This window comes from Equus przewalskii, chromosome 21, assembly GCF_037783145.1.
Source record: "Equus przewalskii isolate Varuska chromosome 21, EquPr2, whole genome shotgun sequence".
Classification (NCBI taxonomy): Eukaryota; Metazoa; Chordata; class Mammalia; order Perissodactyla; family Equidae; genus Equus; species Equus przewalskii.
Genome location: NC_091851.1, coordinates 6,019,693 through 6,080,640, shown reverse-complemented (window position 1 = coordinate 6,080,640; position 60,948 = coordinate 6,019,693). Strand labels below are relative to the sequence as shown.

The 60,948-nt window shown below is 47.6% G+C and overlaps 1 protein-coding gene and 2 long non-coding RNA genes across 3 annotated transcripts; all 3 read left to right on the top strand.

The window, feature by feature from the left end:
* Positions 1 to 14,279: 14,279 nt before the first annotated feature.
* SCP2D1 (SCP2 sterol binding domain containing 1) lies at positions 14,280 to 15,039 on the top strand. The gene has a single exon (XM_008517776.2). The coding sequence runs from the start codon at positions 14,384 to 14,386 to the stop codon at positions 14,837 to 14,839; it is 456 nt and encodes a 151-aa protein (XP_008515998.1). The 5' UTR covers positions 14,280 to 14,383; the 3' UTR covers positions 14,840 to 15,039.
* A 9,509-nt stretch (positions 15,040 to 24,548) lies between these two features.
* Positions 24,549 to 28,610, top strand: LOC103549444 (uncharacterized). Its single transcript, XR_544540.2, has 3 exons — positions 24,549 to 24,694; positions 26,250 to 26,466; positions 26,962 to 28,610. It is a non-coding gene; the product is annotated as an uncharacterized lncRNA (long non-coding RNA).
* A 1,385-nt stretch (positions 28,611 to 29,995) lies between these two features.
* LOC139078032 (uncharacterized) lies at positions 29,996 to 34,434 on the top strand. The gene is made up of 2 exons (XR_011530739.1): positions 29,996 to 31,822; positions 33,712 to 34,434. It is a non-coding gene; the product is annotated as an uncharacterized lncRNA (long non-coding RNA).
* Positions 34,435 to 60,948: the final 26,514 nt, after the last annotated feature.

Below are 60,948 nucleotides of genomic sequence, written 5' to 3'. Positions count from 1 at the left end.
TAGATTGTCATATACTTGGAATCATACAGTATGTAGCCTTTTCAGATTGGCTTCTTTCACTTAATAAGGTGCATTTAGGGTTCCTCCATGTCTTTTCATGGCCTATAGCTCATTTCTTTTTAGTGCTGAATAATTCCATTATTTAGACATACCACAGTTTATTTATCCATTCACCTACTAAAGGACATTTTGGTTGCTTCCAATTTGTGGCAATTATGAATAAAGTTGCTATAAACATTTGTGTTCAGGTTTTGTGTGGACCTTAAGTTTCCAACTCATTTGGGTAAATATCAACGAGTGCAATTGCTGGATTGTATGATAGGAGTATGTTTAATTTTGTCAAGAAACTGTCAAACTGTCTTCCAAACTGGCTGTACCATTTTGCATTTCCATCAGCAGTGAATGAGAGTTCCTGTTGCTCCACTTCCTTGCCAACATTTGGTGCTGTCAGTGCTTTGGATTTTGGCCATTCTGACATGTATGCAGTGGTAACATATTTTTTGTTTCTCAAGACTCTATGGATTGTCCAAATGGCTCTTCTCACATGGGCTGCTCAGCTGGGGCTGGGAGGTCTAGGATGATCTCACTTCTATTTCTGGGGCCTTGGCTAGCATAGCTGGGGCCTCACTCCCTGTGGTCTCTCATCCTCCAGCAGGCTAGCCCAGGCTTCTTCACATGGTGATGAGAGCATTCCCAGTAGCAAGAGAGGGCATGTACAATGGTGCAGCACTTTTCAAACCTCTGCTTATCTCATGTTTGGTACACCTCATTGTCTAAAGCAAGTCACATGGCCAGGCCCAGATTGAATGGATAGAGAAATGGACTCCATTCTTGATGGGAGGAGATGCAAAATATTGTGACTATATTTTCCCTATCTATAGCAACTGGTGACTGTGATGTCTAACTCAGCAAAGGAATAATCTCTGACATTACATTAAACTGCTCTAGATCCCCACCCAGGGGGCACCCAGGAAAGTGGTTTCTTCAGTGGTGCAGGGAAATATTATAGGAAGGAGACTAGATAATCTCATTCTTCTTTTCTAATTACCCACTTGGTCTTGCTCCAAAGGGACAGTCATCATCTTCTCAGACCCCATAAGGAACTCACAGTCTCTGGTCTTAATGCTCCGTAAAAGAAAAGCAGTACATTTATTCTTGTCCTCATTTCTTAACTGCTGAGAAAGACATTGTCGAGGTTTAAGGGGTGATAATTAATCATGCCTCTTCCGTCTTTGGAATCACTTGAGAAATAGATGCAAGCAATGGAAATTCGAGATCAAAATAGCACCTCCATTGCTGGCAGGACTGGACAAGAGAATATGCCTTGGGCTACACCTAGACAGGGCTTCCTGCTTCTTCCACTAAGGACAGATTTGGGATGCCCATGGAGGGGAGCCTGGGTCTGCAGGGTAGGTCCACTGGCCTGACCAGACAAAGGGGGAATCGTTGCCTCTCACTTTTAGGTCATGGCCGTCAAGACAGAGGGATCAGGGCAGCACTTGAGAACAGGGAGAAAAGGGGCCACCCAGGCTATGTGTGGCTGCGTCTCCTTCTCTCTCCTCACTGCCAGGGAGAGGAGCGGGGGGCGGGGGGGAGGTTGGAAGGGTAGGTGGTAGCTTTCCCCTAACTATTTCTAGTCTGACTTTTTTGAAATTTTTCTGTATGCGTATATTTTCTTAGCTTCTTGTTGAAGCACAATATACTGATAGAGAAGAGCACACATCATGAGTATATGGCTCGATACTTTTTCGCAAATTAAAAACACTCATGTAACCAGCACCTGGGTCAAGAATCAGAAAATTACCAGCTCCCCAGAAGCTATATGGACTCTTTTTTTTTGTCTGGCTTCTTTTGCTCAAAATTATGAGGTTCACTACGTTGTGTATAGATGTAGATTCTCATTCTTGTAGAGTATCCTACTCTGTGAATACCCTGTAATTTATTTATCCATTCTACTGTCGATGGGCTTATGTGCAGTTGCCAGATTTGGCTGACTAAAAACATTCTAATCTGTGCCTTTTGTGAAAATTTCTGGTTAATACGTCTCTAGAAATATCCCCTGGGGCCCAGTGATTCCACTTCTAGAGATAGATCCAACAAAAATGTCTAGCGATTTTAGGTACTCAAAATTGTTGTCCAAAGTGGAACCATTTGACATTCCTGCTGGCAGCATTATGAGAGCTCCAGCTGCCCACTTCCTTGCCTCCTAATACTTTAGAAAAGACAGAAGTTCCTCTTCTATAGATGAGGGTGAAATACCAGAAGACGGAGAAAACGAGACCCTATAATTGAAAAGGGAAGAATTTTTAAAAGAATTAAAAAATGTTTCTTAAATGCATTAATCCATCTTATTTTTTGACGCATTTCAAACTAAGTTGCAGACAATTGACAGATGGGGTCTTTTTAGGTGCAACACTACCCCACATGCAGTGATTTATGATTTAACTTTAGAAACTTGAGACGCTCTCAAAGTCTCACCCAGCCTGGGGGAGGAAGGGTTGGGGGACAAAACGTTCCCTCCCCAGAATTTGTGATAAAGACCCAATTAGTGACTGCAGTGATGAAGCGGGAAGGTTTAACCTTTCAGGCATACCAACAATGTACTCCTTAATTTGAAAATAGGGTACAAAGTGTTAGCAAGCGAAGAATAGTAATCGTTCGTCACTCAACTTGACATATCTCTTTTGGAGCAGAGGCAAGAGAAGGGATCCTCTGTGCTCCATTTATTCTGGCTTTCATCTAACTTCTCTGAGAAAGGACCAGATGCTCTAATGAGGGGTACCAGACACAGAAAATATCTGGAGATCAGAAGAAAAGATGCTGACAGCTTTCCCCTCAAGAAGCCTCCTTCCCTCCAGCTCCTCAGAGCACTTGATATGCCACCCCCGGCAGCAGGTCTTATCATGCCTTTTTGCAAAGGTAGAAAAGTGGTGCAGGGAGGCTAAAAGGGCTCACTCAAGGCTACAAGGGAAGCTGAATGTTCAGCTCAAAATAGAAACCGGGAGCTCTGGGAAAGCAGACAGCCTGAGAGGGTCCTTTAATCTCTGGACCCTTCTGTGTCTTTTTAAACAATGTCTTTCCTTGAAAGAGCTTTTCTCCCCCTAACGACAGGGCTGCCAACTCTCCCTCCAGGATGTTGTAAAAAGGTGACATTTAACAGTGGAAATTGAAACTCTAATTGACTTCTCCTAAAGCAGAAAAACAAGTGCCCTGTATTCCTTCTCGTGGCCAGATGTTTGTAATTGTCCCCTCGGGATTCCACCTTGAGGGAAGAGGTAAAATAGAACAGTTTACTTGAACTGGTGTAGTTACACACTCAAGATTTGTTTTTTCTGTGTGGTGGAAGACATGGAGGGCCCATCCAAGCAGACAGGTCTCAGGAAGAGGCTTCTAGTTCACGTCACTAGACCCTGGACCAAAGCAGCCCCAGAATCTCTTGCAGTGATAATAAAGAGCTGGAGGTGAACACTCCGTTTCCAGCTCTGGTGGTGTGGGGGGCCTGTGATTGTTCAGATCAACTGTGTGACTTGCTTTGGCTAATGGAATTTTAGCCACGATGTGAGCAAAGTCTTGAAATGTTCTTGTGCCGGCGGGCTTGCCTTCTTGAGTTGCAGTCATCACGAGAAGAATATGCCCCAGGGAGCCTGCTGGTCCAGGAGGATGAAAGACACAGGGGACCTGGAGCCCAGCCCAAATGAACCCAGCCCAGATCAGCCAATCGCTGCCTCCCCACAAACATATTTCTCTGCGAGAAATGATTGCTCATTGTCGTGAGCTGCCGTTTTGTGGTGGGTTGTAATGCGGCACATCAGGACATAGCTGACTGGTACAGGACCCCGAAAGGACAAGAGGGAGAGACAGATTCTGAGTGTTCTATGGACCAAATTTGCAAAATGCTCAGCTTGGGGGAGTCATATAGGAAGCACTGAGTAACTGTGAGAGGAACTGAATTCAACGGGGTGACTGTATTTCATACATTTAAAAAGAACAGAGTGAACCACACTACGTATCCTGAATGTCTGGCCTCCCTGTGAATATCTTTTTCCTAATTAACTGTAACTTTTATGAAGCCCTTTCTAATGGTTTCCTTCTCATCTCTTCCCCAGTCAGTATGTTGACATCTATCCATAACTCAGTCATAGGCTGAACCATCAACACCTATATACCTACCACCTAGATTCTACTATTTACATTTTGCTATATTTATTTTGTTACATGTCTATCTATCAATCCTCCTATCCATCCATCAATCTATCTTATATTTTTTATGTATAAATTTTCAAAAATTCTTTTAAAAAATTTTATTTAGGTCAAATTGGCTTTTAATATTGTGTAATTTAAGGTATATATTACTATATGTCACTTTCTGTATGGACTGCATCGTGCTCACCACCAATAGTCTAGTTTTTATCTATCACCATACTTGTGTCCCTCTACCCCAGTCACCCTCCCCTCACCCCTTTTTCCTCTGGTAACCATTAATCTCTTCTCCTTATCTATGTGCTTGTTTATCTTCCACATATGAGGGAAATCATATGGTATTTGTCTTTCTCTGTGTGACTTATTTCACTTAGCATAATACCCTCAAGGTACACCCATGTTGTCGAAAATGGCACAATTCTGTCTTTTTCATGGCTGAGTAGTATTCCATTGTAGAAAATACCACATCTTCTCTATCCATTCATCCGTTGATGGGCATTTGGGTTGCTTCCACATCTTGGCTATTGTTTGTTTGTTTTTTAAAGATTGACCCTGAGCTAACATCTGTTGCCAATCTTTTCTTTTTTTCTTCTTCTCCCCAAAGTCCCCCAGTCCATAGTTGTACATTCTAGTTGTAGGTCCTTCTTGTTTTGCTATGTGGGATGCCACCTCAGCATGGCCTGATGAGCAGTGCCATGTCCACAACCAGGATCCGAACCAGCAAAACCCTGAGCTGCCAAAGTGGAGTGCACGAACTTAATGACTCGGCCATGGGCCGGCCCCTTGGCTATTATGAATAATGCTGCAATGAATATAGGGGTGCATAGACTATCTTAATTTTTGATGCATTTCAACACAAACTGCAGATGTCAGTATACTTCACCCCTATGATGAATTCTGACAAACGCATATATCCATCACCCCTGGAAGTTTCCTCATGCCCCTTTCCAGTTAATCCCACCCCCACACCCCAGGGTAAAGACTATTTTGATTTGTTTTCCATTACAGATTAGTTTTGCCAGTTTTAGAACTTTGTATAAATGGAATTATACACTATGTAGTCTTTTCTCTCCAGCTTCTTCTATTTGGCATATTTTTTTATATTCACCCATGTTGCTATGTCTATCAGTAAGGGCTTTCATTTTTAAATAAATAGGCAAGATCTTTGCTGACTCTCTTTACCTTAAAAGTTTGGGCTTCTATCATGTGTATTCAGTTACAGTGTTAAATAACACACTTGAGCCAAACATCCTTCCGAAACAGGCATCTCTCCTGCTGGTCTGTCAGAAATCTTGTCCTCTGGTTTTTACCCCACCCCCTACCCCTTTTTGGGGTTGATAAATCTTTCAGAACTGCTGAGGGAATTTATCGAGATTTGTCTCATGGGCACAGTGCTTTTGATTTACTGAGTTTAGTAAAATGTAGGGGCTGACCAAGCTCTTAGGATTAATCGCATCTGACTTTTCCCCAAGGGGTCGTCAGCAGTTAATTCTTCACAGGCCTCACAACAGTGTGTCCAAACTGTGGGTTAGTGGGAAGGATGCAAAGACTTGGCAAGCTGTCCTCTTACTTTTCTCTGGCTGGGCGACAAGAGTCCATAGCAGTGAGTGGAAAAAAATAAGAAAATAAGAATGAAGTAACATTTTCCTCCACAATATGCAGGTGCTCAGCCTATCTGGCCACTTTATCCCTTAGACTTAGCTTGAGGTTTTAACTAGGTGGTTTCTAAAAATCAACGCCACAGTCAGCCCGGCTCCTGGCTTTGATCCGTGTCAATTTGGCAAAGGTGGACTTTCCGTTTCCCAGAATTCTCTTCCTTTCAGACCTCCGGGATTACCTGGAGCACTGAACTCGCGCGAGCCTGGGAAGGCGGAAGTGACGCCATACTGTGGCCTTTCTACCCCTGGAAGGTGAGCGCGGGCGCTGGGTGGGAGGCGGCGCCTGGGGTCGTCCCGGCACGCTCGCCCTCGCCTTTGGGCCTGCAGCGGCTCTGCGGCCGCGCCTCCTCCAGCCCTGCTGACTCCTGGGCTGCTGGCGGCCAGCAGCACCGTCACCGCCTCCTCCGCTTCCGCAGGCCCAGCACCAGACACAGAAGCACCGGCCATACACAGGCCGTGTACCCAGCGCCCTCCCTCAGATGTCGAGTCGCATCCCCGTAACAGATCCCACTGCTGTGTCACTGTTGATGCTTCTGTCTCTCTGACTAAATCCTGAGTGGATACACTCAGCGATGAACGTTTCCCGCCACGCAAGATGTGCCCCACGCACTGCGTTTTCCTCCCCAGTACCCGACCTGGTACCGAGATCCACACTCCTCCACTCAGCCGGGAGCCAGGGAAGGCGGCTGAGCCCAGCCTCAAAGGTGACTTGAAGAACCTAAGCCAGTCCCGGTAAGGGTACTGGATCCAGTCCTGGTCACTGAAGGACTTCTGGAGGATAGGCCGTTCAGATAAAGAGAGGCGTGGGAGGAAAGGCTCCTTGTTATTGTTCTACTGAATGTTGCCCCAAACTGCTGCCGCCAGAAGGGGTGCTGGCCTTTGAAGAACATGCGCCGGAAGATGCGGGAAGGAGGACCTAGGGTCCTTGAAGACTCTTTGAGCTGCTCAAGGCGCCAACCTTGGGGTAGCCATCTCGTCCCTGTTTGCCTGGGACTTTCCTGGTTTTAGCACTGAAGGTCCAGTGTCCTGGGCAGCCCCTCAGCCCTGAGCATGCCGGATGGTCCATCACTCTAGCCCTGCCTTAATGGGAGATAATTCCCTTTACTGTTAAGCCGTTTGAGTTGTGGCTCTTTTTGGTGCTGGTAGCTGAGCGCATTCTGAATGGTATGGGGCCCTGAAAGAACACAGCTTTTGTTTCTGACAGCAGTTTTAAAAGAGGTATTCTAAAAAATGTTTTGAGTAATGTCAACATCATTGGAAAAGTGCATCACTTATCTTAGAAACTGTGTGTCAATTTTGTTTGTTCAAAATGAGTTTCATTAATTTATGGAAAGCATAACATACATTCTACCTAATTTTTAAAAAGTTACCACTTGGGCATGCGTATGACATATGGAAAGATAACGGTTCTGGTTTAGGTATCTGCATGTCTCTGGGCCTTTCTTTAGCTTGTCTTTAAGTAGGAGCACCCTGCTGTGGGCCACTGATGGCCTTTGGGAGGGGAGGGAAGGGGTGATCTCTGTTCTATATGTTTAAAAGTCTCACTTAAGTTACTGGGACTTTTAGAATATATTGTACATGAGTTTGGTGTAGTTCAGTGATTTTTCCAGAAAGAAAGGCTTCCAGGGCTTGACACTGTCTCTCTGTGGGTATAGTAGATTAATTACATTATTGACCTTTGCCCTTTCCTGGATCTACACCTGGCTTAGCCTGGGCTGCTATAACGAAAATACCATGGATTCTGTGGCTTATAAACAATAAAAATTTATTTCTCACAGTTCTGGAGGCTGGATGTCTGAGACCAGGGTGCCAGGAGTGTTGGTTTCTGGTGAGAGCCCTATTCCCAGCTGCAGGCCATCAGCTTCTCATTGTATCCTCACGTGGTAGAGAGTAGAGAGGGGAAGTAAGGTCTCTCATGACCCTTACAAGGGCATTCATGGGGGCTCCACCCTCATGACCTCATCTAATGCTAATTACCTCCCAAAGGCCCCACTCCCTAATATCATCTGTGGGGAGGCAGGCAGGGTTTCAACATATGAATGGGGTTATACGTTCAATCCATAACATTCTGCTTCTGGCTTCCCAAAATTCATGTCCTTCTCACATGCAAAATACATTCATCCCATCCCCCAAACCCCTAAAATCTTGATTTATTCCAGCATCAACTCTAACATCTAAAGTCCGAAGTCTCGTCTAAATATCATCTAAATCAGCTATGGGTGAGACTCAAGGTATGATTCATCCTGAGTCACAATTCCTCACCAGCTGTGAACCTGTGAAACCAAACAAGTTATACACTTCCAAAATACAATGGTGGGACAGGCATAGGATAGACACTTTCGTTGCAAAAGGGAGAAATAGGGAAGAAGGAAAGGGAGATGGGTCCTAAGGAATTCCAAAACCTAGCAAGGCAAACTCCGAGATCTTAAGGCTTGAGCATAATGCTCTTTGGTTCTGTGCTCTGCCCTTCAGGCCCACTGGGGTGGCAGTCCTGCCTTCTGGACCTTCTGGGGCGGAGGTACTGCCCCCAATAGCTGTAACTGGCAGGGGTGTCATCCCCAGGGCTCTGCTGGGCGGCCCCAGCCCCAAGGCTTTGGGCAGATGCCATCTGACTTGTTGAAAGCAATGCAGTCATCCCACTTTTGAAACCAAGGAGGCAGCCCTGATCTCTGAACTGCCTGTGGGATCATTCTTCCCTTGTCTTTAAGAATGGGACGTGTTCTCAGCCAAATAGTTCTATAGTTCCATCCTACAAAATCCAAGAAATCTGAGGGCCTTCCTGCATTCCTTCCCATCTCATTTTCTTTCAGTTCCCACTGGTGGTTTTCCTTCTGGGGTGGCTGATTAAGTCCGTCGTTCACACTCATACAAATTTCCCTATCAAACAGTCATTGGCCACACCCTTAGTGTTCTCATATTTTGCAATATGGATAGGCTGAGAATTTTCCAAATCTTTAAGTTGTGCTTCCTTTTTGCTTAACAATTCTGTCTTTAAGTCATTTCTGTCTTATATTTTACTCTGACCAGTCAAGAGGGGCCAAGTTACACCTCTGACACTTTGCTTAGAGATCATTCAGCTAAATATCCAATTTCATCTCTTGCAAGTTCTACCTTCTCCAAAACACTAGAACATGAACATGATTCAGCCAAGTTTTTTGCTGCTTTATAACAAGGATTTTCCTTCCTCCGGTTTCCAATAGCATGTTCCTAAATTCTGTCTGAGACCTCATAGGAATGGCCTTTACTGTCCACATTTCTACTAACATCCTGTTCATGATTACTTAGGTATTCTCTGAGAAGGCTGAGCCTTTCTCTACAGCTCTCTTCTTTTCTTTGCATGTCACCTTTAAAGGTCTGGTCACAGCAATGTGGACTTTTTTAGTGTACACCTAAACTCTTGCAGCCTCTACCTATTACTCAGTTCCAAAGCTGCTTCCTCATTTTTAGTATTTATATAGCAGCACCCCCACATCTCAGCACCAATTTTCTCTCTTAGCTTGGGCTACTGTAACAAAAATGCCATAGACTGAGTGGCTTATAAACAACAGAAATCACTTTTCTCAATTCTGGAGACTGGAAATCCCAGATCAGGGTACCAACCTGCTTGGGTTCTGGCAAGGGCCCTCTTCTGGGTTACAGGGTGCCACCTGCTCATTGCATCTCATGTGGTCGAGAGCAGAGAGAGGAAACAAGCTCTCTCGTTACTCTTATAAGAACACTAATCCCATCATGGGGGCCCCACCCTCATGACCTCATCTGATCCTAATCACCTCCCAAAGGCCCCACTTCCTGATACCATCACATTGTGTGTGTGTGTGGAGGGGGTGCAGGGCAGGGGTAGAGGTTCATGAGATGAGTTTTGGGGGGACACAAACATTCAGTCAATAATAACACCTTTTGCATGTAGCCTGGTAGTGCCCTCCCACCACGACCCTGGGATTGCCCATGTGATATTCCCTGGCCAGCAGAGGCAAGCAGAGGCTGCAACAGCGCTCACGTGGTTGGGAGTGTTTGCTCATGCTCTGCCCCCACCGTGACAATGTGCCTAGGTTCGCCTGTGGGAGGATGTGTCACATGGCCCCCCCTCGCCAGCCGATAATCAGACAACTGCCAGACATGTGAGTGAGCCCAGAGGAGGCCAGAAGAATCCCCCAGCTGAGCCCAGCCTAAAATACCAGTCCATTAACTCAGGAGCTAAAGAACTGCCTATTGTTTGAAGCCAGTGAATTTGGTGGTGGTTTGTTAGGCAGCAGTATTGCAGCGATTGATGACTAAGGCGACTTTTACCCATCAGGGACAATCTGGATGGGCTGTAAGAAGGAGTTAAATGTGTTCACTTTACAGGCAGTCACACTTTACACAATTGAGCTCAGAAGTTATCCAATAATCACCCACTTGGGCATGCTTATGTCCTATTTAAAGATAAATGTAACAGTACGTATAAACATTGTACGTATAAATGTGTATCTTTAGGCCTTTAGCTTTGTCCAAAAATGGAGTGCCCTCACATGGCCCAGATACCACCAATGGGAGCTGGTCTCTGTTCCACATGTGTAATAGTCTCAGGTGAGTTTTGGGGGGTTTTAGGAATGGATTTTTGTATGTTTGGTGTAATTCAGTGATTACAGACAGGGGCAGCATCCATTAGATGCCCAAGTAACTTCCTTGTGGCGATTAGGACGATGTTGGGGTTGTTTCCCCGGATGCTGATGGGAAATCTCGTGTGACTATTTAAATTTAAATTAGTTGTAACTAAATGAAATTAACTCAGCTCCTCAGTCGTACCAGCCATATGTCAAGTGCTCGACAGCCACGGATGGCTAGTGGCTCCCGCTTTGGACAGTGCAGATACAGAACGTTTTCATTATCTCAGAAAACTCTATTGGGCACTGCTGGGCTCCATGTTCGTGTTCAAATTTCTTATTTATAGAATGTTTTCTGGGTAAACTTCTAGTTTCTGCTGACCATTTCATTCTGACAGCCCTTCACTCTGCTCCCTATGGGAAAAATGAGTTACTGTAATCTAGATTATTTTATAAAACTCAAACTAGCGTGTTTTGACACCTACAATGTTAAATATTCTCTTTGTTTACAGGTCACAAAGCTGACCATTAAAGTGGACTCTTTATTTATTTCCAGGTACCGACAGAGGGAGTATCCACTCTGTCAGGGCGGATGAGGCTTGGGAGGGAGTGAGGGCAGCTGAGAGAACCCTCAGTTTGAGTTGTGAAAACCCAACAAAACCTCAGGGGCAGGGGAGCCGGGGAGCAGAAAACGAAGCACAAAAAGAGAATATTGGGCGAAATCATGCTTTAAGGCCAGGTTCCCCTGAACTTGCCCTCCTGCCCCCACCCCAGCTTGAGCTGGCATTGACTGGAGCACAGGGCCCACCTCCACAATCTGGTTTTTTCAAGGAGGGACTGTCCCCAAAGTAATTTCTCCCAAAGCCACTCCTCGCCTCTCTTCATCCCTTTACTCACTTGGATGAGGCGACTTTTTTGAGTGGTGAATCTGGGAAGTATGAACCGAGCTCCTCCATGTCCAGAACTTGCCCTGGGTGTGCCCCTCACTACCAGCCTCACATGCAGAGGCCTCCATGGAGGGTGGCCGATAGGTAGGTGGGTAACTCTGGCCTTGCATTGTAGGGTTTAGAGGGCAGGCCCACTGGGGCCTCACACTAACTCCTTTCCCTCAATTTTGCTTCTATCAGTGAGAAAGGCAAAATTTTGCTTGCTACCTGCCTTTCCTTGTCTTATTTCTCAATTTCTTTAGAATTCCGGTAGGGAAGAAAAATGCTGTTTATTGAATGTTCCCACAGACCCCATAGTCTTGGTAAATTGTTTTCTGAGGCTGCCCCGTGCTTGATTCAGGGTGCATTTATGCACCTGTCCCAGCTTAGCTTGTGGCTGACCCTCAAAGTCAGAAGCGCATCCGGCTAGATGTTGCGTGGATCCTACTGCATGGCGGTGGTGGGCTTGATAGAGGCTGACGCAGTTTAAACTGACGTTTGAAGGCAGGGCAGAGTTTGAATAGAAATAGAGGATGGGATGCAAAAACCTAGGTGGGAAACTCAAGGAACGTTCAGGAAAGGAGTGTAAGACCCGCTGGTCTGCAGGGCTCCTGCAGGGACAGGAGAGAAAAGTCTGGAGAGGTGGGGATCACCAGCTGGTGATATTTCTCCTCACCTCAATCATTCAGCACCTTTGCTTATCTTTTTTTTTTATTGAGCTACAATCGACGTATAACATTATATTAGTTTCAGGTGTACAACATAATGATTTGATATTTGTATATATTGTGAAACGAGCCTCACAATAAGTCTAGATAACATCAGTCACCATACATGGTTACAATTTTTTTGTGTGTGTGATGAGCCATTGTAGTTTTCATTTGCCTGTCCCCAGTGACTAATGATGTTGAGCACCTTTCCCTGTGCATACTGGCCATTCATACTGGGATTCCTCAATGGTAGAAATACCCATAAAAGATGAAACTCATGAAGGGGACATGTATGGGCTGTGGAACTGCATTCTCCTCTGAACACTAAGGCAGGAACAACAGCCCAGCTGGGGACCCATCTGAAGAATTCAGAGGGGACACCCCCACCCTTGAGGAAGAGCAGATACTGGTGGCGATGGGGCTCAGTTCTCTGCTGGTGGCTCCCAGCGAGCTTACTGGAGAATTGCCTGCCTCGTCATTTTACATTCTCCAAGCTGACTTGTTCACATCGGGCGCCTCAGAATAAAGACTTGGTTTTGATGGTTGTTGGGTTTTGTTTAACTGCTGCATGTTGATAATACCAGTGCATTCATCGTGTACCAAAGAAAGTGTATTGAAGCCTTTTTTTACTTTCTGCATTCCTACCACAGAGAACAAAGCTACCAGCAACTCCGTTTAATGTAGCTTCACTTACACATAAGAGCAGTGGGGTCAGGAATGGACACAGGCACCAACTAGACGGAGCAAACAATGGCCCAATCTGGGTCAGTTTGAGAAAATAGATAATGATAATAATAGATTATGACCCATAGGATGAAATAAATATCCACAAGTCCATACTGAGATAAATAAATAATTGAACAAATAAAGAAATGAGGGAGAAGGGACAGGCTCTTCCTTACAGCAGAATTCCAATTGTTCAATCTAAAGGGAGCGATGTGAGTAGAAAATGACCACTTAGCACACATCACTCGGATGGACCACGGATGGATGCAAAAAGGAGTGGGCTGAAGTATGATCTGAAACGGGATATTTGCAGTCTCAAAGTCCCCGCAAGATACTTATTCACCACAAAGGGAAAAACAGTATCTCTGCAGTGGAGAAACCTGGTGATACCACCTCATCAGGCGATCAAGGTCAACTACCCAGTAATGGGACATATTGACACTGCATACCCCAATACAATGCTCAGAGAAGGGCACCAGAGTGCTTCTGTGGTGTCCTGCCAAAAAACCTCAACCTAATCATGAGGAAACATCAGACAGACTAAAAGTGGGTTCTGGGGTCATTTTTACCTCTGTTCAAACCTGGCTACCCTACTTTCTGTCTCTGTGACTTTGTGTAAGTCACTTCATTTCTCCTTGCCACAGTTTCCTAATCTGTAAAATGGGGATAAAAATAGTACTTACCGGGGCTGGCCTGGTGGGGTAGTGGTTAAGTTTGAACACCCTGCTTTGGTGGTTCACAGGTTTGGATCCTGGGTGCAGACCTACGCATGGCTCATCAAGCCATGCGGTGGTGGTATTCCACAAACAAAATAGGGGAAGATTGGCACAGATGTTAGCTCAGGGACAACCTTCCTTAGCAAAAAAAAAAAAAAAAAAAAAAAGTACCTATCTCAGAGCATTGTAGTGAGGATTGAATGTGTAAATACATGTACAGGGCCCAGAACAGTGTCTTGGTTCAAGTAAGGGCTATACAATTACATGAAATTATCATCTGAGACCGGCAGCATCTTCTGTTGATCTTAGAGATATTTATTTACTTATTTTTTCCCATTCACTGTACTTCTAGAAGCTTTCTGATGCAGGCCCTTGTGCCGATTTCTTCTCCAACCAGCTATTTTGCTCTAAAAGCATTTCGCCCTCCACGAGCAGCCAGGTAAAGCCAAATTCAGCACCAGGATCTATGCCTTGATGATTATCTGCTTGTAAAGGGATCAGAATAACTGCTACTGAGAGATGCCTGCATTGGAAAGACAGAGGTCATGTCACCAAAGAACCTTCTGGGGCCAGTTTCCCTTATTCCCACATGGGGTCCAGACCTTTCTGGCCTTGCGAGACCAATAGCCCTGATTGGTTTAGGGGTTGGTGGTGTGGGTCTGCCTCACAATTACCTGTCTGAGTCTCACCCCATGTCACATTTTAGCCTCTATCTGGCCAATAAGACTGCAGCACACACACCGGCTTCACTCCCCACACACACTTGGGCCTTACCTCTGATGTCACAATCTGACCTGCGGATATTAATCTGACCACAGCGGCTCACAAACCAGACAGCAAAGTCAGGAGGACCAGTACAGTAAGATGTGGAAGAGGACTGACCATCAGCCCAAGATCAAAGCGGGGGATGGGCCTGAGGATCTGGGGTCAGCTCAGGAACACGCTACGCCGCACCCTCTGGAGCTGTCAGAGTCCCAGAGCTTCCTCGTGTTCGAGGACATTAGCCATCACATCAAAGAAATGGGGGCCCAACTGGTAAAGAAAGTCAATGCCATCTTTCAGCTGGACATCACCAAAGATGGGAAGACCATTCTGCAGTGGACCATTGACCTGAAGAATGGCGCTGGGGACATGTATCCAGGATCCGCCAGGCTCCCAGCAGACACTGTCTTCACAATCCCAGAGCCTGTCTTTATGGAGCTGGTTTTGGGCAAAATGAATCCTCAGAAGGCTTTCCTTGCTGGCAAGTTCAAAGTGAGTGGCAAAGTTCTGCTTGGCCAGAAGCTGGAGAGGGTCTTCAAAGACTGGGCTAAATTTTAAGCATGCAAAAATACCAAGGAAATGATCAGCACTTCTCCCTGATTATAAGATTGAGCAGAAATCATGCTTAAACCGAAGATTAAAACAAAAAGTATCCAATATTTTTACTCAAATTCTTCCTATTCAAGTTTGATTAATTTTCCTGCTGATTTGTAAATTTGCAGTGAGGGTTCTAGAGCAGTAAAGAGTGTTGGAGTATATCACCTAAAATCTTTGTCTTTTTCTTTTCTTAGATTCATTTTTGCTGTAATATGCTAGCATGAAGCCTCATGTAGAGAAATGGTTTTGACAGTTGGATTGAAATGCTCCAATGATTGAGTTCCTGAGAAGTTTTTTTTTCTTTTAGTTTGGTGCTTTGGGGAAAGAACAACCATAATTGTGCAGATCTGCATTCCAGAACTTGGTTCTTTGAGAAGACTTTAACACAGGGGTGCAGGGTTCTAAGAGGGTGGGTCCACAGCTGTGTGGATGGAACAAGGGGAAGAGCTCTTGGTGTATCATGACTTCTGATGGAATTAACTCCAGGAGAGTTGAAGGGCTTGAAAGATGTTCTAGGCTGCTGGCTCTTAAACGGGAGCATGCATCAGATCCCCTGGAAGGCTGGTGAAAGCCCCAATTGCTGAGCCCCCTCAGCCTTTCCACTCTGTAGGTCTGGGCTGGGAAGAATGTGCGCTTCTAACAAGTTCCTAGGTGATGCTGATGGGGCCACCCTTGGAGAAGCCCTGCTCTGGTTCATGCCCCGGCTTTCAGTATTGATCATAACTGTTCTAGTCTAGACCAACAAGGTATTGCCATTATTTAAAGGAGCTCCTGGAGACAAGTTACATAGCCCTCTTGTGGGCCATCTCTGAAGTGTCAGAAGTTTGTGCACTGAACGTTTTCCCAAATCTAAGGTCATCCTGGGAGATTTTCCCTCCTGGGAGCCCTCTCCACTCATTGGGAGGACTGGAATGAAGCCAGCTGCAACCTGATGTGACCTTTTGAGTGAGTGTATGGGTCATTTGTTCCACCGTGATCTGTGTGCACTTTTTTTTTCCTGAGGAAGATTAGCCCTGAGCTAACATCTGTTGCCAATCTTCCCCTTTCTTTTTGTTTCTTTTGAGGAAGGTTAGCCCTAAGCCACCATCTGTACTAATCTTCCTCCACTTTATATGTGGGTTGCCATCACAGCATGTCTGATGAGTAGTGTAGGTCTGTGCCTGGGCTCTGAACCCATGAACACAGGCCGCCAAAGTAGAGCACGTGAACTTAACCACTACGTCACAGGGCTGGCCCCTGTGTGTACCTTTATCTTGTATGTTAAATATACATAGTGTGGACACTCTGCAACCCACATGGAAGTTTCATTAAAACGGGCATGATCAAACATGTGCCTACCAAATGATCCAGCCATTCCATTCCTAGGTATTTTCCCAACAGGAAAGAAAGCATACGTACAAGTACAGAAATTTGTATGTGAATGTTCATGGAGCTGTATTTATGATGGTCCCAAACTGTAAATAAGCCAAATATCCATCCATAAGTGAATGGATGAACAAATTGTTGTATGTCATTCCCTGGAATATTACTCAGCAATAAAAAAGAATGAGTTATTGATGTACATACAACAACATGGATGAATGTCAGAATAATTACACTGAATGAAAGAAGCCAGAGAAAACCAAGTGCATTCTATATGGTTCTATTTGTTAACATACTAGGAAATGCAAACAGTAGTGACAGAAAAAATATCAGTGGTTGCCAAGAGACAGGCTTGGGGAGTGGGGAGGGATGGGGCCATTACAAATGGCCACGAGGAAATGGGGCTGATGGATAGATTCATCACCTTGACGGTAGTGATGGCTTCACAGGTGTATCTGTAGGTCAGACATTCAAGTGCACACTTAAACATGCAGTTTATATGTGTCAGTATAAGCTCAGGAATGCTTTGAGAACCTGCCACCCTCCGTTCAAAACCAAGCCTTTATAAGGGGAATTTAAAACTCGACCCTGCCTTGGCACAACGCATCCTCTGACCTCACAGTGTGTCCACTTTTCCAACCCCTTACTGATTTAGATGGCTCTGCAGAGCCCTTTCTGACCTCTCCATGTCAGAAGAAGGCAGAGGGAGGGCTTGTTGCTGACAAAATCTCATTCTCTTGGTGGGAAACGAAGAGACGTTTTTTGGGTTGACGCTCAACTCTGCGGTATGGAATTGCTAAGGGGGTGTGAGTGGGATGTGGAGCACCTCCTGGTTCTTTGCTCGCCTGGGTCATTCGGTGGGTGACCGTGTGGTGCTCCTGCCGATGCCCCCGCCTGGGGCAGCGGTGGGTGTCTGAGAGGCTGGAGACTGACTGTGAGCATTGTCGTGAGCACTCACCTAGCCCGCTCCAGGTCCCTCCGTTCAAGCCGTGTTTATGAGCGTATTTATGAGCGTCAGGCTGCCAGGCAGGGTTTGGGATGTTGTTTTCAGGGAGATGCCTTGCCCAAGTCCGTTCCCTGAGTGGTCCTGCTCACACCCTGAGTTGGTCATAGCCTCAGGGAATGGCCCTGAGATGTGGTTGCTTAGAGATCAGGCGTGGGGTGCAGAGGGGTGGGAGGGAGGGGGTGTTACAGAGGGTCACACCTGGGCTGGCATCTGACCAAAGGGAGGCCTACCCCATAGGCTGGACAGCGACCTATAGCCTATTACGAATTGGAACAAAATCTTGACCTGAAGTAATTAGATTCCTTTCTCAGGAATGTGGAACCGGGAAGCCGGGAGGCTGAGCTACAGGTGAGCAGTGGGGATGGAATATGAGAGGCTGGGATGCAGAAGAGGCAAGGGAGGCACTGTGGCAGTCTGGCAGCTGCCATGGAAGGAGCTGGAGAGTGGGAAGAGCAGAAGCCTTGAATAAGGAGAGAGAGCTGGTTGACAACTGAAGAGAGAAGTTCGGGCTTTGGGAAACGCGAGAGCAAACCCCTTTTCAGACAAAAGAAACAAAATTGCTCGACACTGGGATGCCAGGTGGAGCAGCTGGAAGGACTTGGATTACGGAATCAGAAAGGTAGTTCCGAGCCCAGGTGACCACTTCATGTCCTTGTAATCAAGGTAATTATTGGACCACTCTGTGCCTCAGCTGCCTCGTCCAGAAATGGGGCCAGCAGCCTTACGACATCAGGTTGTTGGGGAGCCCTGAGTAGGTCATGCCCAGCATAGTCACCGGTCCAGCTGGGTTTTCCATGCTGGTGAGTTCCCTTCTGGATGAGAGGAAAGGGGGCACTTTCACTGGCTCCCTATTGCCTCCTGAAAAAGTCCACACTCCAGCTTTCACACTTGGTTCCAGGGACCTCTGCTTCGTCTCACACTCAGTTGGTGTCCTACAAGTTCACATCTGGCTCAAAACACACATCTGTATGTTTCTCGGTCTGCACAGGGTTGGCCAGCACAGTGTTTTTGAAGTTTGAATGAGGACATTTTGTATAAGAATAGGATTTCTGAATTCTGAAAAATTGGATTATTTTTCACAGTGAGCCCATATTCCTGCATGGAAATGCTCGGGGGACGGGGAGTGGGGTGGCTCTCCAGACAGGCCTGAGCCCCAGCCTCCAGGCTGGGTTTTGGCGGCCCTCTGTCACTGAGCTTACACGGCTGTTTCCTCCAGCGGGGCCTGTTTTGCCGGCCCCCACAGGTGCTTGCATCCATGCCCGCAGCTCCCCACCACACGTGCTCTTACTCTCCCCCTAACTGAAATGCCCGGGGTTAGTTTTCTGTTGCTGTGTAACGAATTACCACAAACTTAGCAGCTTAAAACGGCACCTGTTTATCGTCTCCCCATTTCTGCAGGTCAGGAGTCCTGGTGGGCTCAGCTGGGTTCTTGGTTTCAACCTCATCTCAGGCTGAAGTCAAGGTGTGGGCCTGGCTGGGCTCTCATCTGGGGAGCTGGGGGAAGAATCTGCTCCAAGCTCACGCGGGTTGTGGCCTATTTCAGTTCCCTGTGGTTGTGGGACTGAGGTCTCTATGTTCTCAATGGTTGTCAGCCAAGGATGCTCTCTCAGCTCCTGAAGGCTGTCCACATTCCTAGTCACATGGCTCCTCTGTCTGCAAAGGCAGCAATGGCACATCGGATCCCTCTTGGGCTTCAAATCTTTCTGAACTCTTCTGCCTTCATCTTCTGCCTCTACTTTAAAGGACTTGAGTGATGACATTGGGCTTACCCAGATAATCCAAGATAATCTCCCTATTTTAACATCAATTGATTAGTAATCTTAATTATACCTGCAAAGTCCCTTTTGCCATGTAAGGTAATGCTATGGACTGAATGATTATGCCTAACTCCTACCCAAACTCTTAGGAGCTCTCTCTTTCTCCACCATGTGAGGATACAGCAAGAAGGCACCATCTCCAGCCTGGAGGAGAGCTCTCACCACAACCTGACCATGCTGGCACCCTGATCTCAGACTTCCACCTTCCAGAACTGGAGAAATAAATGCCTGTTGTTTAAGGCACCCAGTCTAGGCATTTTGTTACAGCAGCTGGAGCTGACTGAGACAGGCCGTGTATTCAGGGGTGTGATATATCATCATATGCACAGTCCTGGGGACTGGTGTGTAGAATCTTCTTGGGGGCCATATTCTGCCTACCTTCCCCCTGAATCTCCCAACTAAATCCCACCCACCCTACAAGATCCTCCTCCATGAAGCCACCCAGATCCGGTTGTCATCTTCCTCTCCCCCAGTGCTCGTGCCCCCCTTTTTCCAGCTTTGTGTTCTGACAATGGGCATGTGCCATCCTCTCTGGGCCAACCTAACATCTTAGTTTGCCCAGGACTGTCTCATTTTACACTGCTGTCTGGATGTTCAGTCAGGGGGGCCTCCTGCCTTCCTCAGAAGGGTCTCAGTTTGGTGACAGGCCCCATGGCCAACCTGTGCGCCTCCCAGAGCTGAGACGCTCCTGAGAGCAGGCGTCAGTCAGGGCTTTATTCTCTCAACGCCTAACACCCACAGTACACTTTATAAAGTTTTGTTGAATGAATAAACAGACTCCTAAAGGTTTTTTGAAAACATGCACATGGAAAAAAAATCCAAATAGTACAAAAGGGTGTAAAGAAAAAATTCAGTTCTTCATTCTTCTCCTGACCCCCTTCTATTTTTATATCAAAAAGCACCCACAGTTACCAGCTTCTTGTGTGTCCTTCCAGATATGGACACACAAGCCCCATGTACATTTCCACATCTCGCTTTTTGCTTTTACAGGAATGGAGCTGACCACAGATGCTATTCTCCGCCTTGCATTTTAGCTTATTCCAAAAGTTTATACAGTCTTCTTCTTCAAAGAACACCCTGCTGAAGGGTCAAAGGTCAGACTTACCCAACTGAAATTTTTCTCACATTTGCCTGTGTCCTTTGGGGAGACTCTCACAATGGGCTGCTTTACAAGTGAAGGGTGCAAAGTGAACCCCCTTCCTTGGAGGTGGGAGTTGTTTCCCCTCACTATGAGAGTGGTCCTGCCAATCCTCAGTGTCCCAGAACCGTGGGTGGAGCTGGGGGGTGTCTGTGCCCATGGCTTCTCCTCCTTCTGGGCTCCCCTCTGCCCAAGGCCCAACAGAGAGTGTCTGGCATGATGGGGCCACACAGAGGATGCTGGAAAGACCCGGCCAGGCACTGGGCCCTTTCTCTCTGGGACCCTAAGGACTGTCTGATAACTGAGCGAGAGGCCTAGCTCTAGAGTAGGAATCAACAGATGGCGCTGCAGAATTGGGAACTTCTGCAACAGGTGGACACTGGAGCAGGAGAGAGGGAGGCGCTCAGGTGGGTCCTGGGTCCATTACCAGGAATCCTGAGTTTCCTCGCAGCCAGGAAGATTCCATTCATTTGCCTGCAGTACAAAAGGAGGCAGAAATTATATTCTGATGAAGGATTTTATCACTTTTCTGTTAGAGGCACAGGAAACTCTCTCCTGGGAGACTGCCCCCTCGCCAGATTTATGTGGGTGTTAGTGAAACCCACACATGCCAGTTTTTCTGTTTTCTACACCTGGTGCTGAAGTGAGGGTCTCTTTCCAGGGGACAGCTCAGAGGTGTGGGTGCCAGCTCATATGCAGGGCATCCATGGAAAATAGCTCTTCATCCTCTATTCGTAGCCTGCTTTACACCTTTCAAGGGACTTCCATCGTTCTGACTCAGCCGATAGTGCCTGGGAAGTGTTGAGTGCAAGGCCCATGTGCCATAAGAACGTAATACCATCTAGTATTGAAATGTTACCAGTTCATCGACTGAACAGCTCATTCACTTAGCAAATATTTATTGAGCATCTTCTATGAGCAGCCCCTGTGCTAAGTATTGAGATGCAACGGTAAATGAAGCACTTCCTCTGAACCCAAGGAGACGACACCCTGTTGGAAGACAACACTTCCGGCAGGAATCTGGAGCTCGGAGAGGCTAACAGCATGCCTTGGTTAGGAAGAAGTGAGGGCTGGGTGTGGGCTGAAGAGCCCCCCTGGGGCTGCCTCCGCCTTCAGCTTGGAAAAGGCCTGGACGTGCACCAGGCCCGAGCAGGGAGGCAGCAAACGCTCACTGCCTGAGGAGGGTTCTCTGAAGAGCCCATGCCTGGCCAAGACCAGACTGAGGTCCTGGAGCCCAGGGCACTGTCAGGGCCCTCCGGTCACGCAGCTGATTCTCTGGTCCTCACACGGGACAGGGCAGTCTCACCTCCCACAGCAGATTCCTTCATGTGTGTTTAGGCACGAGATCCAGGAGAGCACAGGCTGTGGGGGCAGGGTTTCTATTCTGGAGGGGTTAAGTTAGGGAAGATTTCGGATTTTTAGCAGTGAACTGTCAGATGTCGTTTGTTCATTGACTGACTGATTGGCCCATTCATCTAACAAATATTGAGCCTCTCTCATGTGTGAGGCATGAATGATAGTAAGCTTCCAGGGACCAGTGATTTACAGGCCAGGATTCCTCCCGGTTGGTTGGACCTGCTCTCATGGGCTTCTTATTTTCTGTACTCATTATTAAAGGTTCTGGAAATCACTGCTGGTTCTAGGTGCTGGGGCGACAGTGGCAAGAAGCTCAGGTCCCTCCTCTCCCGGAGCTTTTATTTTCAGAAAGGAGGTGTGTGTGGATGGTGCAGAGACAAACAATAAACAGTAAAGAAATAACCAAACAAGATGATCAGCAAGCGAGTACTGACGGAAGGAAGCACCCGGGGAGTGCGGCCGAGGGGGACTGGGCGCCAGGGGAGGCCTCTCTGAGAAGGGGCCGCCTGAACTTGATGCTGCGGCAGCGGCAGCGGACCCAGACGAAGCCTCCGGTGGCAGCGGTTTACCTGGGAGGCGGTCCCGATCGGTCAGGGAGCGGGGACGTGAGATCCGGCAAGGAAGCCGGGCGATTCAGGGTCAACCACGGAGCGGTCACTGCGGTGGACAGTCGGGGCTCAGCCGGTCCACAGCAGTGCTCGGGACCCGTCCCGGGGCGCGGGAGCTGCGGCGTCTAAACCAGCTGCCGGCGGGCTGGGGGACGGCTGCTCCCGACGGGGCTGCGGCCTCCCAGGCGGAGCGGGCTCCGGGCGCCCGAGGAGGCTCTGGGGCCGGTGTCAGTCAGCTGGGGCTGTGGGTGGCAGCCAGACCCGGCGGACCAGAGCGGGCGCTGAGTCCCGGCCACCCAGCCGGGCTCTGGTTCGAGGGGTCAGAGCTGGGCCTTGGGGACCACGCCGGGGCTGGGCTCGCCGGCCGTTTCCAGCTGTGGGACCTCGGGCACGTTGCTTTTATCTACTTATTTTTCAAATACACGTTTTTAGAGAAAAGTCTAACAAATCCTAAATGTGCAGCTCTACAAAATTCCCCAAACGGAACAAACCCCCGTAGCCAGCACCTGGCTGGAGAAACGCGACAGGATCAGCACCCAGGAGCCCCTCCCAGCCCCTCCCCGGGAGAACGCCCTCTGACTTCGGGCCTCTCGGGTTTGGGGTGTTTCCGTGCTTTCTGTGAACGGCTGCTTCCAGCCCCGCGCGCCGTCGCGTGTCGGTTCCCTGCGTTCGCCCGGCTCCAGCTGGGGCCGTTTCGCGCGGGGCCGCGGAACCTTCCCGCCCGTCTGGGTGATGGGAAGTCCCTTTCTGTCACTCGGCGTTGGTGCGCGTCTCGGCCAGGTTTGCGGTGACAGCCGCGGCCTGGCGGCTCGCACACGGGAGGCGCTTCGTGAACGGTGGTGACACGACCCCGGGGCAGGGCCAGCCTGGGGCCCACCTGCCCGCCCCGCGAGGCCCGCCCGCCGCTGCCCGGGAGCCTGGCTTCTACTTTTCTTTGGGACACAAAACATTCTTCCAGACCTGCGACCTGGCTCATCACAAGACACGTCCGCCACCTCCTAAAAATACCAGCTTTGCACCGTTTTGTGGAGCACGATATCTGTGTCGCCCAGCAGAGCATTAGATGGATGTTTAGTTGGCTCCGAAGACGGCTGCAGCCCCAGGGCCCAGGACGAGGTCCGCGGGCGGCGGCGCGGGCCGGGGGCGCCCGGGGGACGCGGCGGGGACGGAGGCGGGCGGGGCGGCCCCCACGGCCAGCTTCCCTGGAGGACCCGGCGGCGGGCGCCGCGCTCTCCGGGCCCTGCGGCTGTTCTGTGCGCCGAGGGCGGCCCCGTCGGAGGGTCCTGCTTGTCTCGGGAGCCGCACAGACCCACGGGGGGCTGCGCTCCTGTCCCCGCCGGGAAGCGCAGGGCCGCGCCGGTGAGACAGAGGAGTTTCGGCCGAGCGGGCCTCGCCCCCGCGTCCCCGAGGCCCGCGACGCGGGGACGGAGCCCCTTCCGGCCAGGCGGGCCGGGGACGCCGCCGAGGCCTGAGCGCCGCTGCACCGCGGCCGCTTCCAGGATGGCCTCCCAGCCTGCGCCCGTGGGGCCGGACTCCGAGGGCCCAGCCGAGGCCGAGGAGAAATCTGGAGCCTGGAGGACAAGCCGGGGCAGCAGCTCTCCCTCTGACCTCCCCTTCCCTTGGCCTCCAGCTCTTCGCAGGAGGAAGAGGGACCACCCACGGTGTTGCCGGCCCCCAGGCACGCATTCATTCCGCGGTGGTTAGTGAGCACCTGGTGTGTAACGTACCTACTCGGCCCTGTGCCTAGTGGAGAGGATGCAGTGGTGAGCAGAACGACCGCTCCTGTCCTCGGGAACAGCGTGGCACCTGGCTACACACTGTGGTGAGGGATTGGAAGGAGAAGCCCAGGGCGTCCTCTAGACTGGATGGGAGTCAGGGCAGGCGTCCTGAGGGATGAGGTTAGAGGAGTGATTGGGCCGTAACTTGAGATGGGGCAGAGATGAGACCTTTCCAGGCAGAGGGAGTAACATGTGCAAATGCCCAGTGGCTGGCAGAGTAAGATAAGTTCCAGGAATAGAAGACTAGGCCCGTGGGACTGGAGCATGGTGGTCAATGGTGGATAATGGCAGAAGGCTGGAGAGGCACAGGAGCCAGCGAAGGCATGGCCCTCTAGTCTGGGGACAGGACTTTTCTTGTCATCTTCATGTAATCTCAGGCTGGGAAATGCCTGCTAAAATCGGGATGCTATGTTGAGTGGCCCCATCTCATTCTGGAAGAGAAGCTTGGGGTGGGGGATGACACTTCAAGTTGGGTCCAAAGACTTGTAAAACTAGGATTGCCATAGGATTTAGTTTTATCCCACTGTCTTGAGATCTGTGACCCCAGACTCCTCCAAGCTCTGATGGTGACCCTCATGATGGTGGTGGCTCTATGATGTCACTGAGGGGACAGTGACCAAAGGCCTAAACTTAACACTCTGCTCAGGAAACGGAGGGCTTCATTTCGGTGTCTGTCCAGGCCACAGCCTAATGGGTCATTAAATAAACTCGAGAGGAGAAACAGCCACGGGAAGAAGGAAAGCCGCTCCCTGTATGTCCCCGTGGCACTGTCTTTTCTTCCGAGACTAGAGGAATCTCAAAGCCATGAGTATTTGGCAAGGCAGTGGTGTGCAGTGGGCAGACTGGCGAGGTGGGGCAGTGAGAAGCACCTCGGAGGGTCAGAGGAGGCTGGTGGCATCTTGGTTGTACAGCCAACCAGATCTGTGGCACCATCCTTTCCTTTCCAGTGGGCCTCTTTTTTCCTCAACCTTACAACGGAGGGGCGGGGGGAGAACGGGTGTGGCCCCAGCTGATCCCCATTTCCCGTGGATATTTATAATTCTGGAAAAAATGGTTGGTAGCTGGAAATTAACTGGGAAAGGGGAGGTCAGCTCAGTGGTAACAGTGAGAGGTGGCATTCTGGGTACATTTGTCTACGTGCTGGGCACTGCATTACGTGCTTAACACGTTTAACTTATTTCCTGTCACCTCCACTGGGAGAGAACCAGGAATTATTCCCATTGCTACTGGGAGAGTGAAAACCTGCCAAGGTCTAGGCCTCAGAAAGATGATGGTGCTTCCCCCCACTTGCAGCACATGTAATTAAAAATAAAAACTATGGGGCCAGCTGTGTGGCATAGTGGTTAAGTCTGTCACGCTCTGCTTTGGTGGCCTGGGTTCACAGGTTCAAATCCTGGGTGTGGACCTACACCACTCATCAAGCCAGGCTGTGGTGGCAACCCACATGCAAAAATAGAGGAAGACTGGCACAGATGTTAGCTCAGGGCTAATCTTCCTCAAGCAAAATAAAATAAAAAGGAAAATTGGCAACAGATGTTAGCTCAGAGTGAATCTTCCTCACCAAATAAATAAATAAATAAAAGCTATGCTAAACCATAGATTAAGTGCAAGATAGACCAACCAAGTAATGGTTTTTTCTCCATGATGACTAGTTTGATGTCTTTTGAAATATTCTTGTATACAGTTTTGGTTATTTTTTTATGTCAATTTGAAGGAGGTGATTATGAAATAGTTTAATATAAAATAATAACAAAGTCTCACTTTGTTATGTAAAATAGAATGTAAAATGTAAAACAGAATACCAAGAAATTAAAGCTGGTTGGGAATTGCCCGATTTCAAAGCCGTCAGGAATGGTTTGTAAGCTGGGTCTAGGCCACCGCCCGCGGCGGGGGCCCCCTCAGCTGGCGAGAGGGAGACCACCCTCCTGGGTGGATGCTGTGGAAAGTCGGTCTTGACGTCTGTGAGCTGCGGTTGCATGAGGTCTTCAGGAACGCAGCTGTCCAATAAATACAACTGCCAGGTAGCAGATTATTTTGAAAAAGAAAAATCCAGCCGAGTGTCTCGAGTCGCGTGTGGCCATGGCAGAGGCTCCCTCTGCCTCCCTGGTCACCTAGGGGAAGAGGCGCCACCTGAGTCGCACGAGGGCACGAGGGCCGCGTGCAGGTGGCATTGGAAACAGGTCTGTCTGACTCTGAACGTCTCACAGAGAGACGTGGTGTCCCTGACCTCCTCCCGTAAAATAAAAAGGCAAAAATTGAAGAGCTAGGCAGGACTTGGAATTCACTAAGCAGGGTTTGCCTTTTAGAGCTGAATAAACTGAGATCCAGAGAGGAACTGAAGGACTGAGGCCTCGGCTGCTGGGATTCCATGGGCTTCCCCAGTTTTCCAGGGAAACTCACGAAGGTGGACCTGAGATCTATTTCAAGCTGGTTCCCAGCCTCGCTGTGGGACCACCAGGAGCTCACCTGCCCTCTCTGGACTCCAGTCTCACCTCTCTCAGGGAATCAGAGGAGTTGGATTAGGTGAGCTGTCACATTCCTTCACACTTGAAAGTTCTCTTACTCTGATTCCGGCCTCTTCTCCTTGAGCTGCTTCCCATTGTCTCTTGGGGAGGAAACTGGGGTGGCGGAAGGGGCAGGCCCCAGAAGGGATGGGGGGGTGGAAGTGAACTAGAAATGCAGAAGCAGGGGCCGGCCCGGTGGCGCAGCGGTTAAGTGTGCACATTTGATTTTGGTGGCCTGGGGTTTGCTGGTTCGGATCCCAGGTGTGGACATGGCGCCGCTTGGCAAAGCATGCTGTGGTAGGCATCCCATATATAAAGTAGAGGAAGATGGGCATGGATGTTAGCTCAGGGCCAGTCTTCCTCAGCAAAAAGAGGAGGATTGGCAGCAGATGTTAGCTCAGGGCTAATCCTCCTCAAAAAAGAAAAAAAACCAGAAATGCAGAAGCAATCAAAAGGGAAGTTTATTTGATAAAGAGCAATGAAAAATTTCTTTCCTTTCTTTTCTTTTTTGAAGAAATAGCCAGTATCAGAGCTCAAGACAACTGACCAGTGATTGAGGAATTTTAGTTCTCCATTACGAAGACTCAGTGATGCTCTCCCATTCCGTACGTACACAGCCCACAGAACACAACATGCAGTTGCCTGTGCCTACGCATCACACACCCTCTGGGACGCAGGCATGGCAGACACCCGGCATCAATGCGCTGCTTCAGGGCGGTCCGTCCCAGGGGCGGCTTTGATGGGCGTCTCTGGAGAAATCTACTCCGTGGGGTTCGTGGGCTCAAGACCTTGGAAAACTTTCTGAAATGTCGTTGACCAGCTTGGCTGACATATTAATTTGCCTCCTGTTTCCATTTTCTTCATCTTGAGCAGCTCTCTCAGATACGATTAGTCATGAGCCCTTCTCACACCTCTCAGATATTCTTTGTGGAACTGGGTCCAAAGTCTTTTTTGCAGGGCAGCATACCATTTCCTTATAGCCCCCAAAACACTGCGTCACAAGCTATCTCAACACTGGCTTGATGCAAGGCTCAGTTATTCTCTGGATCTGCAGGTTGACAATGGGTCTGCCAAGCTAGGCTGGGCGTTGGGGGGCGACGCGGCTCTGCTCCCTCTGTCTCTCGTCCCCTCTTCCTCCTCTCAGGCCAGCGGGCTGGTCTGGCCCGGGGTGTTTTTCCCACAGTGATGGTGAGGAGAGTGGCCTGAGTGCACACCCTCTTCCAGTCTGGGCTAACATCCTGCTGGCCAGAGGAAGTCGCATGGCAAACCCAGAAGCAGAAGGTAGAGAAGTGTATTCCAGGGTTAGAAGTGAGGGAAGAGAGTGAAATGCTGGAAGAATAATTATTGTCTGTGTCTACTATTATAATTTACAGGGTGTGGTGGTTTAAAAACGTGCCTGCAAGTCTTTTGACACCCCTCTCGTCAAGAGGTGGAATCTAGGTCCCCTCCCTTTGAACCCGAGCGGGTCCTCGTGACTGCCTCGGTGAATGGGATATGGCAGAAGTGACACTGTGTGGCTTCCTAGGCTTCTGCCTGTGTCTCGTAGACACGCTCAGCCCCATGTGAGAAAGCCCTGCCACCCTGAGGTGATGTGGGAGATACCACATGGGGAGACCAGAGTCCCGGTCAGGAGTCCTTGGAGGTGAACGCAGACCCTGCGTCTCTCCGAGCAAGCACCCCCGGCGGGGCCCAGTTAACCCCCAGACTCTGAGCCAAACAAATGGGTGTTCCTGTTTTAAGCCATTGTTTTGGGGCGGCTCCTTACGGGGTATTAGATAACAGGAAAATCAAGGTTACAATTTCTAACAAGGAATGGAACTTGGAGTGAATCACAGCTCCCCGACTTGCCACCCGGTCTGTGACCTTGGACAAGCCTGTGACCCCTCTGCACCTCAGCTTCTCCATCTATAAAATGACCGTGTTCTTGGCCATCCGGCTGCTGTCGAGTTACATCAAACACGGAGTGCAGGCCTGGGTCCTAGCAGGCGCTCAGTCAAGGCTGATCGAATGACTAACCACTTACCGTTACGTTTGGCTCATCAAGTGTGGGAGGAAGCCGGTAAAGACTGGCTGGGGAGAGACTGAGGGTCACAAAATGGGCGAATGGAGGTCCTGAGACTCGGCTGTGGGTTCTCCAAGTCTATAAACTGTGCCTTTCAGAGGTGGTTGACCGCATTGTGTGTGTGCTTCAAATCTTCCTTTAAAAAGGAAGCTGTTAAGAGAGTAGATCTTAAAAATTCTTGGGGCCGGCCCCGTGGCCGAGTGGTTGGGTTTGCACACTCTGCTTCAGTGGCCCAGGGTTTCACTGGTTCGGATCCTGGGCTCGGACATGGCACTGCTTGTCAGGCCATTCTGAGGTGGTATCCTACATAGCACAACCAGAGGCACTCACAACTAGAATATACAGCTATGTACTGGGGGGCTTTGGGGAAAAGAAGAAGAAAAGAAGAAAAAAAGAAGATTGGCAACAGTTGTTAGCTCAGTCTTTAAAAAAAAAAGTCTTTAAAAAAAATGCCAATCTTAAAAAAAAACATTCTCATCACAAGAAAAACATTTTGTAACCATGTGAGATGATGGATGTTAACTAAACTCATGGCAGTAATCATTTCACAATATAGATACATGTCAAATCATTATGTTGCACACTTTAAACTAATACAACGTTCTGTGTCAATTATATCTCGATAAAACTGGGAGAAAAAAGAAAGGAAGCTGACATCTTTTGAAGCCTTGATTGACATGTGTGAAATTTGTTTCCTGGGGCTCACAAGGGAGCTGTTGTTTGCCCAGCTTTGTTTCATTAAGGTGTAGTGACACACAACACATAATTTGTTTGGGGGGATGTTTTAGGTAGGCTGATGAAGGTGGAGGCTAATGAATCAGTGTAGCCAGCCTGTTTGGGCTCCTCTCCAACCTCAGCAACCAAAGGGATCTTCCTTTGTAAACAACTTTTACTGACCAACAGCACACATACAGCAGAAGGTGCGCACATCCTCAGTGTGCGCTCAATGAGTTTCATAAACTGAACACACCCATATAACCAACACGCAGATCACGAAACAGACTATTCCAGCATCCTGGAGGCCCCTCATGCCCCTCTCCTCACCGGGGAAACCACGGTCCCGACTTAAAATAACATTCACTTTCCCCAGTTTTTGCTTTTTATGTAAACAGAGTCCTACACTCTGCACGCTTTTGTGTCTGGAGTCTCTGGCTTAGCATGCTGTCTGTGCAATTCTTGAGTTTCCTGTGCACACACTGGCTCCTTCACCCTCTTTGATGCACCGTATTTCATTTTGTGAATACACTGCCATTTATTTATCCATTCTACTGTTGGGGGTCGTTTCCAGATTTGCTTCCCACCTGCCTATCTCACCAGATTATTTGACATTGTCTGAAACACCTAGAACATGTACTTAGAACCTGAGGGCAAGGAGGAAGTTTCCTTAGTAAATTCAAATCTGTTCCCCTCCCGTTGCCCACACTGCCCTGTTTATCTTTGTTAGCTGTTCCGGCCTCTCACGCACTTGGCGCGATTTCAAGGGTGATGGTGAGAACTCATCCCCTCCGCCCCTCCCCGCCCCGGCCTTCCCTCTGGTGGCCGCTGCCTGAAGCCCACCCTCAGAGGCTCTTTCCTTACCCACTGTTATGATACTGGTGCCCTGGAAGGCATGTTCTCTTGCGCCTCTATGTCATTTGTCCCCCAGGGAGAAGAAAGGAATGACTTTTTCTGGGAATAGATCTGGATCAGGGATCCAGTGGCACTTGACATCTGAGGGAAGAGAGTTTTCACTTAAAAAGAAAGGAAGAGGGAAAGTGCCCACAAGGGAGGATGGGGACTTTGACTACAAACTCAATGTGGCTCAGGTTCTGCCTGTCTCTGGCCCACTTTGGGCCCTGCGACAGGAGCGAGAGATTAGATCTGGGATGCGAAGGCCCAGCGAGGAAGTCCTGGACCCAACCTCATCCTAAGGCGCCCCTTGATAAGACATCTCTCTAAGGAAGGAAACACTGCAGTTAAAACTGTGGCAGGCTGCTTTCTTATCATTTAGAATTTATCTTCAACTTATTGAAAGAGCTCTTTCAGACTTCATTACGTGAAGATTTTATCATATATTCCTCTTGAGTGAACATAAAAAAATACAAGCAAAACAAATTGGTGAACGTATTCTAAATTTCTTAACATTCAGAGTCCGATTTTTCTGACTCACTTTTGACTCCAAGTTGTTGATTCCTGTGGCCTCCCCTCTCCTCTGATGGTATCGTCCTCAGGACCATCAAGAGCCTTGTTGATGGAGCAATTCTTAGGATAATGCACAGAAGAACCAAAGCCTTGGCTCTGGGCTCTTAAGCTGGTTTTGCAGTTACAGAAAGCCGGTCTGCTTCCAGTTCCCGCTCCGGGAGAGCTGCTGAGGGCAGAGTTTACCTTCCCCTCGCCCCACCTCGGGCAGTGAGCGCTCCACTGCAGGCTGCAGCCACTCTGCATGTTTTGATGCTGGTGATTTTAATATCCGAGCGTGTACGGGCCACGGCTACTGTGTGACTGCTTCCCAGAGGAAGCGGTTGTGAGGAACCTTTGATAATAAGATGCACCCCAACTTCAGAGCTGTTAGCATGGGAAAACAACCCTAATTGCTGTCTTAGAATCAATGCAACACCGTGACCCACAGCTACCCACACGTTGGCTCTGCCGTCCTCCTGAACCATGACCTTCCAGAAGTCTGTAGCCTGTGTCTGAACACTTGATTTTTCTTCATCTTTCTGAAAATATTGCATGTAAACTGATTGCGTCCCTCCCCTCTCCACGTCCTTCCAGAGTAGACTCAGTAACACAACTCAATCTTTTTCTGGAGCAAAATGAAAACATGACATCAGCCCTCAGACCCAGGAGAGCTGTGCTCACTGTCATGAAACAATTCAGCATCAAAGCAGCCAGGGAGGCGGGGGGCCTGCCGCCTCCCACCTCCACTCCTGGCCTCCTCGCTCCTACCCTGTCGGGTGAGCCCGGGTTTGGGCTGCGTTTTCTGCTTGACTGTTCCCGTTTCACCCGGGCATGCGCTTCAGCGCTGGCAGACGCGATTTGTTTTTTGCTGCCGCTCCATTAAAGAACCGCCCCTGAGACCCCCATAAAAAAAGTTGGTTTTGTTTGTTTTTTGCAAGAGCTTCCTTCAGAAAAAGGCTCAGGCAATTCCCCCGGGGAACTTTCCTCTTGATTTCTCACGGCTTAGGAGCCTGGAGATCTGATGTTCATCTCCCTGACTTCAGAGCTCGCCTGAGAAGGGTGGAGAGCGGGCCGCTGGTTTTCCTTTTAGAGTTCATTGGCGGACGGCTCAGCAGCCCCCCCACCACAGATGGAGGGCTCTCCTCCTCTGCAGGTAGGTTTGGGACAAATTTAGTTTCTTAGCAAGCTCCCCGGGGCTGTGTGAGAGATATCCCCTTTCATTGAGGAGATGCTCTGAGCTTCAGGAGAAGAAAACAATGCTTCATGTCTGAACGAAAGAGAACGTTCTGCCGAGATGAAGGGAAGGCTTTTCTTGAAGCTCTGGAGATGGGTGAAGCAGAAGAGAGCAAAGGAGAGTGAGGTGGCATGAGGCTGGGGCACGCAGGAGACCCTGCTGGGGGAGTTTGAATAATTGATCTCATTTCTTCCCTCCCTTCTAGTCTTGTGCACCCACAACCTTGCCGTGGCCTCGTGGATGGGGGCTATGTTCACCCCTACCCCTTGAGTTTACGTTTGCCCATTTAACTTGATTTGGACAATGGGATGTTAGCAGATACCACACAGGTAGAGGCTTGAAATGCTCCTGGGCGAGGGTTTTGCTCTGTTGCACTCCTGACTTTCACCATGGTAAAAACGTGCCTTGGGTGTTTGCAGGACCGAGGGCACTGAGGTACACACAGAGCAGACCTGGACCCAACCCACAGCGTATGCCAAGCCACCTAAATCTACTCTAGGTCAGCCAAATCCCAGCCAATCCACTGAAATGTGATCAGGGAATAGATTCTTATTGTTATGTACTACTGTGTTTTGGGATTGTTGTTACACAGCACATTGTGGCAATAGCTGACTAATGCAGAAACTTTTTTTTACCCTCTCAAACCTTTACTAAAGTCAATAAATTCATGAAATGCTTGAGATAAGTGATTTTTTAAAATGGAAACCTGGGAGGGGTTGGGCTTATGACTGAATTACAAAGCAGTATTGAGGGAGAAAGGAGCATTTAGAAGAGAGCTGGTAGGTGAAGAGAGGCCATGAGGAGAGCTTAGGAGCCTCCCAGGGCCATGGTGATGGGGGCTGGGCAGAGTTTTAGCAGCTCCCCGACGGGCACAGAGCACCCAGCTGACACTGGTTTCAATAAGAAAGGACACAAGCCAGACACCAAAAATATGAGTGTATTCGTCAGGGTGCTCCAGAGAAATAAAACCAACAGGATTTGGGCATATATATGCATATATAAAGAGATTTCTTTTAAGGAATTGGCTCACACTGTTACGGAGGCTGGTGAGGCCAAAGTCTGCAGGGTGGGCCGTCAGGCTGGAGACTCGGGGAAAAGCCAATGTTCCCATTCAAATCCAAAAGCGGTCTGCCAGCAAAGGCCCTCTTGCCCAGGGAGTCAGTATTTTGTTTTATTCAGGCCTTCAACTGATTGGATGAGGCCCACCTGCATTATGGAGTACAATCTGCTTTACTTAAAATACACCAATTTAAATGTTAATCTCATTCAAAAACACTCTCACAGAAACATCTGGAATAACATTTGACCACATGTCTGGGCACAGTGGCCCAGGCAAATTGACACAAAAAGTGAACCATCACAATGGGCTTTAATCTTTCTTTGGCCCTGAGAAAAGGTAACCCATTTGCACCATGTTGGTGAGCTGTAAGTTACCAATAAGAGGGCCAGCATCCAACGGGCATACATTGATTCGTCTCTCAGTCATGTCCCAGGGGAAGTGGTGGGGACTACTGTTGAGGACATTTTGGATTGGATCCACTGAATTCACTGTCTTTGGCAAAATATCATTGCTAACATTCTTAAAAAATCTTGTGCTGGATTAGAGTATATGCCCACCAGGTGCATGAATTGGTACAACTTGACGACTTTTCGCAAAGTGACCCATTCTGGATCAAAAATAGGGCCCACAAGCACCCTAGCAACCCTTCTCACATTCCCTTCTAGTCGCTACTCTTTTCCTAAGGGTAACCACTGCCTCCCAATCTAAGACCACAGACGAGTTTTTCCTGTTTTGTACTTCATGGCAGGTGTATTTTCCACGGATGTCTGCACTAATATATCCCATCCTACCTCTTCTGAAAACGTGCTGCTGATATTCTTCCATTGAGAGGTGAGGTCTCTGTTGCCTCCCTGTGAATATGTATGGGCCTGTGACTACGGTGCAAGTGACACCACATGGCTTCTGGGGTTATGTTACTAAAGGCAATCTGACTACTCCTGGATCCTTCTGGGATGCTTACTCTGGGAACCCAGCCACATGCAAGACAGTGTGTATGTGTTCCAACTCAGCCCCCGATGAGGTGCCAGCTGATAGGAGGCATCAGCCACCACACATGTGAGCCAGGACCCTTCAGACGATGCAGCCTCCGGCTTTCCAGTCTTCCCAATTGCCTTGGAGTGGAGCAGAGATGAGCTGTCCGCCACCAAGCTCTGCCCAAATTCAGATTTAGGAGCAAAACAAACAAACACTGTTGTTTAAAGCCACTGACTTTTGGGGTCATTTGTTACACAGCAAGAGATAACTAGAACACAATTTATACAAATGGCATCATTTGGTATGAATTCTTTACTCACATCCAACATAATTCTGTGAGATTCTTCCATGTTGCTGCGTGTGGTTGGAGATAGCTCACTCTTATGCGTTCTAGTATGTGATCATGTGGATGCAATGCATTTTATGTATTCACTGTACTGTTGACAGACCTTAGTTGTTTCTAGTTTTGGGCTATTAATAAAAGCCAAACATTCTAGGACATGTCTTTCAGTAAACATCTATGTATGGATGTATCTCTCTGGGTGTGTACCCAGAGTTGGAACTGCTGTGTCACAGAGTATGTCTGTGCTCTGCTTTAGTAGTTACTGCCAAAAAGTTTGCTAATATTCTTGTTGAACAAAATACTAAAAGCAACTTTGCAGGCTTGTTTATGGACTGTCCTCCTGAAGTTTGACCCAGGGCAGGAGAGAGATCAGATTGGAGACATCCTAGTCATCTCTAGGGAGGGTTCTGGGTCAGGACTGTTTGATTTATCTGCTCTGTAACCCCAGGGCCCAGCAAGCTTGCAAGGAACATAAACTGTGAGAGCATCGATTTGCAGAACGGGAGTCTCGTGGTGCAACGTGATCAAGGAGTGGCCCTTTCTGGTAGTCCTCCTTCTGCGCTCCCTTTAATGGCTTTAGGAGGACACATAAAAGTCCAAATTTGGTCTCATCTTTGGAAACTACGATTGCCAAGGAAGTTTCTTGTAAGTGTTCCATATTAAGAAGATTCCTGGACCACACACTACAGCCTCCACCCTCTAAATCAGATTAGTCCAGAAAGATCCCAATGAAGGTAGGAAAAAGCTAAATTGCTCTTTTATCTACCTCTTGTTGTCAGTGCTGTAGAGTGGATTCCAACTGCTAGTGACCCTGTGGACAGCAGAGTGGAACCCTGCCCTGTGTTTTTGCGCCATCCTCTCACCTTCCCGAGCTCTATCCCACAATGCTCTGCTGCCATTCACAGGGGTTTCATGGCCAAATTTTTGGAAATGTGTGTCCAGGTCCTTCTTCCTAGTCTGTCTTAGTCTGGAAGCTCTGCTGAAACCTGTCCACCAGGGATGACCCTGCTGGTGTTTGAAATCCCGGTGGCGTAGCTTTCAAAATCACAGCAACATGCAGCTGCCACAGTATAACTGATAGGTGGGTGGCATGGTTCCCTGACTGGGAAATGAACCCAGGCCACAGCGGTGAGAGCCCTGAATCTTAACTGCTAGGCCACCAGGGCTGGCACAAAAAAACTGGGCAGGGTTCCACTCTGCTGTATACAGGGTCACTAGGAGTCGAAATTTACTCGACAGCATAATATTATAGGCCTCTTAGTTTACATTTTAAATGAAAATTTAACCCAACAGATGTAGAACTCACAATGCACGATTAAAGTGATCACAATATGAGGAACCTTAACCAAGATCACACAAACCCAGGCACGGGCTTGTCACCATTGCTACCTACCTAGTGGCAATTGTTGAGGATGCCATCGACAATGGCCTTGATTTCATGGGTGATGAAATGTGAAAAATGTGTGTATGTTAGAACTGGTACGACAAAGCCCTTTGACTATCCCTCCCAGTCGCAGCCCCTATCCAGGAGGGTAACTTACCTACTGTCCGTGTCGATCTTTACCTCGATCAGCTTAGATAATTAAGGATTAAGTTAAGTATGATTTCTGATTCTGTTAATAGCTTGGAACAAGTATCAGACCTTCTCAGCGTATCTCTGTCCGAATTTGTCAAATTGTCAGGATGGCCATTTTCCCAAAAGGTGACAAGAAGCAGCATCTCTTGTTCCTTATCACCGCAGGGACTGAGAGCCTTTGGGGTCTCCTAGCAGGGACTGTCCCCTTGGGAACCAGGTCTTCAATATCTGAGCCTGGACACCACCCGGGGAGGCTGCTGAGAGGTCTGCGATGTGGACGAAGGAGAGAGCAGGACCAGGGAGCAAGGGGGAGAGAAAGATGGAGAAGAGAGAACCAACGAGAACCAACAGACCAGGAAGGAAGACAGACGTGAGTGACGAGAGAACGCTACATCTGATAAAGAGGGGCCAAGGTCTCAGTAGGCCTCAGTAGGCCTCAGTGGGCTGCTCCCATGCACTTAGGGTAGATAGCACAAAATCATGACCCTGAAGGGTGCTTGTAAGCCTCAGCTTCCTCATCTATAAAATGGATTACTATTATTATTGTCATCTACCTCCCTGCGTTATCAGAGGATTTGTTGAGATGATAACTATAAGGGCCTCAGCTCAGCACCTGGGGGGCGGTGGTAAATGCTTAATTAATGTAGTGAATGTTACAATTCTTCACAGATAGAGATCTAGATAGTAAATAACAAATCTTCCTCTGAAAAACAAATAAACATTTCCCTTTGGAAAATATTCTGGCTAACATTTTCATACTACCATGTGTAAGTGATCGTCCTTCAAAACAGACTGTGACCAGGTAAATGTCACTGAAGCAGTAGTGTGACATATGGGGCCCTCTACAGTCCTGCAGAGCCCCGGGGCGGTGTTGGGACCGCCATTGGCCGTGGGCGGTAGCACCTATTGGTCAGAAGCTTGTGCTCTGCCTCGGTTGGAATCCTGGCTCTGCCCCTTACCAGCCGTATGACCTTGGGTGAGTTCCGTAACAACTCTGAGCCTCAGTTTCTCGTCTGTAAAAAGGAAATAATAATAGCATCCATTAAACAGAGTTGTTGTAAAACTAAACATGGTTAGGCAGGTAGTAACTTGAACAGGTCTGGGTGCAGAGTCAGCACTCAATACTTAGCAGCTGTTATATTTGCAGTGGAGGGGTAGCTCAGGGTCAGGTTCACAGGGAACTCTGGTTAGGTGAATGCCGGAAAATGTTTATCCCAGGTCAACAAAGCGGACGGAATGCAGACTCGAAATCCTCCCAGATTCAGCCGCGAAGCCAGCCCTCATTGCCGATGCCATGTGTCAGGATGAGACGTGACTCCTTTTGGGGAAGTTGCAACAAGCACTGAACGCAGTTGGCAGGCAGTGGAAGGCAAGTCCCCACACCAGGATTTAGTCGACAGAAGGCAGCAGCTTCCAGAAGATCTGCATCAGGCAAAAGATGAACGTGTTCTGGTTTCCCAGGGGCTGAGTCGCCCTAGCAGAGTGTTGCATAATTACTTTTATTTCCTTAGCTCTCCTATCAAAAGACCATTTACATTCCCTTCGAAGGGTGGCTTCTCCCTCCTGGTGTCCCTACAGCCATTCCCACCAGTGAACCCTGACAAGGGTGATGAGGAAGTAAGAAAGAGACTTCTCCTGCCACAGAAGGACCTGGGCATCTGCAGGTGGGTTGTGTGTGACTCAGGAGCCGCCATCACAGGCTCCACTGCCCACATGAGATCTCAAGGTTGAGGTGGAGGGAGCATGTGAGACTGGCCTGCTGCACACAGCAGACACATGGCTGCCCGAGACACGCGTGTAGAGGTCATTCTCCTTGGTTGTTCGGCATTAGCACCATGTCCTTTCTGGGTTTGAAGGATATTCCACTTTATTTATCTTATTGTGACTAAAAATGCTAGATGTTGGTGTTTCCACTCTCTTTTGCAGCCAGGGTGCAGGTGTGTGCCTTAGACCCTGCCAGCTCAGAGTCACCACCTCCGTTTTCAGACCTTGGCTTGGGAGCTAGTGCTGGAGAGAAGCAGAAGCTGGGCAGAGTTCATCCTGGAAGGGTGGTGGCAGCAGTGATGGGAGCTAGCCCATTCCCTGAGGCCACAGTGATGACGATTGCAACAGCAGTGTTCACCATGGCTGGTGTCACTGTCCAGTGGTGGTCAGCAGCAGTGGCATTGTGTTGTTCACTCCCTGTCACTCTCCAACCCACTCTTCATCCTTCTCTGTACTGACGGGTCTCCTGAGAGGCTGGCCTCTGTGGACCATGTCACTGGACTCGCTTGCCTTCAGGCTTCCAGTTGGATTTGGTCACTGGGTGGCATCAGAAGGAAAGGTGAAGACAGAGGTCAAGGTACTTCTTCCCTCCTTCGTGCCTGCCTGGTGCCAAGTTTCTGGAAGTTGCTGTGTCTTTCCATGGCTATGGTTCCTGTTCAGTGGCTCCTCCTCCAGGGCTCCAGCACTCACTGGGCTCCAGTTCAGACCTGGGGTGGTGAGGACTTCCTGCCTCTGCTAGTCTCTGGGTGCTTCAACAGGCCCTATCTTTACTCCTTTAATCTTTCCCACTTTAATAAACTCCTTTCTTAAACTACTCAAAGTTGGTTTCTGTTCCCTGTTTTTGCTAAACCCTGAGGACACTTCTCTGCCCAGACTTAGGTCTTGCAAAATGGCTGTTTCTGCAGTTGATGGCGCTCAGATTGAAAAGCTGTCCCACGGGTATTAAGATGGAGCAGGGCCTTGAGTTGAAGCCCTTTTGGAGCGGCCAGTCCTGGGGTGTTCTTTGACCAAAACTGCTTTCTCGAAGATATCTTGAGTCCATTTTCACAGCCACTGGACTGTGTGAGGACCAGGAAAAGGACCCCTGTGGTAAGCTGTGGAAGGTAGCCAAGACTGTGGAAAGGGCCACACTTGTTCATTCCTTGCCACATCCATTTCTCTTGCAATGTGACTTCACAGCTCCTCTCATCGACAGGGCAGTCTGTCTCCACACCCCTCGAATCTGTTTGACTGGCTTAACCAGCAGAGGAGAGTGGAGGAGATGGTGGGCCAGCTCTGGGCCTGGGCCTCAAGAGGTCACGCATGCTTCTACTTGCTTCCTCAGACCCCTGCCTCCACCACGTAAGTGAGCCTGGACTAACCTGCTGGGGGGTGATGGACCGAATGCATCCAGGCCAAGTTGTCCCAGGTGAGGCCCATACACGTGAGGGAGCCCAGACAGGATCACAGAGCCACTTTGCAGCTGGCTGCAGACACACGAGAGCACCCAGTTGAGGTCAGAAGCACCACCCAGCTAGGCCCAGCCAACATTTCTGACCCACAGAATTGTGAACTAAACAAGTTGTTATTATTTTAGAGGAATTTGTTACAGAGCTGTAGCTAGCTGTAGCTAACTGACCCTTGGCTGCCCAGCAACGTCTTCCGAGGGCATGGTGGGTGGGTGACCATGTGAGTCACATGAGGCTCTTCACAACCCCCACCACTAACCTCGTTTCTCATTAGGAGGGGACAAGGAAAAACTCGTTTTTTTATTGAGCTTAATAAGGGAAAGAAGAAATAGCAAAGCAGTTACTTCTGCCCTCATGTTGTCTCTGAGCTGAGACCTGAAATTAGTAGTTTATCTGGTACCACTCCTCTCTCAACACTGCTTCTTCTGTCCTGACTCCTCTGTCGCATTTTCTGTGGAAGCAGCTGCTCCCCTCTTCTGGAACGTCTGTGTTTCAAAGCTAACCCTGGTTTCACAAAAGGCAGACTGTTGAAGCAAAGAATTCCCACATCTTAACAGTTGAGCTGACTTCTGAGCCATCCAGGAAGCAGTGGGAACCTGCCTGCGTGTTGCTCTAAATGGGAAATTAGCAAACACAATATGATAAAATTGCCCCAAATTGGGAGGATTAACGTAAGGATGTGAGATGGATGGGAGCAAAAACTGTAATCAGGAACAATGGCAGGCGATGAATGGAGGGAAATGAGAACTCCCTGGGCGGCACCCAGAGACCGGGCTCGCTTTTCTTTCCCCCATACATTCCTCTTCTCCAGGCTTCCAAGCTGATTTTGTTTATCAAACGCTTGCCTCTGGCTTCCTGGCACCATGCTCCCAGCCACAGGGCTGGGCGGGCCACAGGGGCATCAGTCCTCCTGAGCTCTGGGATGCCCAGGCCAGGATGCTGCAAATCTGGGCTGACTCCCCGCTGGCCCACATCTCCTCTCCCAGACGACTTGACCGCTCCTGGAATCCAAAGCCTGTGTCCACAGGCTGTCTTTAGTGTGAATTCAGAGGCAGGGGAATGACTTAGGTTGGTGTGCCTTATTGTCTGTCAGATTGGTGAACTAGCAAGCTTGTCTTTAACCTCAACTCCAAGAGGGAGGGCAGGCCAAAATGAGGCAGTCGACAACCATGGTTGCCGCAGAAAGAAGTGGGATTGGAGGCAGGCAGTGAGGGGTTATCTTTTGAGCGAGTGTCTGTATTTGGGAAGTCCTGAACTCGATGACTTTTCCAAGTTAGAGCTGGACTCCTCAAGAGGTGATTTCTCATTTGCTCGTAGTAATGTTGAGGTGAGACTCTGCTTCTTGGAGACCTGCCTGACTTGCACTGGGGTGACCATGTGACTGCGCTCCAATGACTCAAATGAGAAAACAATGGGTATGCAAAGACATGAGGCTTTGAGATATATTCAGAATGCTCTCCAGAAAGGTTGACTCAACATCTGATCCTTCCAGGTGGGTGTGTGCGAGAGCTCACGCACCCAGCTCTTCATCAGCATAAGGAATCATCGTGGAAATGATGGTGGAAAATGCTATGCCATATTGGTTTGCTTTGATTACCAGAGAGAGAGAGAGAGAGGACATGCTCAATCTGATATTTGTATTTCTTCTTTTGTAAATTGTTTATTTAAGTTATCTGCCTTTTTTTTCCTTTGGGAGTTTTAAAACTTGATTTTTCTTTGAAACACTGATCAACTTTTATTTCAAAATGTCTACAAAGTTTTAATTCTCCATTATACAAATAATTTTTCAAAATTCAGACATTATTCAATATCTCCTGGAGAAAAATCTTGATTTTTAAAGGCTCAATATGTGTTAGCTATTATTTTTAGACTGTAGGTATGGGGGATCAGAATTGGCCACCCCAAAATGTGTCTCTTTGACTTGACTATTTTTAAGAATAAAAGACTCTGAAAGAAACTTTGACCTTCCTCCTAACTGCCTAAAAGAATTTAAGATAAAAGGGCTGTCCGAGAACAGGCTGTCACCATGGATAACTCTGGGTATTGGTAGACTGGGAGGCCCCTTGCGAGGCCCATTTTTATCAAAGTTCTTTGTTGGGTCACATTGTCTACAGATGGCCCAGCAAACATCTGTTCATCAAACATTTGCTTTTCCATCTCCATGTGAATTACCTTCCTCCCCTTTGGAATCCCAAACCACCACCCCCAACATCCTCCTTTGTCTTTAGCTGAAGATGGTATTTAAGGTGGTAACTTCTGCCATTTTGGTGAGTTACTCAGTTTTGCTGGGTTTCTCCCATGTATACATGTTATTAAACTTTGTTTGATTTTCTCCTGTTATTCTGCCTCAGGTCAATTTAATTCTCAGACCAGCCAGAAGGACCTGGAGGGATGGGAATAATTCTTCCTCCCCTACGTGGGCTACACCTAACTGGCAGTGCCAGTTAATAGGAAAATTTTGTGAGTTGAATTATCTTTAAATATTAAAACTGTCAACCAATTGTCTGTCCTCTATGTTGCACATCTTTTTTTCCTGGATTGAATTTGACTTTTGGCTTTGTGGGTATGGATGTGTTTTGACCATTCAGAAAAACTTAAATTTGATATAATCAGATTTATCTTTTCTTTCATAGTTTCATCTTTTAGTGCATAGATAAAACTTCTCTACCCAAGATCATGTGGATCTCCACTAACTCTATTGTAGTTTTATCTCCTACATTTAACTGTTCAAGGCAGCTGGAATTTTTTGGCGAATCTGCTATAAGGTGGAGATAACTTTGTTTTTAGGAAATGGTATTTAGGTGCTCAATGGGGTCATAATTCCAAATGTCCTGGGCAGGCATCAGGAAAAAGTTGCCCACAAACGCTGTTGGCATCTCGAGAGGCTGAATCAAATTAAAGTCTGTGCTGCATTGAGTCGGGGCATCTTCTGGGAGCCAGGTAGATATCCAGCTGTTGATTGACAGCATCTTGCCTTTCTAGACCATTCCACCAGACCAAGACCTCAGAGAACAGCTCTAGGCAGGATGCCCATAAATTTATCATCCATCCAGGACACTTTTGAGGGTTAAAGGGGGGGCACCATTAAGAATTATGCAAGAACTGCAGGCACAGCCTGGGATTTTCCCAGGCAAACAGAAGTGTTTTGTTACTCTAACTGCAGGGGACTGAGTCTCTCTCTTCTGGCAATTAAGGATTGATGTCTTCTCTGTGAGTGACAGTGGCATCCTGGCAGTTTATATTACTTGTGCTCAGCTTCAGGGCAAGCAACAGTTGACTGGCCAGACTCTTTGCCAGATAAGTATATGTCTTCTAGAGAGGGAGTAGGAGCAGGAAAGAAGTGGAGAAGAATCAACTTATGTTCAGTAGGATGTACATTATTCCTGAGAGAAAGGAGGCTTGAAAACATCACGTTTGGAAGGGATGCTGGCCAGGGGTTAGTTACATGGGAGATCAATGGGCATTTTGATGAACCAATTAGCACACCTATGCATCCCTGTTAGTACTGAGCATGGTGATTAATTTCCTAGGACAAGAATGGCCTCCTTTTTCAGGAAAAGGATGGTCTTCTTGGTTTTTTAAAAAAAGAGCCAATTGCCATGAAGATTTCCCTGCCTCTGGTTTCTCCCTTTTCAGCCCCAGAGCACAGCAGCCCCATGTGCAGGGATGAGATTGGCTATGGCGGGAAAGTTGAACAATATCATACATAGGCCCCTGTAGGCTTGAGGGGCACCACGCCTGTTTGGGTTTTTCTGCAGAAACATTGCTGCTGATTGCTCTGTGTGTGTGTGTCATCGTGACTCTGCAGCTTCACTTTATTGGGAGAAGAAGGGGCAGGTGATCACTTATCACCATGACTGGCGTATAAATGAAAACAGAAGCGTGCCCTGAGAACAGGTCCGTGCTTCGAAAGTCAACTGCTTCATCAGGCAGCAGTGAAGAAACACCTTTCTGGTTGAATCAGAATAAGTAGGACAAGGTTTTATATGCCAATCGAGTAGGTGGGGGAAGTACATATAGTAGTTAGCATTGCTGCCCTCAATTAAACTATTCAGGGTTTACTGGTTTCTGCAAAGAGTGTAATTGGGAAGTAAGCATCACACGAAGAGGTGATGGCTCCCCAAGGAACAAAGGGTCATCATGGTTTCTTGTGGCTGCCATGGCCATCTGCGCAACCACAGTGGCTCAAACAGCACAAATTTATTCTCTGATCCTTCTGGAGCTCAGGGGTCTGAAATCAGGCTCACCAGGCTCAAGTCAAGGCATCAGAGTGCTGGTTCCTTCTGGAGGCTCTGAGAGGAGAATCTGTTTCCTTATCTTTTCTGCTTCTAGTGGCCATCTGTGTTCCTTGGCTGTGGCCCCTCCTTCCATTTTCAAAGGGCATCACCGCTCTCTCTGCTTGCATCATCTTGTCATCTTCTCTGCCTCTGATCCTCCTGCCTCTCTCTCATAAGGATCATTGTGATTATATCTGGGCCCACCAGGATGGGCCCAGATAATCTCCCCATCTCAAGATCCTCAACCTAATCACATCTGCTAAGTCCCTTTTGCCATGTAAGGTAACATTCACAGGTTCCAGAAATTCGGATGTGATCGTATTTGGCGCAGGGCGGGGTGGTGGGTGGAGTGGGGGGGAGTGATGGGGCTCATTGTCCAGTCTAACTCAGGATCACTTGATAGGCCTTTTGGGAAATGAATTCTACATTCAGTCAAGGTCAATGGCTCCAAATAGACATTTCTCCCAGGACAATCATAATGTGTTTGAACTTGACAATGTATTTCCTAATTTATGAGGGGAAAATTGGAGGCAGCAAGGCCCAAAACAATGTTCCTTGGCAGCTCCTAAAAGGCCAAGCACTTTAAAAGCCAAAGGACATATTGATGGAGGTAGAGGCCATATACACAAGCAGATGGCATCACAGGATAACACGTCCAGAAGAATGTTTACAAAAAACAAACTCTCAAATGTCAGAGAGATCAGTGGAGAGAGCAGTGGAAAACAGGGTGCAGTGTCCTAGAGGGTAGCCCAAGGGAAGCAACCAGATGGAGGCCCTCAGAGCTACCGAGGAGACTTGCTGCTTCACCCAGAACACAGCCGGTGGGGTTTCCAGAGGTCCTGACTCGTTAGTTTTCTCTCCCGGCTTTAGAGCGCCAGCATTTCTTCTTGCATTCCGCCACTTGCTCCACTGTCTGCAAATGTGTAGGAGGTTTTGTATAAGCCACGTAAGAGGGAACTTCACAGCTGTCTTTCCTTAGTCTACAGCCAGCAGACTGGAGGAGGACAGTACCACTGGGTCCTCCTACCCCACGGATGCTTTCAGATGCACAGAAACTGCTTAGGGGATGGCCAAGGAGGGACAGCACGGACCTGCTTCCTTGAGGGGGAGGACCCGGAGTGCCCGCTATTTCAGGGTGGGATGGAGAGAGTCCAGGCCCTGCCCAGAAAAATGGAAATAGGAAATGTGCAGCCACTATGCGAAGCAGTATGGAAGTTCCTCAAAAAATTAAAAATAGAACTACTATATGATCCAGCAATTCCACCTCTAGGTATATATCAGAAGGAAATGAAGTCACTGTCTTGGACAGGTATCTGCACCCCTGTGTTCATAGCAGCATTATTCACAATAGCCAAGACATGGAAACTACCTAAGTGTCCATCAATGGATGAATGGCTAAAGAAGACGTGGTATATGTATATACAATAGAATACGATTCAACCACAAAAAGGAAGGAAGTTATGATATATGCTACAACATGGATGAACCCTGGAGACATTATGCTAAGTGAAACAAGTCAGACAGAGAAAGGTAAATACCGTATGATCTCACTTATATGTGGAATCTAGAAAAAACCCCCACCAAAGTTGTAAATACGGAAAACAGATTGGTGGTTGACCGGTGGGGGCGGTGGTGGGGTGGGGCAGTAGAGGGTGGGTGAAATGGGTGAAGGTGGTTGAAAGGTACAAACTTCCAATTATTAAATAAATAAGCCATGGGTATGTAAGGTACAGCATGGTAACTATAGTTAGTAGTACTGTACTGCATATTTAAAAGTTGCTAAGAGAATAGATCTTAAAAGTAATCAAAGGGGCCGGCCCCGTGGCTGAGTGGTTAAGTTTGCGCACTCTGCTTCAGCGGCCCAGGGTTTCGCCAGTTCGGATCCTGGGCATGGATGCAGCACCGCTCATCAGGCCATGCTGAGGCGGCGTCCCATATAGCACAACCAGAGGCACTCACAACTAGAATATACAACTATGTACTGGGGGGCTTTGGGGAGAAGAAGAAGAAGAAGAAGAAAAGAAGATTGGCAACAGATGTTAGCTCAGGTGTCAATCTTTAAAAAAAAAGTAATCAGAAGAAAAATAAATTTGTTTAACTATGTATGATGACCAATGTTAACTAGACGTAATATAATGATCATTTGACAACATATACATATATCAAGTTCTGTTGTTCACCTGAAACTAATATAATATGTCAATTATACCTCAATAGAAAACAAAAGGAAAAGTGGTTTGGGCAGGCAGTAACACCCCAGGACCTTGAAAATTAAGGTTCCATTTGGGGCATAAAAGGAAATTTTGGGAAAGCTGACAAAGTGATGACTGAGTGAATGTTCTCTCCTTCTCTCTTGTTCTGTGCCCCCACCACAATCTCTCTCTCTCTCTCCTTCTCTCTCTCTCTCTCACACACACACACGACCCTTTGATCATGCAGTGGCCAAGATTCGCATATATAGCATCAGGAAAACGTCACTTTCTAAGGAGGCACTGTGAGAGAGTGATAGTCCAGGAGCTCTGGACCCTGGTCCGAATCTGCTTTATTAAGACCCCAAACGTTTTTGGACTACGTGTAAAGTGAAAGCTGTATCTAAATCAGTGGTTTTCAATATTTTTGGGTGTCAGGCTCTCCTTCAGGAATCTCACACTAGTAGTTGTACTGTTTAATCGAAAGACAATATAAAATCACGGTGTCCTCCTGTGTTCCACCAAAAGCAGACCCTGCGAGACAAGGAGGTGAGCTCCGGGAGTTTATTTGGGAGGTGATTTCAAGGAGCCCAAATGAGGGAGCGGGGGATGAGACTGGAAAGAGAGAGAAGCCAATAAGTGTGTGCTAATGAGCAGGGCTGCCTCTGTGGGCAATATGGGCTCCTTTCCAGTGGAGACGCCCTGAAGAACGGCTTCTCAAAGGGTGACCCCCAACCCACAGCATGGGCTTCGCCTGGGAGCTTGCTAGAAATGCAAATCCTCAAGTACCCACCCTAGACCTGATCCCAAGCTCTGGTGGTGGGGCTTAGCAACCCATGTTATTCAAGCCTTCCAGGTGATTCTGATGTACGCTGAAATTTGGGACCACCGGTATAGAACATGCCAGAGTTGACCCATTGAGAGGTTGAGGGATGGAGAAGCTGGAGTGATCATTCACCAACTGTCTTCTCTTATTGGTTGAGGTTGCTTGGTGACCTGGATTCCTTGGCACTCCGGGTGCCTTGAGCACAGTCTGAGAAAGGTCCCCTGGTGCTGGAGAAAGCTCTCAGGCAGAAAAGCCGAAAGACAGGTGCTCCAGGTGGAGTGCTGCCAGTGTGCACAGGAACGCTCCACCACAGCTGCAGGGAAACTCGAGAAGTCAGCTGAGGGGCTCTGGGGTGGGACAGCAGGAGGGTCTTCTACACATACCGAGAATTCAGCGGCATCTATACATATTTGCAAAGAAAGGTGCATATAGTGTGTGCATACATATATTCATTAGATTTATGGTTAGGGCTGAGTTAGATGCGGGGGGATGTTTAGACTCCTTGCTTATTTAAATCAGCGTAGAGTTTGCACATCCATGGATTTACCAGTCATGGGACATGTAATAACACGATTTTGCCTTGTCGCCCATGCTGTAACTCGTGTGGAGAGACATACATTTTATTTTTCTGTGAAAAATGGCTCAAGAAAAAGTCCTCAGCTACTGTTGGTCATGTAGGTGGAGAGAAGATAAAAGTTCTCAGCTGGATAAGAGAAATGTTATAAGAAAAACAAGAGGCAATGGTGTCATCTGGGTGGTATTTGGAGTCCTGGGTGTCACAAAAGTGTTGGACTGTGGCTTTTTCAAATGTCTGAGTCTGCTGGACAGTGTCCTTAATGGTTTTCATCTATTGTCCCTATATAGCACAGAGAGGGAGGTTGGCAAGAATTAAGCAGACTCCCAGCTCAGAGAGTTGGCATGCAAGGCACAGTTCTTGTCTTAATAGAACTGAAGTGCCAAATGAGAAACTGAGGCAAAAGCCCAGTTGTCTGGTCCAAGGCATGTGGTAAAGATTAGGTGAAGGTGGTGGACATTAAGATGGAGGGGGCGTCCCTGCTTTGACACATCCCAGGTTTACAATCCCATGACAAATTGCTACCCCTTCGCGCGGGGTGCTGGGGTGAGAGTTTCACAGGCTGGTGGCACTGGCAGTGGCCTGTGCAGTGTTCCTGTGCCTCACATCACATCCCTTTGCTCCACTTCTAGCTTCAGCTGCAGCGGCAGATGCTGTTCTCCAAGAAGCAGATGTTGAGTCAGAGTTAGGAGTGCAAGAGGTTCGCTGGGAAGTAAGGGCTGAGAGCTGAAGAGGGAGGAAGCAGGATTGGGTAGGGGGAGGTGTCAGACCCCGATGCAGACTTGGCAAAGTCTGTACCAGCCCAGACTGCCCATTAGAGGAGTCTCACATTGGATGGAAATGTCTAGGCTCTTCCTTGGAGCATTGCCTTGCTCAGTCACTGACCGGCACTGCCCCAAGAAGAACACAAACTTGGCTTGATAGTCAAGGTGACCTTGAGGAGGTCACAGCTGGAGGCTGTCAGCAGGACCAGAGACATAATTTGCAGGGTCTAGTGCAAAATGAAATGGGGGCCTCTTGTTCAAAAGTTACTAAGAATGTCAACATGGCAACAGCAGAGCATTAACCCAAGTGTGGGGGCTGTCTAACTATGGGGCCCTGTGTGACGGCATGGGTCACACGTCCCTAAAGCCAGCCGTGGCTGTAGCTTACCATATTGCTTGCACCTACAAGGCATGTCCTGTCTTAAAGGGGATCTTAGCAGTGCACCCCACTTTGCTGCAGATCAGGACTTTCTGTGAAGTTGCAGGAGGTAGCTCAACCTGTTCCTGGGTGCCACCTACACCGATGAGGCTCTTAGCGCTCCTGGGGGCAGCCCTCGACTAGTGGAGGGACAATTCTGAGGTGTGTTTTACATGGCTCCTCAGAGGGGATCCCAGCAGGACTGAGCCTCAGTTGCCGCAGTGATAATCAGCTGGATAAAAAGCATTTCGTGGGGGCCCGTCCAGTGGTGCAGTGGTTAAGTTCATGTGTCCCACTTCGGTGGCCTGGGGTTTGTGGGTTTGGATCCTGGGCGTGGACATACACATTGCTCATCAAACCATGCTATGGCAGTGTCCCACATAAAAAAAATAGAGGAAGATTGGCACAGATGTTAACTCAGGGACAATCTTCCTCACCATAAAAAAAAAATTAAAAAAGCATTTTATGGGCTTTTCCTTCCTCCCTGTCCCACTCTCTCCCCTTCATCCTGACTGCCTAGGACGACCTCTCAAATAAGCAGCCCACACCTAAGTCCTCATCTCCAGCTCTAAAACACATGCCCTCATTCAGGACTAACTCAGGAATTGGTGCCTCTGGCTGAAGATGGCTAGAGGAGGAAGAAGCTGATGTTATTCACAAAATAAGTGCTATTTCCTCAAATTTGTCAAGGAGGAAACTGAAAGAAGTATTATTATTATTATTATTATTATTATTATTGTTATTATTTTGGTAAGGAAGATTGGCCCTGAGCTAACATCTGTGCCAATCCTCCTCTATTTTGTATGTGGGATGCCACCACAGCAAGCCTTGATGAATGGTGTGTAGGTTCGTGCTGGGGATCTGAACCGGCGAACCCCAGGCTGCCGAAGCAGAGCATGTGAACTTAACCACTATGCCGCCAAGCCAGGCCCTGGGAAAAGTAATTTTTCATTAAGAAATAACCAACACGCATTGCTGGGAGAAATGAGGCCATCATTCACTTTGGCTGCAATAGGGATCAGAGACTCACATTGTCATGGCCAGTCGTCCCTGAGACCAGGGGGACAACCTTGGACTGAGGCTTTATTGCTAACGTATTGACTCTCCCTTTATGTAAGGGTAGAATAGCATGCTCCCCAGAGAACAGAAATTGACATGGGTCCTTTCCCAGTAAAGACCGTGAGCTGGTGGTATGACTTCTATCTCATTTGCTGAATGAAAGAGGGAAATTTCCAAAGACCTGTTAAAGTTCGAGGTGCCCTGGCTTAATTCCCCCACCACCAGTTTTATTGAGATATAATTGACATCTAACATTGTGTTAGTTTAGTACATATAACATAATGATTTGCTATATATAGATATATTACAAAATGATTACCACAGTAAGTTTAGTCAATATATATCACCTCACATATTATAAATTTTTTCTTATGATGAGAACTTTTAAGATTTACTCTCTTAGCAACATTCTAATATACAATACAGTAGTGTTAACTATAGTTACCATGCTGCACATTACAGGCCCAGAACTTCAAACTAGACGTTTGTATCTTTTGACACCTTCACCCATTTCCCCTACTCTCTACCCGTCACTTCTGGCAACAACCAATCTGTTTTTCCATTTCTATGAGTTCAGCTTTTGTAGATTCCACATATAAGTAAGATCATATGGGATTTGTCTTTCTCTGTCTGACTTATTTCACTCAGCATAATGCCCTCAAAGTCCATCTAGTTGCAAGTGGCAGGATTACCTTCCTTTTTGTGGCTGAATAATATTCTGGTATACTTATTCCACTAATATTCCATTCCAATAATATTCCATTGTATCTGGTATATACCACGTTTTCTTTATCCATTCATCCATAGTGGACACTTAGGTTATTTTTATGTCTTGGCTATTGTAAATAATGCTGCAGTGAACATGGGGGTGTGCATATCTCTCCAAGATAGTGATTTCATTTCCTTTGGGCATGTTCCCAGAAATGGAGTTGCTGGATCATATGGTAGTTCTATTTTTAATTTTCTGATGAACCCCCATGCTGTTTTCCATAGTTACAGCACCAATTTACATTCCCACCCACAGAGCACAAGGGTTCCCTTTTCTCTACATCCTTGCCAACACTTGCTACCTCTTGTCTTTGGTGGCAGCCCCTCTAACAGGTGTGAGGTGATATTTCACTGTGGTTTTGATTTGCATCTCCCTGATGATTGCCCTGGCTGAATTTTTCTTTTCAACTGTGTGTATATGCTGATCATTCACTTGAGGGTCAGGGTGAGTACTACTACTCATAATAAGGATATAGTGTGGGGAGAGTGGGAGTGGGTTCATGCTAAAGAAATGAGAGAGCTTTTGTTAGAGATTGTTTTGGAGACTTTGGTGGGCTCTGTGATGAGCTGTCCAGATCCACCTTATGAAAGCTTAATTATCCCAGCTTCTGAGTGCTGCTGGCAGACAGCCCTCAGCTGTTAGCCCATTTGGGGATTGGCTGGTTCAAGGCAGACCTCCTTCCAGGGGTTCCAACATCCAATGACTGGTCAACGTGTGTGTGAAGGTCCAGCCCTTCACCCCTCAGGAGTCCGCTCCAAAGGCCGCTTGAGCACAGAGCTCTGTGGGGTCGGCTGAGGCCTTCGTTGAGACTGCACTGCAGCTCAGCTTTCCCTCTGCCCAGTCCTCCTTCCCTCCCTTCCCTTCCGTAAGCACTGATCCCAAGAACCCTCCCTAAGAAGCCTCCTGCAAGCTAATCTTCATCCCAGAGTCTGCTTCCCAGTGTTGTCAGGTACCAGTGACATTACCCATGATGTTACGCGTTAATAACAACTCTCGGCTGAGCAGGCTCTTGGTTGTGTCTTGATGAATTGGGTTTGTCCCAGGCTCAACGTTTTCCGTTCAACAGCTTTTCATTAGTGGTGGGTCCAAGAAGGCTCTGAGGTTTAAAACGCTGCTGTTCTTCAGTTTTCAGGGAGCATGCCACCTTACACTTCCCAGTGACGTCTCTGCTCTGCAACCAGGCTGAGCATTTTTGTTTCCTTTTAAATTGAGGTACAACTTATATATAGTAAATGCACAGATTTTAAACACACAATTTAATGAGTTTTGAGATATGTTTATGCGTATGTAACCAACACCCCCACCATGATTGAAAACATCTCCCTCATCTCCCGAATTCTCCCTGTGCCCTTTTCCCGGTCAGTATGTTCACCAGTCCCTCCAGGGGCATCCCCTGTTCAGATTTCTGTCACCAGAGCTTTGTGTGGCCCCTTCCAGGATGTCACATAAATGGAATCACGTGGTGTGCACTCTTTGTATCTGGCTTCTTTCTCTTAGCAGAATGACTTTGAAATTCATCCAATGTCTCAGTCAGTTCAGGCTGCTGTATGGAAACACCGTGGGCTGAGTGGCTTAGACCACAGAAATTTATTCTCATGTTCTGGAGGCTGGAAGCCTGAGGTCAGGGTGCCAGCATGACTGGTCTCTGGTGGGAGCTCTCTTCCTGGCTTGTAGATGGCCATCTTCTTGCTGTGTCCTCACATGGTGGAGACAGAGAGAGAGAGAGAAAGAAATCTCTCTCATGTCTCTTCTAAAAAGGGCACTAATCCCGTTCATGAGGTCTCCACTCTCATGACGCAATTATCTCCCAAATGTCCCATCTCCAAATTGGGGATTAGGGGACACAGTCAGTTTGCAGCATCCAAGTTGTGGCATATATTATTAGTTCTGTCTTTTTATTGCTGAGTTGTATTCCATTATTGGGATGAACTCCAGTTTATCCATTTTCCTGTTGATGGACATTTGCGTTGTTTCTAGCTTTTGCCTGTTGTAAACATTCACGTACAAGGGTTTGTGTGGACATACGTTTTCATTTCTTAGGGGTAACAAGGAGTGGAATAGGTGGGTCATAAGTAAATGCCGGGTTAACTTTATGAGAAACTGACAAACAGTTTTCCATGGCTGTTGTATCTGTTTGCCCATCTCAGGGTGAGAGTTTGGCCATTTGATTGTCTCCTGACACACAGACTCCATCAACATGAGAACAGGTGGCGATCTTGGAGTCTCTCACACTTTTCTACCAAGTACGTCTACTGTTAGCAGAGGAGATCATGCTGTGGGAATGGAGAGTGCGGCCTGAAGCAGCCAATCAACCATCAGTGAGTCTTGTGGTTTATCCTAGAGGTTCATGGAAACTTGAGTTCTACTCCATGGTGTATCTGTAATTAAAAGAAAAAGGTTTGAGGGCTGGCCTGGCAATGTAGTGGTTAAGTTCACGTGCTCCACTTTGGTGGTCTGGGATTTGCAGGTTCGGATCCCGGGCCTGGACCTATGCACCGCTCATCAAGCCATGCTGTGCTTCCCACAGAAAATAGAGGAAGATTGGTGCAGATGTTAGTTCAGGACCAGTCTTCCTCACCAAAAAAAAAGAAAAAAAAAAGGTTTGAAAGTGTGGAAGCTCCATAGAGATGGTACAAGTTTATCCCATGGCTTGGAGCTCCATCCTCCTTCTCTATCCCCAGCCAGGTGCTCTGAGGTGTACCTCTAGGGGATTGGGGCCTGTTCTTGAGAAACATACATCTAGTTACCCACTTTGTTTTGCAGATTGCAACTCAGATGCAGAGAAGTCAAGTAGCTTCTCTAATGTCACACAGCTATCTAGTGAAACAGCCAATCACTAGAATGAGATTTTCTTAACTGGCAGCCAAGAAAAATGAAATTGTACAGAGCTGTGGCCCGGTCATTCCTCTTGTTCCTCAAATAGGGGCAGTGAGAGATTTGGCTGAGCACCCTCTCCTTTGCCGAGGGGAGTTGTGTAATGTTTTAGGGTCCCACTTTGTCCCCCACTGATAAAGCAATTGCCACCAGTTCCTCTGAAGGAAGAAGGGGCTTTAGTTTTCTCCAGGCAGATAAAATCTCCCCTTTCACTTTAAGCACCCTCAGGACGCAGGCACACATGAAATTCACACGGATTAAACTGTTAATATACCAAAGGGGATGCCAGCAAGTGGCAACAGCGGTTAGAAACAGAAGCATAAAACCGCAGGAAACGGCCCAGAAATAGCAGCCTCCTCCAACCCCCTGATGGGGAGATTAGCATGTTAGGAGGAAAGATGACAGCGGCTTGGAGACACCTGGCTCTGTGTTCTATCTGTTGGCAGAGCAAGCGTCTCTTCTTCCCATTTTGTGCAAGAGGTTAGCCGGAGCCGCGACTTGGACCGAGTCACGTCATGGCAGCTGCACCCACAGCACCCTGCAGCGTGAGGGCTGTAAGCTGTTCTGTAGGTGTCCACGCCACACACCAGCCCCCGGCAGACCCAGTGCGCAGAGGGATGAGTGCCATGCCATGGTGGTTTCATCACCGAGCTTCTTGTGATGGGGGAAGGAGACCGAAGACATGGACTCTATTGTGGATCTGCCATAACTTTGTGATTTGGAGCAAGTCATCCCACCTCGCTGGAAGTGTTTCTTCATCTAGAGAAGAAAGGTTATTTATTTACTCATTCATTCTTTCTCTCCTGGACTCCAAAACAACAAGTAAGCACTTACTATGTACCTAGTACAATGACCAGCTTTGGGGAGACAGAGTGAGCAAGACAGGGCTCCAATCACGGGAGCTTCGGTAGTCGCGTTAATGCCTCAGTTCTTCGTCCCACGTCCCACTCTGTGTCTAATCTCTCCCGTTTGTAATTGATTTTGTAGCCCTTCCCACTACAGAGGTGGATTCTATTTCCCCAACCCTTGACTTTGGGCTAGACCATGTGACTCTCTCGGGGTCACAGAATGTGGCGGAAATAACAGTGTGCCAATTCTGAGAGCTTGGCATGTTTCCTTCTTGCCCTCTGCTATTGCCATGAAAAGCACATGCCCAGGCTAGCCCACCAGTTCCGGGAGGAGGAGGAGGAGGAGGAGGAAAGACACACGGAGCCCAGCCATGCCAGCTCCTAGGTCAGCTGACCCCCAGTTCACTCACAGACACATGAAGCAAGCCAAGATCAGCAGAGCCCTCTGCCAGACCAGCCCCTTCCTAGCTGACCTGTTGTGCAGCGTTATGTGGTCATACTCAGCTGTACAGAGCTCTCAGGGAACCAGACATCCCAGTTCAGTTGGATGAATACTCTGAGAGAGGGAAACGGAACGGTGAGGAGGGGGAAGTGGGCTGTGTAAGTTTGGAGGAAGGCACTTAGCCCAGTGGGGACTGAGAGAAGGGTCAAGGCGGAGATAAAGTTTTACTAAGTCCTGGATGATGAGCAGACCTTAGTCAGATGAAGTGGAGGAAAGGAGAGCTGGACCAGACTAAGGATCAAAAATCAGTTGCTTCAAGTTTGAATACAATTCATAGCTATATTTTATTTGATTGCACAGCCTTTTTTTTTTTAGCCTGAGCTAACATCTGTTGCCAACCCCCCTCCTCTTGCTGAGGAAGACTGGCCCTCAGCTAACATCTGTGCCCATCTTTTCCTACTTTATATGTGGGAGGCCACCACAGCATGGCTTGATAAGCAGTGCGTAGGTCCATGCTCGGGAACCAAACCAGCAAACCCCAGGCCGCCAAAGCAGAGCACATGAACACTAACCACTACGCCATTGGGCTGCCCCCTGGAATTTTTAAATTAGTTGACAACACTTAAAAATGGGAAGATTTCCTTTTAAAATTCAGATTTTACCTTTTCTAGAAACATTGGATAATCTGGTGACCCTGGGCCTGCTTCCTCACTTGGGAAAAATGTCTTGGAGGGGAGTAGTGGACGCCTCTTTGGAAAGGATATGTCCTCTCTCCTTCACTGTAGCCCCTTGGTCATCCCACTTCACTCACTTACGATTCTTCTTTCTCCTGTAGACATCTGAGTCTGCCCATCCTGGACCAGGTCATCTTCCTGGTTGCTGCTGGTTCAAAGTCACTTATCCCCTTAACTCTGTCCAGTTGAGTTTATCCCATCCATTGGGCTTTTCCCCATGGCTATATTTTTCATTTCCAAGACTTTGAATCAGTCTTTTCATATGTATCTGTTGTTTTTTCGTATCTTTTAAATTAAGATTTTAATTTTGAGGTAATTATAGATTCTCATGCAGTTGTAAGAAATAAACACAGAGAGATCCTGTGTATCTTTTATCCAGTTTCCCTCAGTGACGACACCTTGCTGATTTATGGTGCAATATTACTATCAGGATATTGGCATTGATATGACACACCCATCCCTCTTGTTTAGATTTCCCCGGTTTTACTTATACTCGCGTGTGTGTATTTAGTTCTGTGCAATCTTATCACATGTTTAAGTTTGGGTAGTAACCATCACAGTTGTGATACAGAGCACGTCCATCGTCACAAAGATCCCCTGTGGTGCCCTTTGACAGCAGTGCTCATTTCCTCCCACTCCTCCCCAATGCCCCGCCCCCCCATACTTAGCTCCTGGCAAACCCGTGTCTGCCCTCCATTTCTATAATGGAGCCACACAGTCTGCAACCTTTGGGACTGACGCTTTTCACTCAGTACAGTTCTGGGAGACTTGTCCAAGTTGATGTGTGTATCAAGAGTTCATTCTCCATTACGAGTACATTCCACGGTACTGTCAGACCGCAGTTTAACTGTTCACCTGTTGAAGGATTTCTGGCTATTTCCAGCTTTTGGCTATTATGAATAAAGCTGTTATGAACATTTACGTACAGATCTTTGTATGGACATAAATTTTCATTTCTCTGGGATAAATGCCCAAAAGTACATTTTCTGGATCAAATGGTAATTGCATATTTAATTTTACAAGAAGCTATCAAACTGTTTTCCCGAATGAATGTGTCATTCCGCGTTCCCACCAGCAAAGCATGAGTGATCTAGTTTCTCCGCATTGTTGCCAACATTTGGTGCTGTCACTGTTTTTTATTTTAGCCCTTCTGATAGGTGTGCAGTGGTATCTCATTGTGGTTTTGATTTACATTTCCCTGATGGCTAATGATGTTGAGCATCTTTTCATCATGTGTTTTCAACACGTGCTTTCATCTGTATATACTCTCCGGTGAACTGTCTGCTTTTAAGGGGGCAGGTGGCTTGATTTGGCTCCTGGAATCAAGCTGGATTCAGCCCTAAAAGCCATAATCCCAGGCCGCAGTAGGCTACTTTCTTTTGGGCTGTCTGCCTGGAAGCCTCACCTCCGCTCCTGGCTTCAATCAGTGAACCTGGTGTCTCGTGTCAGAACACCTTTGTTCCAACTGGAACATCTTTACTCCAACTACCCTAGCTGGAAAGTCCCAGACTGTGCCCGGGAAAGTCCACGCTGAAAATATTTCCTCTGTGTTCATCCAGGGCCCTTCAGTTCTTCATGCCACAGCACCTGCATCTTTGTTTTCCAGCAGAACACGGATGACAACTCAGCTTCATGCTTATGTGTATTTTGTGGGTTCTGTTACCTGATGGCTCTTTGGGTGTTGGATGGCGGATGGAGGACGCTCTGCATGGAGGGCAGGAGTTAGGTTGGGTCCCTCTAGTGGACACTGCGGGCACCCTGTCCACATCCTCTCAGCCCACCCCAGAGGTCACCTGCAGGCAGTTCTTGTACACGTCATGGCTTCTTGTGTCTCTCTGCCTTAGGGCTTCTGGCTACAGGCATGTGGTCTGTCCAGGAACAGGGAAGTCTGAAAGTGTTGGGGAGTTAATGCCCCAGAAGCAACCCTCAACCAAAGAATAAAAGTTGGTGGATTAATACCCCTGCTTCCTCCTCGCTCAGTTACAATTTTGAGGTGTGTTCTGCACAGACACCCAGACGTTCCTCCACCAGACTGAGGATCCTGCCATGTTTACTCATAAAGGCCCAAAGCTCCAAGAATAGTACAGAGAAAATCTTTTATCCCAAATGTTAACATTTATCCTGTTTGCTTTATCATTCTCTCTCTCTCTCTCTCTAACTTCCTCTCTCTCTGTCTCTCTGCCCCAATACTTCAGTATGCATCTCCTAAAAAACAAGAGACTTATCTTACATAACCACAATATAATGTCCACATCAGAAAGTTAACATGGATATGTAGTCCTGCTTGCTAATGACACATCTTCTTCAAATTTTGTTAATTGTCAATAATATCCTTTACATCAAAAGAAAAAACATTTTCTGATTCAGGATTCTATCCAGAATAAGGTGTTGCATTTAGCTGCCATCTCTCTTTAATCTCCTTTAATCTGGAACAGTTCTTCAATCTTTCTTTGTCTTTCACAAATGACTTTGACGTTTCTTTTTTGACCTGGATGTTTTTGATGGTGTAGGCCAGTTATTTTGTAGAATGCCCCTCAGTTTGGGTTTGTCTGATGTTCCTCGTGATTAGATTCAGATGATGTGCTTTTGGGAGGAATACCCCATAAACGATGTGTGTTCTTCCCAGTGCATCACGTCAAGAGGGAGATGATGTTCCATAATTGGTGATGTTAAGACTGATTATTTTTTAAGTAGGAACTTAAGAGGAAGTCATCAAGTAGGATCTCTGTGTTCTGTGTTCCTTAGAGTGAGGATTCATGTGACATGGGCTGTAGAATCAGAGTTCCCTTTAGACATTCTCTCATTGGTATCACCCATGTAAATTCTTCATGCCCTGAGGGTAGGTTACACACATAGAAGGTGATGGATATGCCCACATAACAGCCCTGAGCTCTGGCCTCAGGAATTGGGTAGGATGAGAATTCTGCTCTCCTCCCCAGACTCTTGGACCCGAGGAAGCTGGGGAATGAGGAGATGGGGTAGAGCCAGTAATTGTGTGTCCCTGAGGTGTAGTCCGTTTCACCCAGCTCTGGTCTAGGCACACTAGGCTTACAAATTTGGTGAGATCTATGCCCCTCCACATAGGTTTTAGCTTCTTTGACCACAGACTAGGCGTTTTGGCTGCCTCGTCACTGTGTTTGCTGTTTTCTAATGCAGCGTTGGATGTAACCACTTTAGCAGGATATCATGTGAGTTTCGACAAGTTACTTGAATGCTGCGATTTCGTGGTTTCTTCATCTGTAAAATGATAACCCTCATACATACCTTCGAGTGTAGTATGAGGATAAGATGATATAAGGGATGTAAAATGTAGCAAGCACCTGGAACACGTAAATACTTAGTGAATACTTTCTATTGTTGTTAATGGTAACAATTAAAAAGAAGCCTGTACCTAGAGGTAGGGAATCTGGGTTTGAATCCCAGCTCAACCTCTTCTTGACTTTGTGACCGACCTTGGCAAGTCTTCTAACCTCTGAGCCTTGATTTCCTTGTCGGTAAACTGAGGATCCTCAAATGTTCCCTGGCTACTCACGGGACTGTTGGAAGTAAGGAGTGAGCTACTGTGTGTGAAAGCCATTTATCCAGGGAGGGCTTATGTAGACGTGAGTGGACCCCAGCACTCTCTCTTCTATACCAGCCCGGGCTGTATGTCCATGAGGAGGGGCCAGGGCTATGTTAAAGCAACGGGGCTGGAAATGATCGTTGGTTCTAAGGCCCAACAGCAAAACCACTGGAAATCCTGCCTTGCCCTGCCCCAAGCCCTGACTCTCCCTAAGTTTGGCCCCCAAACGTCCCTTGGGATGCCTTTGGTGGCCCCTGACCCCTTGGTGGCTGGCTCTCTGCCTGCTGTGGCATTGTAGGTGGCTGCTAGACCACGGGGGCTGTGGGCCCTCAGATCTCCGTCTCTGAAACTGCCCCGGTCATCCTGCGGACCCCGGGGCAGAGCAGAGCCCTCTCTTCATCTGTGTGACTGATACTGTTAGGCTTCTTCACAATTTCCTAGAGATCCTTGTGTCAGTTGTTCTCAACCTTGGCTGCATGTTGAGTATCACCTGGAGAACTTTAAAAACACTGGGTACAATAAGAGGGAGAAAGACAAATGCCGTCTGACCTCACTCATATGTGAAATATACAACAAACAAATGAACAAAGAAAACAAAACAAAAATAGATGTGTAGATACAGAGGACAGATTGGTGGTTACCAGAGGCGATGGGGGAGGCGACGGAGAAATGGGTGAAGGGGCTCAATTGTATAGTGACAGATGGAAACCAGAGTTTTGGTGGTGAGCACGCTGAGGTGTATAGAGCAGAGGAATTATAATGCTGTACACGTGAAATTTTTATAATGTTATAAACCATTGTCATCTCAATAAAAAATAAATAAATAAAACACAGATGCCAAAATGGAAAAAAGTAAACAAACAAAAACACTGGGTGGCATCCAGACATGAGTCTTTTTAAAGCTGTCCCAGTGGTTACAGATTGAGAACCACTGCTCTAAACTGTGTTTTTCTCCAAGCCAGAATCTGAAGGCTGTGGGGACCTGGAGGCAATCTGCCCCGCGTGGACTTGGAGCTCCCTCCGGCTGCAGTCGGACTGCCTGCTTCTCCAGGGACCAACATGGCAGAGGCGCGAGATCACCCCTTCAAGGGCCTTGCAAATCAGTAACTAACACTTATCAGCCTTTAGCCCGTTTTGATCCTACATGATTTTGACCTTATGGCTTGACTTTGGAATCTTCCGTCTATAAAAGCATGGCTCTGCTGCACAGAGTAATTTCACGTTTCGTTCAGTCCCTCCCATGATCCTATGAGATAGGGATTGATGCAAAAGCCACTTAGTAACCGGAAAAACAGACTCAGGTGTTGGTGAATAGTTCAACATCATCAGTTGCTGAGTGGCATCGTGCCTAAATCCAGGTCCTACCACTACAATTTGTTACTCAATTATTTGTGTCTCCAACTTTTATGATATTTTCCACAACTTCTAGTACAAGACTGGACATATGGTGGATATTTATTATGATTGTTAAAAATAATTTTATCAAAAATGGACAACATTTATAAACTATCTTATCGTTTGTAAAGAACATTCATATCCATTCTCTTTTTATTAAAATACTTGCTAAGGAGTTATAAATAAGTGAATGAACACATAGTTTTGAAAGAGAAGTTGGAGGTTTGTACTAGCATCCTTTCAAACTCCCCAAATATTCAGGAGGGGAACCTTATGGTCTTTGCCCGTGGATGGCCTGCATCTCTAGGCAGTGAAGATCACACCTTGGTTCCTCACTCTGAACACCCATCCTTCCCAGCATCCACTGTGTCGCATCTCATGGAGTGGTAAGCCTATGTGCTAACTGGCTGCTCAGAAAACACTTAGGTTTATCTTACCTCTGCCATGTGAAGTTGGGTAAGTTGTTTCTCTGGGTTTCAATATCTGCATGTGAAAAAGGAGAGAGCTGGACTAGACTGGTGGCAAATGCAAGGCGAGTATATGCATCTCTCCTCACCCAGGCACAAGCTAGACACTGCTAATCGACTGCACAACTTCTACCCCACTGGGTTTGGTGCAGTCTCAGAATCTCTGTGAGCCCAGAACACCAGGCAGCCGCCGCAGGTTGACTGACGGCAGGTTGACTGGAGTGAGCACTGAGGATGAAACCGATTAGCCATCCTGGCAGCAGACGGTTTCTGAGTTCCCGTCCAGCTCTACTATTCTTTGTTCTCCGGTTTTAAAATGTTGGGAGAGCCTGTGAGCTGTTATGATCCCGAAGGTGGAACCGGCAGCATAACTTGGGATGCCCAGGGCATTGATGGGGCTCAGAAATTTCCTGAAAGCAGAGGTTCCCAGGTTTGGCTGCATGTTGGAACCACCTGGCAGCTTTTTTTTTTTGTAATTGAGGTAGAGGTATATCATACACACAATAAAGTGCACGCATCTCAGGGGTGCAGCTTGGTGGGTTTTCACAGACATGTATATCTGTGCAACCACTGTCCTAATTGAGACAGAACGTTTCTAGGAGCCCAGCAGGAGCCCTTGTGTCTCTGCCGATTAATACCCCAGAGGTAACCACTATTCTGCTTTCTATCATCACAGATTAA

Coding starts and splice junctions, on each gene's coding strand:
- SCP2D1 (XM_008517776.2), top strand. CDS start 14,384: ATGTGGAAGAGGACTGACCATCAGCCCAAGATCAAAGCGGGGGATGGG.